The 72089-nt window shown below is 39.5% G+C and overlaps 2 protein-coding genes across 3 annotated transcripts in view; both read right to left on the bottom strand.

Moving 5' to 3' along the window:
* Window positions 1-3892: 3892 nt before the first annotated feature.
* On the bottom strand, window positions 3893-34323 carry osgn1 (oxidative stress induced growth inhibitor 1). 2 transcript variants are annotated; one of them, XM_034084195.1, is made up of 8 exons: window positions 34147-34323; window positions 18341-18404; window positions 13942-14078; window positions 13239-13430; window positions 11894-11985; window positions 8182-8381; window positions 7388-7731; window positions 3893-6331 (listed from the first exon to the last, which is right to left on the bottom strand). In XM_034084195.1, the coding sequence occupies exons 2-8, from the start codon at window positions 18396-18398 to the stop codon at window positions 5750-5752; spliced, it is 1605 nt and encodes a 534-aa protein (XP_033940086.1). In that variant the 5' UTR covers window positions 18399-18404; window positions 34147-34323; the 3' UTR covers window positions 3893-5749. The 2 variants fall into 2 exon arrangements, with proteins under 2 accessions (XP_033940086.1, XP_071059367.1); XM_071203266.1 differs by lacking the exons at window positions 18341-18404; window positions 34147-34323 and adding an exon at window positions 17080-17221.
* A 34736-nt stretch (window positions 34324-69059) lies between these two features.
* The window catches only part of ccdc51 (coiled-coil domain containing 51), a 21110-nt gene continuing 18080 nt past the window's right edge, over window positions 69060-72089 (bottom strand). Inside the window, exon 7 of the mRNA XM_034083118.2 lies at window positions 69060-71616. Within this exon, the coding sequence (XP_033939009.1) occupies window positions 70984-71616 (633 nt within the window). The 3' untranslated portion in view covers window positions 69060-70983. The remainder of the gene's footprint in view (window positions 71617-72089) is intronic.

Here is a 72089-nt window from a genome sequence, read left to right on the forward strand (position 1 = left end):
GGGACCACATTACTCCTGTTCTGGCTGCCTTACACTGGCTCCCTATAGAACACAGGATAGCATTTAAAAGTCTTCTTCTCGCCTACAAAGCCCTTAATGGGCAGGCGCCATCTTACCTTAAAGAACTCATTATACCCTACTTTCCTACTAGGGCATTGCGTTCCAAGAATGCAGGGTTGTTGGTTGTTCCTAGAGTCTCTAAAAGTCCAATGGGAGCCAGAGCCTTTTCTCATCAAGCTCCACATTTGTGGAATCAGCTTCCAGTTTGTGTTCGGGCGGCAGACACCTTATCCGTTTTTAAGAGTGCGCTTAAGACCTCCCTTTTTGATAAAGCTTATAGTTAGGGTTGATTAGATTCAGCCCTTAGTTTGCTGATATAGGCTTAGTTTGTCGGGGGACATCTTACTTCTTCCTTCTCTCTGTCTATACCTGTGTACTCTCATGTTCCGATTAACCCAGCTTCCCCACATGTCTTTCTTTTTGGTGTCTATATACGCCGGGATCCGGAGTCATGGATGATCCTGTTGCTGCGGTCCTGAGTCCTGGATCGCGAGCGCTGGATCTTGAACCGTGGCTGTGGTCCTGGATGGATATCCTCGTGGATTCATCTTCCTGTTATACACACATGCATTTACAAACATTTGGACTACCTATGTTGCAAATGTATTATCTTTTCAATTTACACACTGCATCTATTGCACGTCTGTCCGTCCTGGGAGAGGGATCCCTCCTATGTTGCTCTCCCTGAGGTTTCTCCCATTTTTCCCTTTAAAACTGTGGGTTTTCTTCTGAAGTTTTTCCTTGTACGATATGAGTGTCTAAGGACAGAGGGTGTCGTATTGTCATACTGATATTTTATACAAACTGTGAAGACCACTGAGACAAATGTAACATTTGTGATATTGGGCTATATAAATAAACATTGATTGATTGATTGATTGATTGATTGATTGATTGATTGATTGATACTCAATATCAAGCCACACTTATTGTTTTTACTTCGGCTGTGAGTGTTTGTGTGTGCTCAGGATGAGTTCAGGCTGAGTGTCTCGCTGTCTCGCAGACCCCACACAGCAACCAGGAAATGACACCAGTAATCCAGCTCACACTGTCCGCTCCTCGAGCCTCAAAGGGCGGAGCAGCGAGCGCTTCAACATCCCGCCAATACGGCCCCCAGACCCCACGCAGCATTCTTATCACTCCATTGTCAACCCCTCACTCACACCCGTAACCTTGGCATCATCCTTGACCCCACCCTCACTTTCCTCCCTCACGTCAACCAGGTCACAAAAAACGCTTTCTTCCATTTAAAGAACATCACCCGCATCAGACCCTCCGTCTCATCGACCGCTGCTGAAACTCTGATCCATGTCTTTATAACATCCCGACTGGATTACTGCAACAGCATACTTTATGGATCACCTGCATTCATACTAAAAAAACTTCAATATGTCCAAAACTCAGCTGCCCGCTTGCTCACCTCCACCCGACACTCCGACCACATCACCCCTATCCTCCATGACCTCCATGGCTCCCCATCAAACACCGCATTGACTTTAAAATATAACTTTTCACTTTCAAAGCCCTCAAAAACCTTTAATCATCATTAAGGAATGGTTCATTAATAGTCTGTAAGCTTCATCTTTTCTGTCGCCTCGTAAATATTTTGAGTTAATTTCAGTTTTAAATCTAGAAGAGTTTTAGATTGATGCCTCATCTCTGTTCACCTTTAACCAATTATAACCTTAAAACCAGCTCTGATGTGTCTGAAATAAGTGAGACGATATATATCATAAAGTACGGTATGAGTGTGTGTGTGTGTGTGTGTGTGTGTGTGTGTGTGTGTGTGTGTGTGTGTGTGTGTGTGTGTGTGTGTGTGTGTGTGTGTGTGTGTGTGTGTGTGTGTGTGTGTGTGTGTGTGCGCGTGTGTGTTTTGTGAGTGCCAGGTGTGATTCACATAAGGGGGGGACATATCTAGAGTATTTGTGTGTGTGTGTGTGTGTGTGTGTGTGTGTTTTATCTGATCCGGATGGTTACTAATTCCTTTTCTTTATGGTGGGACCGGGAACACATAGCCGGCCCGACCCATTAAGCGACATAAGCGGCCGCTTAGGGCCCCCCTAGCAATTGTTTTCTTTAAATGAATGTTTTGTTTTTTTTAAATGAAAAAAATTAAATAATCTCAGTACACTGTCGCCGTGATAAGTAATTTTAATTAATTGTGTTAATATGCCTAGATTGCCTACTCTCGAAGTCATGTATTATATTATTGAGTCAATAATATAATACATTAACCGTGCTTTACCTGAACGTCATCATGACACTAGAGAGGACAGCAGGATTGTAATTTCCCGTGTTCAGTGAATGCAACAGAGGCAAGACACCAGACCAACCAGAGAGTTGCGTGGAAATAAACATCAGTCTGTGTGCAACCTCTTTTTGTGACAGATCTTTGCATGAAATTATAATTCTTGTGAACATTATGAGATGGACAGCTAGAGAGAATAAATGAAAAACAGTTATGAAATACTATATGACAAAACAAGAATACAGTTTGAAAGGGGAGTGATTTGTAAAATATCCATAAAGAAAAATCTGTTTACAGTTCTGTTTCATCTGGGTGTTGAGAGATGTATCCATAGATCTCTTAATGTTGCTGTCAAAGTGCACCAGATTGATGCTTTTAACTTCAATATTTAAAAAAAAATCTTCCCGGAGGACCCCCTTAGAGGAGGTGAGGACCCCCTAGAGGAGGTTAGGTTCACTGTGTTTACATGCTTATTTATACAATGTGTGCTTATGCTAACATCATAAGACAAAAGTTGGTTCCGTGTTGTGTGAACGCGCTAGAGCGAGGGGGGCCCCCAAGCCAAAGCTCGCTTAGGGCCCCCAAAAGTCTAGGGCCGGCCCTGCGGGAACACCATGGGTTGACTAAATTATCCAAAATGCAATGAAAATGGTGATCAGCAATTTGATATGTTCAAATATCTACTGTAAAATATATCATAAATCCTTAATGCAATCAAATGTAAAACAAAAATGTTATGATTGATGAAAGTAGTAAATCGGTCAGATTTTACCCGAAGATAAAAACAAACGTGTATCTTTAAAAAAAATTATAAAAAAACCTGATTCTGATTTGACCAGTGGCGTAACTATCGACGGTGCAGCCTTATATATTATTTTTTAATATTATTTTTTTGGGGCCCCAATGGCATTGACCGGTTCACGCAGTCTTCAAAGCAACCTAAATTAATTTGTAATTTGTCTGTCCAATGACCTTTCTCCCTTTCATGACAGATTTGAAAACATCGCTGTCAACATATAATATCTAATTATAATCTATCTATATGGCGCTGGTCAAACCTTGGAAAGTATCTAGATATCCCTGCCCTAATGCCAAAGTAACTGGCAACTATGCCGTTTGATGTCTGGACCGTTGCGTAAAAAGGACCGCAGTGGCAGCTCCGTGTTGAGGGTTTCTTCCCCTTTGCTTCTCCGCTGTTTTCTTGTCCCTCTTGTCGGGTTGATCTCTATACAGTTAAATCGACCGGACTTTTTTCTGCAGATGTGAGCATCCTTATCAACGGTCAATAAATCCTTGACAGCGGTATGTACTACTGGATTAACAACGTGTCACGTGTTCTGAATTGACCAATAAGAATCGAGTATTCAACTAAACCATGAAATAAGAGAAAGTATGAACCTTATTTTGTATTATATTTAGCAGGAATAAGTTATGAATTACTGTCAAATGTTTGAACAAACCAGAACCTTTTCTTGGTGATACAACTTAAATGAAAAGATGCATAAAGTATTCAAAGAATCAAAGTCAAAAACAGAGAAAATGTTTTTATAGCTGAAATCAACATGATCTCAATTTGGTCTGAATTATTATCCTCTTGAATTTTTAAAACCCAAAACAAATAATGTAAGTTATTACTAGAGAAGTGGTAAATCTGATTTATATTATTATTTTTTACAACATTTTTAATGAAAAAAAATACATTTCTCTTTTGTTTTGTGAAGTATAAAACCTTTTCAAGATAAAAACATGACAGGTTATTAAAGCAGGTACAGGTGACATGAGTGGGAAATAGAAAAATAAAGCACCTTAGATGGTGTCAAATGAAACACTTTTCCAACAGAAACATGTTAATTATCCCAATTATACATAATTTAAAACAAATAAAAAAGGCTGTTTTGGTCGAGTGTGATGCTGAGTGGAAAACAGGAAGTGGCTGTAGTGATTCAGGCTCCATGTGAGTGAGAAGAAAGTCACTTTACATAAATTACTTTGTCTTTAAATCTTCACTTCTTGCCTTTATTCTTTCCTTGCTTCCACACTCTTTTAACATCTCCTCTTCCTGTGTTTGTGTCCGTCCTCAGTAGCTAATAAAGTGTGAGACATTGTCATATTTACATGTTAAAAAGTCACGTGTTGCCTGACAGTGAAATGGATTTACAATATTTACTATATGTTGTATTTACAGATGAGTGTTTGAGGTGTCTGCATTACATTGTTTGACCACCAGATGGAACTGACAGAGTATAAAGAACATGTTTTACTGTTTTTAAAAAAGGCACGATGAGTAGGATTTCCCTTTAAAAAAAACAAACATGTATAGACCCACAATAAATCTGGAACGATTAGTTCATCAAACTAAAAGTATTAGTTAACTATTTTGATAATTAATAAATCACTCAAGTCATTATTTAATGAAAACACTAAATATAGAAACATATTTTTAGCCTCTCACATTTTGAGATGTCCTGCTTTTCTACATTTTGGATTCAATTGAGTATCTTTTGGTTTTGGACTGATCAAACAAGATGTTTGAAGACGTCAGATTGGACGTTTTATTTTCCATTTAACACACTATTAATTAATTGATGAGATAAATGGACAAATTCCACTCATTGAGCCTTTAAGTAACAACAGTATTGCCCAATATATGGACACCGGAGCGTTGTAATACAGATATACGTATCATCGTCTAAAATGCAGACCTGTCCGACTCTATAACCCTTTCTATAGAAATGTGTGTTTATTCACACAATAGAAATAGGATTAGGGTCACAGTTTTTAAAAGTGGGTTTATATGCAGTATCATCTTCTGTCAGTGTACTCTGAGGGCTTTAGGGAGATTACATTAACAAATAAAAGCCTTTTAAAAAGGTCATAAATTATAAAACATGTGTCTATTTATTATATGTTGAAGTCTCAGTTCTGGGTGATTTATCCAGTGGGGAAGAGGCTAAAGTCAATCATCAAAACACATAAAGTGAGGGTGGGGTTCACGACCTCCAGGATCTACTTCCAGGTAGTAAACATGTGAATTTGTGCGTAAATGCAGGTTTTTTTAAACAGTGATAAACGGGTGTCTTTTCCCATTGCAGGTAGACCAGTGTGGCTTTAGGTGTTTTTGTTTCTTGTGTTTCACAGACTACACAAATATAACAAATGTCCAAATGTCATTTAGTCGTCTGTCAGAGCCCAACGTCAGTGGATGATAGAGGGTTTTATCCAGTTGGTAAAGTAAAGCCTTTCCAGAATAAAAATGTAAATGTAAAGAATTTCACGTCTTTCGCTCCAGAGTCCAACCCACACCCACACCCACGTTTCTCAAGAGCAGGCGTTATTTTATTCTTTCCCAAAACCAGTGCAAGTCCCGTCTTAAAATCTTTTAGCAGCGAGTTCGATTTCCTTTCTTCTGTGTTTTCGTTTTAAAATGTGTTTGGTGCCGCGCTACGACTCCCGAACCTCATTTTCCGTCCTCTTCTGTCTGTCCATAAATCTGTCAATTGCCAGGTATTTCTCTCCGTCCTCCTCTTCTTCCCCCCGATGTCTCTTTGCTAAATCGCTCGCGATCGCCAGCGCTCCACCTTTCAGGAACCGGACGAAGTTTTCCCCGACCAGCGGCCCCATGGCGTACAAACCGGGCCCCTCCGCCCCCAGAACCTTGTTGGTGAACGGATCCACGTCTATGGGGTTCCTTCGGCAAGTAATGGGTTCCTCCGGGTAGCTTCCCAGCCCTCGGCCATTTTCCCGCAAGAAGGAGAGGTTTGGATGAGCTCCAATCAGAACCAGCGCTTTGGAGATCTGCAGAACCGTGCGTTCGCCAGAATCCGACTCAAGGACGCACTTCTTGTCGGGTCTGAACGCCACTACTTTGTATCGCGGGAAACTGAGGTATCCCGAGTAAGAGGAGGAAGAGGAGGCAGGGGGAAGGGAGGAAGAGGAAGAAGAGGGGGAGGTTTGCAGGTTGTGGGCGTGGCTTTGAGGGGGAGGCAGGGCTTGGTACTGCTGCTGAGTCATCATCTGGTGAATCTGCAGGAAGAGACAGGAAGTGAGTGGAAGACATCAAACAGGTTTTAATACCACAAAGCAAAGAAGGAAAATGGATGGTTTTGAAGTGATGTTGAAAAAGGGGATCTATCTATCTATTATAACTACAGAAAAGGCAGGTGGGAGAAACTTATAAATCTGGTTTAATAACCACAAAGCAAAGAAGGAAAATGGATGGTTTGAAGTGAAAGAGGAATTTCTCTATAGTCTGTCTAACAAAAAAAGCAGGTTGGAGAAACATGCATTTTAAAAGCTGGACTTCTCCATCTGGACTCAAACCATTGACTCCATTAGAGGAACAAGTGGTGTTACAGGACAGGAAGTGAGCATGCTGTGAGCAACACACCAACATGGTAAGTTCTTCAAATTCTGTTGATGATGTTTTAGTACATTTTTGGTGTTTTTCTTTAAGTTGTATTTAAACGAGTTGCATAACTGGCTTTAATTCTCTCCTTTCAGAGTATACTCTTATACTCGATGCATCACATGACTTTATGATAAGTTCCTGCATATTGTGAAACCTCCTTACTTTTTGCTACTCGGGTAGAGCAATATATCTGCAGTTGGCGGCCCTAATCTATACATCTCCGCATCGGCTATTTATACAAAAAAAAACGTTTTTCTTAAAAGTCTTAAAATAAACATTCTAAGAGTGATGTTGAGTTGCAATTTAACTCGGCAAGTGGATAATATTATGTATATATAATATCCTCTTTTTTTCTTTAAATCTGACATTGAACACAAAATAAAAATGCTTCAAATCAGAGATGTTGTCAGGAAATGTAGATGTCTTAGTGGGGTACCTTGTGGTACTCCGTGTAGAGCAATTTGTTTATTTTGTATTGTTAAATTGTCGTATTTTATCAAACATTCATAAAAATCAATATATCTGCAATTTGTGTCCCTGCTCTCTAAATATCGCATCGGCTATTTGAACCCATTTAAAATGTAATGTAATGTAAAATGTAATGTAGTGCACAATATTGTGAATATAAAATATTTGTAAATAAAGGAAATGTGGATGTCTTAGTGGGGTACCTTGTGGTACTCCGGGTAGAGCAGTTTGGGCAGCTGGTTGAAGATGAGCCCCGGGTCGTTGACGGAGCGTCTGAAGACATGGTACACTGGCGTGTTCAGGTGATGGGCTGCCAGAACAGCGTCCGCCGCAGTAAGCCCCGCCCCCACCACCAGCACGGGGTCCGATGATTGGTCGAGCTCTCCGCGGGAGATGGCGGCCTCCAGCTCCCAGAAGGAGTGGCAGACGTGGGGTAGCGACTCGCCCTCGACTCCCAGTCGGGCCGGGATGTCGTGGGTTCCCGTCGCCAGAACCACGTTATGAGCCAGCAGCGAGAACGGAACCTCGTCGGAAACAGTGGAACCATCTGACAGGAAGTGGAGGGAGGACACAGGAAGTAGAGGGTTAATATGAGACTCTTTATAACCCTTATGTCAATGGAAAATAATTGTATCATATCATATTTTTAAAGCAGTTTGATTAAGGGGACTTTTCATCCAACAGGGAGAACTTACAAAATATAAAAACAATATATATTATTACACAATTATTTAATCAACGTCATGCGAAAATATGAATATAGCCTAATTTAAAGAAGTTTAGGAAGGGGGCATGATACAGAAAACAGCTTTAAAAAAAAAAGCTAATAGATATGAAAATATGTAAATATTTAGTGTCTAAACGCTTAAAATATTCTAAATATATTACATATTTTTAAAGACATCCCAGCGTGTTTTATTAAAGTTATAAAACTGTACTTTAAGCGCTTTGAGCACCAGGAAAAGTGCAATATAAATCACATTATTATTATTATTACCTCCCAGCTCCTCCCCTTCGCGCCGCTGCAGTCCCGTCACCCTCCAGCAGGGTGGCGATCCCTCCTGGTTGCTAGGCTGCCTGGTTACCCCGGTTACGGTTGTCCCACAGGCGAAGTTCTGCTCCAATGACATCTGGGAAACGTAGTGCTGGTAGTAAGAGGCGATTTCTGCGGGAGTGGCTCGGTCATTACGGACATTTCTGCGGGAAAAATAAACAAGGAAATATATTTAAAAACAAGATACATTCACAGATTTTAATTCATCATTAACACACAAAGTCTTAATACATATTTACTTGAATTTAAGATGTGGTTTTACTATTTGAAACACTGAAACAACAATTTAGAAAAGGTAATGTTAGTGGGAATACTCTAAGTCAGGGGTGCCCAACCTTTTTTGAACCGAGAGCTACTTTTAAAGTTGCCAGTCTTCCGAGATCTACCAGTCCAAATAGAGAGGCGTAGCCATTACTGACAGCCTACTACCAGGTAAATACACACTTCTACTTGTATAAAACTGACCTTTTTTACGATGAATACTTCATAAAATACCGCAGATCCTTTATCTTACCTCTCAAGTATTTAACTGAAGTTAAACAACAGTGTTGTTGATACAGAGTTGGAGTTTATTCACACGTCACATACTACAGTGGGTAAGGTTTTCAAGAAACATTGAACAGTGCTGCCACATGTGACACAGGGAAAAAAGTAAAGACACTGAACCCTTTCTTTGCCATTATATACAAATAGTGTTGCTACAAAAGTATAAATTAGGCTTACTAATAAGACAACTCAGATCCGAAGCTACACAGGAGTCTGCTGCCAAAGTGCAATAAAAAAGACAAAATTAATAGAATCAAACCCTTTTTTGTTGCATTTTAGTGGAGTATAAAAATAAATGCCTTTTTAAAATAGGATGCAAGCAACACTAGCTTCTTAACCTGAATTGATAATAGACTATAATCAATTTAAACAGAACAGAATGCAAACATCTGAATGTTTGCATTCTTATACCATTTTGTACAATAATGAATAAGTTCAAACAAACTAAAACTTACACCTGATTAATAACGGTATCTAACTTGAGTTTTTATTATATCAAAAACCTGTTGAAATGCTACTGTTATTTTTACTGTCCCCCAAAAGCACGTCGGCAGCCTCCAGGAAAGCTTCTTACACAACTTCGCCGTCTTTGAAAGACTTCATGTGTTTCGCAAGAACGTGACTGACACGATAAGATGCTCTGGAGCAGCCTTGCTCTTGTTGTTGGGCCAGGTGAAAATGGACTGCTGTGCATTTAGCTGTCCTTTCAGGCCCCTCCCCTTTTGGGAGCGTAGGGCAGAATTAGGAGGGAATTCCATCTCTTAGCGTTTGTGCACTGTTTTGAAATGCCGCTCCTAAATTACCCTTCTTCGATAAAGCCACGCTCGCATTGCAGATGAGACAGATGGACTTTGAATTGGAATAGATACAAAAATAATCATCCTCCCACTCGGAGTGAAAATTATATATTTTGGGCTTTTTTGCTTCTGCCATAATTGTGGTCTTGTGTGTGTGCAGACTGTCACTCCTGTTGACACGGACAACGTCAGCGAAATACTGCCCAATGCCCACCAGTCACGCCCCGACACATGGGGTGTCGCCGGCCAATCACAAAGCTTTGATGCGTTAAAGTGCATTATTCTGGACAGGAAGATTATGTTACAGGACATTAACGATACAACAGAATGTTGTTGTTCTATTAGACACATCTCGCGATCGACTGGGAATCTCCCCGATCGACTGGTTGGGCACCCCTGCTCTAAGTTAAAGTCTAAAAGAGTTGAACAGGAAGTATAGAGGTTCCTGGAAGATAAAAATCAACTTATCAAATCAATATTTTTGAAAGACAAACAAAAAGGTGCGGTGACATTTAACACAAATTGTATTCATCAACACAAACTCAATGCTTTGCCTCTCATGCAGACATCACTATTAAACTCATTCCAAAAGGCACAATTAAGATTGCAATGTCGCACTCTGGTGGTCAAAGTGGAGGATAGCTCTTGATAAAAACCAGTAAGAACCATTCAAACTCCTGCCGAGGTTAACACTGATTGCATGAAGTCCCTCCTAAATATGTTTAGGATCTTAAAGTCATCTATCCATCCATCTATCTATATATCTACCTATCTACCTACCTACCTACCTACCTACCTGTAGGGCTGTGCAATTTAATCGATCCTGCGATATATATCGATATTTAGTTTTCCGAGAAAGTATCGATATTTCATCCGCGGGTATCGATACATTAAGTCTGATAACTGTGTTCGTTATACTCGCGTCCAGGAGAGAAGCTTTAAAAAGGATACTAATTGAGTCTCTGAGAAGGTTCAAATGTATACTTTAATTAATAAAAAGCGCGGTAATGTTACAAGCCGAAGCTGGTTCAGTCAGAAAAACAGCTGTGTTCTGGCTCTCGTGAGCGAAGAGAGCGAGCTCCACCTTTCCAGCTGTTAAATATCCTCTTTTGACTCCTCCCTGTGGGCCGGTTGGCGCTGCTGGGGATCGGCCCTCCACGTCTCCAATGTTCGTTGTTGCGCATTACAGAGGATTCAGACATTGTACATTAAATATATAACTAAACACGCCTTTTCTCCTCCTTATCTCTTTCATGACTTTTCATTTAATACATTTTAAACGCTGTAATCAATACTCCAAAATACCTCACGGCTGGTATCATTTCCGGATGTTGTCTCATGCTACCCACGTCTGTAAACAAACGTATTCAAATAAACTGTACCTTCATTTAATATTCAGCAATAATAATATCTCGACGTCTATAGTTGTAGTGTTGAAATCAGTAGGTTTCGGTGTGCAACACTCCGTGTCATATCGCTACTAAATTCACCTCTATAGTAAATGGTATATTAGCCACTAGCTAAATGCTAACCGGAAATGAAGGATTTTCAGAATAAAAGCTTAACAACTGGTTGTGCACGAGAACTTCTGGTTTTTCAGTATAAAACAGCATTTAAACTGACGGTATGTTTAAGGTACTTTATGCCATCAAAACATTGATTTTAATTTCTAACAAGTCCCATTCAAATCCCCCGTGTTCCGCCACCTGCTGCCCCTTTTAATTCTCCATTGTCCATTGTGATACGGCACTTTATGTACTTACGTTTCAAAGGCTTGTAAGCTACAGTTTGCACTGTTTCAATAAATGAAACTAATTTTCTCACCACATCTTTTGATTCATTTTGTCCAGCATTTGCAAGCTGTAGACTCTCTGTCAGAGCCATATATTGTATAATTGATGCTTTCAGTTTTCAGTTGAATTAATTCAATCCAAGTCAATGGAACACTCACAAGATGTCACCAAAATCACACTGTCCCTTTAAAATCTTTCAGAAAATGATATAAGTGTATCGAATTATATCGAATCGTATCGAATTGTATCGTTGGCTGAATATCGTGATATATATCGTATTGTGAGCTGAATATCGTGTATCGTATCGTATGATTAGTGTATCGCTACAGCCCTACCTACCTACCTACCTACCTACCTAAATACCTACCTACCTATCTTTAAATCCAGCATATACTAATACTTTCTGAGGCAAATGAAGGGTTAAATCAATATTATATGTGTTCTATAATAACCACTCAATACTCAAATATCAGTGTTATAGGCCTACGTCTATTTAAATACTGTTTCCTGTGCACATACCTGCGTTTCTCCCTCATCCAGTCTTTGAGTTTGAGTCCAGGAAGCTCCATCCAGTTTGCCAGACTGAGCGTTAGCATGGAGCACTCCATAGCCTGGAACCACACACACACACACACACACACACACACACACACACACACACACACACACACACACACACACACACACACACACACACACACACACACACACACACACACACACACACACACACACACACACACACACACACACACACACACACACACACACACACACACACACACACACACACACACACACACACACACACACACACACACACACACACACACACACACACACACACACACACACACACACACACACACACACACACACACACACACACACACACACACACACACACACTATTAACATGATGTTAATGTCTATTATACAAACAAGTCCAGTCTCAATAAATTGTGTATTTACAAGCTGCATCCCTTGCATCATGTGCTCTCTGCAGTTTGTGCAAATAAGCGGCTGCATGTCGACACAAAGAATATTTGCACACATTTCCATATCCTGTGCCGAGTCTCAGGGACAAAGACCCTGCTGTGAAATTAGGTTTTAGCTCGTCAGGAAATGTTTGAAAGATATGTCTGCCGTTTCAAAACAAAAGGTATAGGATTTGATTTATTTCGTATCATGCTATCAAGTTTTTTTTTCTATACTTCCTGTATTGCATATGCAAAGCAATACTTTTTACCTTTATTTTATTATCACATACACATTTATTATTTCAAAACCAGACATTTTTAATCTCTTGTCATTATTTTATTATATTTTTTCAAGCATGATTTTTTTATTGAAGACAATTTTACCCCTTTTCTTTGAATTCATTGTATTATAATTGTATTTAATAAATATTTCAAAGCAACACTTCTCTTCCCTGTTGGAGTTGTTGTCATTTTATTATTATTATTTTTGCTATTATAAGCACGAAATAGCTAATGCAAGAATTTGTATTTCCTCATGTATATTTTTTTAAATGCTATTTTATTTCTAGTCTAGTTTTAATTTCTCTTTTGTACAATGCCTTGTCTTTTTATGCTGCCTATAGTAGTATTATTATTATCAATTTAGATTTAAATTCAAGACTTTTTTTTGTCGCTTTTATTCAATTTTGTATATTGTTTATTATTATTTGCTGCTTCAAAGAAAATTGAAATAGTACAAGTTATATTTTTAATAGATACTGAGAGTAACGTACGCTTTTATTCATTTTAATTAATATTTTTGTTATTATTTGCTGCTAAAAATAATATTGGAATAGTCAAAATAGTCAAACTAATATATATTTTTGATACTGAGAGTAACGTACGTGCCAGGCGCCCCCCGGCGGGCCCCTCCCCAGCACCAGGTGAGGGACTGATCTCTCAGGCTCGTATCTCCAGTCCAGAGGAGACGAGTGGTCCAGACCAAAGTCGCTGTCAGGGAGCAGCAGCGAATCAAAAAGCACCGCCACGGGGTTAGAGGAGCGGCCCTCCAGACCCTCACACAGGTACTCCAGGTCCTGCACACACACACACACACACACACACACACACACACACACACACACACACACACACACACACACACACACACACACACACACACACACACACACACACACACACACACACACACACACACACACACACACACACACACACACACACACACACACACACACACACACACACACACACACACGATATGTTGCTCTATAAGTCAGCAGATAGAGGAAATATTTACATGAAAGATTCTAAAGAGATTTGATATCTGGTGACTGTTTGTATAAAGTCCAATTCACAACTAGACAATGTAAACAATAACATATGTATTATAACAATAACAACAAAGCTGTAGAGTTGGAAACAAACATTACATTTTGCAGATGTTATGTTTACCAATTTTAAGAACAACAGTTTAGCCGATGTCCTGTGTGTGTGTGTGTGTGTGTGTGTGTGTGTGTGTGTGTGTGTGTGTGTGTGTGTGTGTGTGTGTGTGTGTGTGTGTGTGTGTGTGTGTGTGTGTGTTACCTGCTCCAGCAGTGACAGATGTGGCTGTTCCCCCAGTTTGCTGCTCAGCAGGGGGTTTGGGTGCGATACCTCCGGCGACAGGTAGGGGGTCCGACCAGACAGTAGGTAGGAGAGGCAGATCCCTGAGGGGCCGTTACCTGAGAGAGAGAGAGAGAGAGAGAGAGAGAGAGAGAGAGAGAGAGAGAGAGAGAGAGAGAGAGAGAGAGAGAGAGAGAGAGAGAGAGAGTTATTTAACACTTTGAACCTCAGAGTTCAGAGACACAGCAGCAGGCTTCAAGGTTCAAGGCTGTTATTGTCATGTGGAGCTACAGCGTGGTTATGTCAATGAAGATCTGAGGTCACAGGCTCTTCCAACAGGGCAACACAATAACACAGATAACATAGTAATTGCAATATGATATAATAGATAAATAACTATTAAGTTGGAAACAGATGAATGTTATGGATGTTCTCTCAAGAGTTCAGGTGTTGAATCGTCTTGTGGCCTGTGGGATGAAATGCGTCCTGTGGTCTTAGACCTGATGCTGCGGTCACAATTAACACTTTAAACCGCTTTTCTAGATGTAATCATGATTAATTTTGTTTTCTAATAAGCATTACATTTGTGGATTTAAGACACTTTCAGTATACATTTTATTGTATTAAATGCCATTATAATAATGTCATTATAATAAACCTGTCTCTGTAAGACATCTTAACGCTGCTTTTTTATCTATATTATTATTAGCAAATATAAAATGTTTTAACACAAGACGTTTTATTATTTTAAGGAATAACATTTGTATTGGAATTTTGTTCTCCCTTTTTGTTATTATGAGCAATACATATTTCCATTTATAATTTTTCCACAAATCAGTTTTATGAACTCTCTATATATACACACACACACACACACACACACACACACACACACACACACACACACACACACACACACACACACACACACACACACACACACACACACACACACACACACACACACACACACACACACACACACACACACACACACACCATGTTTACATCACTTCAGGGGACATTCCATTGACTTACATGCATTTCCTGGAGACTTATCCTAACCGTAACCATAACCAACACATGCCTAACCCTAACCTTCACCCTAAAATTAATGACTCCCCTTATGGGGACCTCCAATTTGTCCCCATAAGGGAGGCGAGTCCCCACATGTGCCTATGTAAACAGATTTAGGGCCCCACAAGTATAGTAATGCTAGGCCACACACACACACACACACACACACACACACACACACACACACACACACACACACACACACACACACACACACACACACACACACACACACACACACACACACACACACACACACAGCTCTTCAGGGTTCTTACACCTTTTCCAAAGTCAAATTCAAGCACTTTTCAAGGTGCATTTTCAAGCATCTTACAGCTGTTGTAAATTACATATTTATATACACATACTCAAATGATTATTTCCCTACCTCACATTAAATCAGATGTTCTTTATGCTATAAACAACCAAATGTGTGTTTCGTGATAGCCTTCTACACGAGGATGAAAAATTCAAGTAAAGAAAACTAAGTTTAATATTTAAAAATGAGTGATCTGTACATAGACTGGGCCTCCCATATAACCTGGCTGAGCCAATATACAACAATCAGCCAAATAACTTTTCAATACATTATTGATTACTATTTTTGAGCTACTTTTAGGTTGGCAGTGAACATAAGTCAGAGGTAAATGGTGTACTTCTCCTCCACTTCATGTATGTAATATCTTTAGTTACTTCACAGATCTGGATGAATGATGTGAAATCTGATCAAGTGTTGAATCAGACTTTAGTTCCACCTGGAGTAAATCCACCAGCTACCCTGCAGTCTACAAAGTACTTCAGACTAGCTGCACCTTCACCAGCTACCCTGCAGTCTACAAAGTACTTCAGACTAGCTGCACCTTCACCAGCTACCCTGCAGTCTACAAAGTACTTCAGACTAGCTGCACCTTCACCAGCTACCCTGCAGTCTACAAAGTCATTCAAACTAGCTGCACCTTCACCAGCTTTGAGAACACTTTCATGATCAATCATTATAAAACATATCATATATATTATTCTGAAATGGACCAATCTGCACAATAACTACTTTTACTGTCTTTCACTATATTTAGATGAGAATACTTTCTACTTTCACTTGAGGAACATTTTGAATGCAGGACTTTTACTGTAACAGAGTATTCCTACACTCTGGTACTTCTACTTTTACTCAAGTACAAGATCTGAGTACTTCTACTTTTACTCAAGTACAAGATCTGAGTACTTATTCCACCTCTGGTGTATTAGTCTGAATTGTAGCCACAAAATCACGCAGAGCTGCATAACAATAGACTCACAATGATAACAAGTGTATAATAATATGTAATAAGTAATGCTGACTACTCAAGACTCCTGACTTATACATCTTCAAAGGAAGACTGTGTTCATTCTACAATTACATGGGATTAAAGCAAAATGTAGTTTTACTTGTATAATACTTCAATTTTATATAAAAGACAGTTTATTTTCATCTGTTTTCAAATAAACAAAGTCTTGGCTTTCAGAATATTAAACTTGTTTCGGCAAATTCAGATGATAAATACAACTTTGAAGCTTCGGCATAATTACAAGCAGAGAACGGACTAATTTAACGTCACAGCAGGCATAGCAACAGCCGGTGTTTCTTGTGAGTGTTTCCCCGGTACACAAACGCAAAAATACACAAACACACTCGCGAGCTTCCCCCAGACCAGTAATACAAACGAAAATGTGTCTACGGGTCAATGTGACTTCGATAGAGCAAGTCACATTTGGTTTAGGCACGAAACATACCACCAGTAGAAATACTTTCAAAATCGCTCGGTGTCGAATCAATAGATTATATTTCGTGACTATAACACGAAATGCCGTGAGAGCTTCATCCTCTGAACACCACAGGATGGCGACTGTAACGCACATATTAACATAGGTACGCTCCTCTGAAATGATTGTCCCCTGCAATTATTATTATCCCTCATCGAGTTCGCTATTCAGCTCGCTAACGTTAGCTTAAACAAACGTAACATGCAACGTTAGCCTAATCTAAAATGCTGTACTACGGCGTACCTTTCATGTGGCTCGTCAGCGCAGACTCTCGCATCGTTATTTTTGCAAACTTTGCAGGAGGCTACTCGTGGGCTTGACCCTCGTATTAGCCATGGCTTGTATTTGTCTTCTGCTAGCCAACGCTCGTTGAAACGGCAACCTGCTGGCACACATCTATCACTCATCAGAATGCCCAGGTCACACGTAACACAAACACTTGCAGGTCGCGCGCATAGCGCGGGAAGGCCGCAGCGGAGCTGTTTCATGTAGAAGCGAAGCAATGCTTTTCTTTTAATCTAAAAAGCGAACTATTCAGTCAGACAGCAATTTTTTGTAAAAGTAAAGCATTTACATTTTCAAGCACTTTATCTCAATTTCAAGCACCATTCCCGAAATTCAAGCACTTTCCAACCTTGAAAACACCACGTCAAATTTCAAGCATTTTCAAGGATTTCAAGCACCCGTACGAACCCCGTGTTCGGGTTGTGTAAGCGCTGTCACTGAATAACCTCGTTATGAAAGTCATCGGAGCGACAGCATGACTCACATTCACCTGTGCAACGACTCAGCAGAAGCTCAGACGCAACAAAGCAGTGAAAATAAAAAACACATGACAGAAAAGGAGACAATTATTAAAAATAAAGTATTTATAGAAATCAATTACAAAGGGAAATAGTCAGTTTATGAGCAGGTCCATTAAACAACATCGACATCTGCCTCATATGTTATTTTAAACGGATTAATTCAATGACTTTTCTGAAACTATCCCATGCTACTAAACGGCTTTTATCATTTTGGACGGATCAATATGATATTTAGCACAGTCTTCTCTTATTTTTAAACACTGTGTTCTTCAACGTTACCTGGGAATGCAGCTGAGACTTTGCGCTGCGTTCAGGCGCTTTGGAGAAGGTAGGAAAAAGGGGAATTGTGCCGTTTCATATTGAGCTACAAATTACACATACGCAGCGAAGCAAAGTCAGTCAGCGAGGAGCTGCGTCCGCTCTAAGGCTCTCCATTCGTATGATGGAAAGTGTGTGTGTGTGTGTGTGTGTGTGTGTGTGTGTGTGTGTGTGTGTGTGTGTGTGTGTGTGTGTGTGTGTGTGTGTGTGTGTGTGTGTGTGTGTGTGTGTGTGTGTGTGTGTGTGTGTGTGTGTGTGTGTGTGTGTGTGTGTGTGTGTGTGTGTGTGTGTGTGTGTGTGTGTGTGTGTGTGTGTGTGTGTGTGTGTGTGTGTGTGTGTGTGTGTGTGTGTGTGTGTGTGTGTGTGTGGGTTTTTCTTACCGATGATCACCACAGGCAGAATCTCTCCAGGGATAATTTCTTTATCTTGAAAATCCATTTCGAGCTAGGAGAGAAAAGACATTATTATTATTATGAAATGTATTTGTTTATTATAATACAATATGTATTGATTATTATTGAATTATTTGTTATTATTATTGTTATTTAATATATTTGTATTATTATTATTTAATTGATTCTGTTTTATTATTTAATTTACTTGTATTATTATTTAGTTTATTTTGTATTATTTAACTTATTGTATTATTATTAAATGTATTCTTATTATTATTATATAACAATTATTATTTTATTTATTTTGTATTATTCTGATTATTATTATTTTTGGATTATTATTATTTTCATTACAATTGAGTTTTTGTTCACTACCTTAATACACGCACAACAGACTAAATATATTCACTGCAAGAAGCCGCACAAATCAAATGTGAGTTATCTGATTAATAAGTACATGAACCAAAGCACAGTTTCAAGGTACTTTACTTCATTAGTACTTTAACAGGTTTTGGTCCATTAATAGTCAGGGTGAGAAGGTTAATCATTGCTCAGTCAGGTCTCTATGGTCAGTACATTTCCACTGACCTCACACACACACACACACACACACACACACACACACACACACACACACACACACACACACACACACACACACACACACACACACACACACACACACACACACACACAACACACACACACACACACACACACACACACACACACACACACACACACACACACACACACACACACACACACACACACACACACACACACACACACACACACACACACACACACACACACACACACACACACACACGCACACACACACACACACACACACACACACACACACACACACACCGTTTTAACAGAGCAACATGACCTCGGGTAAACACACACTTCAACCACAGAGTGTGTGTGAGACCTTAAGTAGAAATGAAAGTTATTGATGCAACAAACACAATGTCTGTTCCTATAGGTCTACAGATACAGGAAGTATTAAACGAGATACGATGGCTGATAGCTGTTCGTATAAAGTCAAATTCATAAGTGGACAATGTAAACAATAAAATGTGTTGTTTAAATATAACAACACAGCTGTAGGGCTGAAAACAAACATTTAATTCAGCGTATCTTCGGGATACATGATTGGTAATCTGCAAAATACTGCAGTAACTGCTCAAATAATTCTACAATTAAGGATTTATTTTACATAATTGTTGTCAAATTTTGAAATCTTTGAGTCTCTTGCTCGACATAAAGAGCTCCTGATGAGGATGTTGGAAGGTTTCTTTTGTAAAACAATAACATTAGTAACTTCTTCGAGGCGTCACATGATTATTCTTTGCCACAGAGCACCGTTTATTCAGCTGATACCGGATAGCGAGCGCTGCAGGGAGATCTCATTGCACACAGGCGCCTCTAAAAGGTGCTTTTGACCACATTTAAAAAAAGGTACATGCATTAAAAAAGCAGCTGGAGCTGAATAAAACCGCTGCAGCAGAGAAACTTATATCTGACGTTAAGATGTAGAGCTTTTACTTTTTGATTAAAATTCAGCGTTTATCACTGAAAAGAGATTTTTGTATTTGTTTTTTGCTACATTTGAGGACTTGGGGCGGACGATTATTCGATTTATTTATTTATAAGATGGTCGATAAGTACCTGAGTTTCAGTATTCCACATCTGTATTGTATTTAACACATACGACCATATTTTATTATTTTCTAAAATACATTTGTATTATTGTTGTATATAAAGGAACCGTAGTTCTGAAGGTGGAGCAAACGTAAAAATAGGGTCTATTTTTTTTATTATTTAAAATGAAACTCCTTTGTTTACTTCCAAAATATAGTGACGTCACTATTTAACACTTGCGCTCCTATTGGCTAGCGCTCCAACACATTATACGTGATAGGCTAAGGGGCGGGACATCTCTAAGCTAGTTGACCAATCACAACAGAGCCGGCCAGCTAACCAATCAGAGCAGACTGGGCTCTGGTTTCAGACAGAGGGGGAAAAGAGGAGCTGCAGCACAGGCAGTATGAGAACAATAAAGAGCTTTTTGAACTTTAAAGCAGGCATCCTCAAAGTCCGGACTCCGGTCCGGATCCGGACCGAACCACAACTGTCTCTGGACTCTGAGCAAATTATACTTTTCATATGTATTATCTGTGTTATCTGCGAGACATCGCCACAAAGCAAAGAGTCAAAATGATCCGCTATGTCCATAGACTGCAAAACAGCGCTCTGCATGTCCTGCTCCACTGTCTGTGTGTGTCCGTCAACGCTTTGGTCCAATCACATTCAGCATCCCGTCAGCGTTTTTTCCCCCCAAACAATCTGCGAATCAGAGGCACAGTAGGGCGGGTCTTCGCAGAATGCGGGTGGAAAAAATGTGTGTCTCGTCTCTTTCAACCTGTCTAAGTCAGAGCGAGAGTTTAAAAAAAAAAAAGATTCAGAGCGAGAGTTAACAGCTCATCTAGTTCCATCTGTACTGTAGCTTAGGGCTGTGCGATTATGGCAATAATCATAATTACGATTATTTGGGTCAATAATTGATATCATGATTATTTTAACGATTATTCATTGACCATTTTTTGAACTTTAAAACAAACAATATGTTAGCAATAAACAAGATCAACAAATATGTTGGAGCGCACTTCCAAAACCATACTATACATATATTAATATGATAAATAAAAATAAATTAGCCCAAATTAAATCAAACATGTTGAAGTGCACTGTCACAACCTACTGAAAACTCCTTAACATATAGCCAACATTTTGGTAAAACATATTCAACATATTCCACTCAGTTAAACGTTGAAGGCTGGCCAACCCTCATGGTCCAGAAGTAACAGGAAATAAATGTTGAACTACAATTTAAGACCAAATAAAAATGTTTTGGCCACCATGGCAAATGCTGGTAGGGCTGCTCATGTCCTCTCTTAAAGATTTTTTGCAAGAAATTGGTTTCAGAGATGAGCGCAGGCAGATGACAATATTGCCACCTGTACTGAAGACCCTCTCTGAAGAGGAACTTGTGGCAGTGCTGCCACATATGACACAGGAAAAAAAGAAAAGACTCTGAACCCTTTCTTTGCCATTATATAAGAATAGTGTTGCTACAAAAGTATAAATTAGGCTTACTAATAAGACAACTCAGATCCGAAGCTACGCAGGAATCTGCTGCCAAAGTGCAATAAAAAAGACAACATTAATAGAATCAAACCCTTTTTTTGTTGCATTTTATTAGAGTATAAAAATAAATGCCTTTTTAAAATAGGATGCAAGCAACACTAGTTTCTTAACCTGAATTGATAATAGACTATAATCAATTCAAACAGATCTTAATGTTTGCATTCTTATACCATTTTGTACAATAATTATAATGAATAAGTTCAAACAAACTAAAACTTACAGCTGATTACTAACGGTATCTAACTTGAGTTTTTATCATATCAAAAACCTGTTAAAATGCTACTATTTTTACTGTCCCCCAAAAGCACGTCGGCAGCCTCCAGGAAAGCTTCTTTCACAACTTCGCCATCTTTGAAAGACTTCATGTGTTTCTCAAGAACGTGACTGACACGATAAGATGCTCTGGTAGCAGCCTTGCTCTTGTTGTTGGGCCAGGTGAAAATGGACTGCTGTGCATTCAGCTGTCCTTTCAGGCCCCTCCCCTTTTGGAGCGTAGGGCAGAATTAGGAGGGAGTTCCGTCTCGTAGCGTTTGTGCACTGTTTTGAAATGCCGCTCCTAAATTACCCTTCTTCGATAAAGCCACGCTCGCATTGCAGATGAGACAGATGGAAAAATTATATATTTTGGGCTTTTTTGCTTCTGACATTATTGCGGTCCTGTCCATGCTGTTGACGGACAACGTCAGCGAAATAGTGCACTGCCCACCAGCCACGCCCCGACACATGGGGTGACACTGGCCAACCACAAAGCTTTGATGTGTTCAAGTGCATTATCCTGGCACAGGAAGATTATGTTACAGGACATTAACGATAACACAGAATATTGTTGTTCTATTTTTAGACACATCTCGCGATCGACTGGGAATATCCCCGCGATCGACTGGTTGGGCACCGCTGGGTTAGACCATAGGTCAATTGTGGTGGCAAAGTAGTCAGCTGAAGCCACATCTCTCTCAACTTCCCCACGGCATTTGTCATATAGTGCAGGCAGCGCAGACCTGCTGAAATGTTAGGCTTGTTTGAGACAAGCAAGACCTGCGCAGACCTGCGCAATTGCGATCAACGTCTTGCTAGTGCGTTGCATGATGGTCAGTCATTTTGTCCGACTTGCTCTGGAGGCTCGCCCACATGAGACTTTGAAATATCGCGGGACAAAGACGCCCGCAGCCTTGAGAGCGAGGCGCGGCGAGGCGGCGCAGTTGCTCTCCACGAGCTGCGGAAGCTAAATGCTTGATGGGAAACGGCTCGCTGGTATCTCGAGCTGAGCGCTCATTGGTGGTTTTTACCACGTGCTGCTGATGAAGCTCTCCAATTGGCTGGCAACAGTTTGTTGTTGTTTTGTGTCAGTTTTACGTCGCCACATCCATTCCCATTTGTCATCATTGTTCCACAATGTTTATCATCATGAAATTAATATCTATATATTTTATACTATACTGCTTACCGTTTTCATACTTTATATATCTTAGCATATTCATACACACTGTTCATACTGCTCACAGGCTGATATCTAGTGTATTCATACACACTGTTCATACTGCTCTCAGGCTGCTAGTGTATATCTAGTGTATTCATACCCCACTGTTTATTCATCATTCAATTCATTCTATATGTTATTCTGTAGATTGTGTACATTACTTTCCACTTCGCTGCTTGTTGCACCTGGTTAGAAGCTAAACTGCATTTCGGTGTCTCAGTACCTGTAATATGTGCAATAACAATAAAGTTTATCTATAAGTTAAACCAAATCATTAAAATAAAATCTGTTGTAATGTAATGATTTGGTTTAACCTTATTTATTGAATACATCATTTAAAATGGCAAGATTAAATCAAATTACATCCATGTTGTACACATCATAAAGCTTAAAGTGGCAGATCAAGAATTAACACAGCAGCAGGTCTGTTCAGTGCATGCTCATGAAGCTTCATGTGTGCGGATCTGAAGGGACTGATCATTTGTAGCCTGTCCACCTATCAGTTTTGCAAACATTAAGAGGGAGGAGCATTTCTAATTATGGAACCCAGTCACTGGTGTGGTTCCTCATCATGACTGAATTAACAAACCTATATAAAGCAATAGTGATCACCTTTGTCTACAGTGGGTAAAATGGAATTTGTGGTGCGTGATGGACAGGGAGACATCACTGTAAGAGTCTCACAAGACATTTCCCAAAGACTACAAAATGGTGAGTAAACAACTAAATTGCATTCCAACAATCTGGATATGATTTTAAATGATGTAAATTATTTTTCAGATAACAGTTTAGCAGCTGCACTTATGCAGCAAGCACGGGCTGCAACAAATGCACAAGGTAATCTATCATTTAAATCAAAAATGGTATTGTCTTTTAATGCAAATCAAACAAATGACATATTCATGTTTATTGTAAACAAATATTGAATTTTCTCTCAATCACAGTCCCTTTAGATCATGTCATTCTCCATACAATACATGTGGGATTTCTATTGCATCCACTTCATCTGCAACGAAAAACGCCAACGCAATTTCCGCCATTGCAAACCCAGCCAGTCAAGCCGACTCTGAGTCCGAGCTGTCCGACTTAAGACGAGCATTTTGACACCTCCCCCGGCTGCGATCGGCTACTCTCGTCTACTTTCGAGGCGAGCCGCAATGTGTCTCAAACAAGCCTAATACCGAGACGGCATCGCGTAACGCTTGTCCAACGTGTTGACAAGTTGCTTAAAGCCCTGGTTGCAAACAGTGCTCACTGGGCACATATCTTTAGCGATGTGAAATGTAATGGCACCTGTAATATGTCTGTGTCTCTGCGAGCTCGTCGCGTAGGCCGTTGCTCTGTACAATGCGTCCTGAATCGATGACTGTGATGATGTGGTGGATGAAGTCAAGCGGGCATCTGCTTTTTGGTCTGCTTTTTGTTGTATTATTGCACTTTGGTCGTATTGCACTTTGTGGTTGTATTTCAGATGATTAAAGAGATGGGTTGTGTTAGCATGTGGTGCCAACTCAACCTGGTAACAAATCCTGCACTGTACTTTGTTTTGCTCCACGTCGGACTCCTGAAAGCCAAAGTACTTCCAAATAGTGGAAATAGTTTTACCCTTCTTTTTAACGAGTTGCTGCTCTTGTTCTGACATCTTCGCTCGCGCTGAACACTCACAACACATGTCACTCCCACGTGGCCGAGGGGGCTTTTAGGGAGGGGCGAAAGCGCACCTAGCAAAATAATCGTATTTTGTCAATTATGCTGTTTTCATAATCGTCGCAAGCCATAATCGTAATCGCGATTTAAAATACGATTAATTGCACACCCCTACTGTAGCTAGTAGCCTAGTTTCACCTACCGGGGTGGCAACTGACACCCTAAAAATAGGCCTTGCCACCCCAGCTGCCACCCCAGTTGGCAGCATTGTTTTGAAAGAAAAGTTGTGGCTCATCGGACATTTATGAGAGAAAATCTCTAATGTCCGAGTGCAAGTGAATGCAGCACAAGATGCACGTCATGTAACCCCTCCCCCGGTCCTGGCGCGAGCGTGGACATTTGATTGGCGGCGATTTCATTTGAACGGGACGGCGCAAAACGAGAAGCATTCGGACCCAAGCACTGAAGGAATGAGCTGCGGTCTACACTGACAGAGAAGAGACTGTCAGTTTGGCTGCACTCAGCATTGAATCAAAACGCACTAAAGCTGTTGATCTTAATCAGTCTGTGAGGCGTTTTGCTGAACAAAATGGCAATCGCCGCATTCAGTCGTAATAGACACGTCAACTTGATGCTCTGCTCACGGATGAGCATACAAAACTATTAAGATGATGACCTTACGTGTGTAAATATTTTTTTTTCTTTGTGGGGGTCTGCCCCCAAAAAACTGTTTTAAGTCCTGCGAAAGTCAAATAAGACGGTGTGTAGAACTTCACTGCCCAGCCAAGAAAAAGTAACCACTTTGATTTAACTAGGCCAGTAGGTAAGGGAATTCCACTGGATAATAACTGAAGTATAAAGAATGCATGACTGAAGTGATGGAGACCAGGTTGAAGGCAAACACAAAGAGGAAATAACAGGTAAAATCAAGCAAATCCCCTCTCAGATTCCACAGCAACCAGAAGAACATAAATACTGGCTGGTGATTTGATTAATCAGCTTTGTGATGGAATAGAAAATGCACAGTGCATTTCCTTAGCTGTGGGTGAGTCCACTCAGGGGTAGACATTAAGGGTAAATGTGTATTATCACTGGCCCCACCATTGTAACCACTGGCCCGGAGCATTCGCCCAAAAAAATCGACTAATAATGAAGAAAATTAACACATTTGTTGCAATAGTAGCTAATTTATGCACTAACTACATTACTACTTATACTACAACATTTGAACAATCAGTTCTTCCTAATTTTCCTCAATTGTTCATATTTGGTTTATTAAAATAATGATATGGTGGACATTGTTAAAAAATGTCTGCTATTATTAATTATGAGTATTATTATTTGTATAATGCACGTTCTGCCTTCCTGTCATCAGGAGTTAGACATGTAATGGCTATAGATTAGATTAGAACCTTCATTATCCTAAACTGCTGGGACATTTCGCCAATACCTTTATATGTTCTACTCTTCACTTACTGTCAGCATAGGTCGGCATTGATGTACAGAGCCGACAGAAGACCTTGTTTATACTGAGAGGTGCAGCCAGTGACGCGTCCTGAAACCAGGAAGTAAGCTGGTAGCATGGTAAACTGCTTTAAAGGTGGGGTAGGTAAGTTTGAGAAACCGGCTCGAGATACACTTGTTGTTATATTCCATGGAATGCTCTTAACATCCCGATAGCAATGAATATCTGAAGTGCTTTGACAACAAATCCAATTTACATACCCCACCTTAAAATCAAACGTTTTCTTTCATGTCTGCATGGTAAACTGCTTAAAGGGTTAATAATGGATTATAAAAGTAAGTTGTTGTGGCACGAGGGGTTAGAATATGGAACGGTTCAACGAGTTTACAAACAGATGATATCAACCTTAATCTCACTCGTGTCCACTCTTGCAGAGACTGAGACAATCTGCAGAGTCATGCTTACACAGCCAGGCAGAAAGTGAAGCATGAAGTCAGAGGGAGACGTGTGAAATAAAAAGAGGAAGAGGAGGAGGAAGAGGAGGAAAGATAAAAAGAGGGAAGAATAAACCACACAGAGAGAGAGGAATATGGAGAGAAGTTTGGAGATAAAGACGTTACATGAGCAGTGCAAGCCCTGTGTTTCAGAGTTTACTGTACACACACACACACACACACACACACACACACACACCGACTTCCTTGTGGAACTGATGTGTCAGTGTGATTTGTTTTTCTTTGCCAGAATGTAACATTTGTTTGCCAAGAAGAGTTGACGCCTTGAGCTACAGTCACACACACTGGAGCCCATTGTTCCCAAGTGTATCCATTAACTATCAACAGTTTATTATTTAATTTAAACCAAGAATCTGTAATTCCACGTTGCAGTTACCACGTGATGTCTGTGTTTTATTTACGATACACATAAGTTAACTTTTAACATGAGTCTACTTTAAAGAGTCCTCTCCTGCTGGTGTTCAGGTGTATATCAGTATGCCTCTACTTTAAAGAGTCCTCTCATGCTGATGTCCAGGTGTATATCAGTATGTAGTGTCTCTACTTTAAAGAGTCCTCTCCTGCTGGTGTTCAGGTGGATATCAGTATGTAGTGTCTCCACTTTAAAGAGTCCTCTCCTGCTGATGTTCAGGTGTATATCAGTATGCCTCTACTTTAAAGAGTCCTCTCATGCTGATGTCCAGGTGTATATCAGTATGTAGTGTCTCTACTTTAAAGAGTCCTCTCCTGCTGGTGTTCAGGTGGATATCAGTATGTAGTGTCTCTACTTTAAAGAGTCCTCTCCTGCTGATGTTCAGGTGTATATCAGTATGTAGTGTCTCTACTTTAAAGAGTCCTCTCCTGCTGATGTTCAGGTGTATATCAGTATGTAGTGTCTCTACTTTAAAGAGTCCTCTCCTGCTGGTGTTCAGGTGGATATCAGTATGTAGTGTCTCTACTTTAAAGAGTCCTCTCCTGCTGATGTTCAGGTGTATATCAGTATGTAGTGTCTCCACTTTAAAGAGTCCTCTCCTGCTGATGTTCAGGTGTATATCAGTATGTAGTGTCTCCACTTTAAAGAGTCCTCTCCTGCTGATGTTCAGGTGTATATCAGTATGTAGTGTCTCTACTTTAAAGAGTCCTCTCCTGCTGATGTTCAGGTGTATATCAGTATGTCTCTACTTTAAAGAGTCCTCTCCTGCTGATGTTCAGGTGGATATCAGTATGTAGTGTCTCTACTTTAAAGAGTCCTCTCCTGCTGATGTTCAGGTGTATATCAGTTTGTAGTGTCTCTACTTTAAAGAGTCCTCTCCTGCTGATGTTCAGGTGTATATCAGTATGTAGTGTCTCTACTTTAAAGAGTCCTCTCCTGCTGATGTTCAGGTGTATATCAGTATGTCTCTACTTTAAAGAGTCCTCTCCTGCTGATGTTCAGGTGGATATCAGTATGTAGTGTCTCTACTTTAAAGAGTCCTCTCCTGCTGATGTTCAGGTGTATATCAGTTTGTAGTGTCTCTACTTTAAAGAGTCCTCTCCTGCTGATGTTCAGGTGTATATCAGTATGTAGTGTCTCTACTTTAAAGAGTCCTCTCCTGCTGATGTTCAGGTGTACATCAGTATGTAGTGTCTCTACTTTAAAGAGTCCTCTCCTGCTGATGTTCAGGTGTATATCAGTATGTAGTGTCTCTACTTTAAAGAGTCCTCTCCTGCTGATGTTCAGGTGTACATCAGTATGTAGTGTCTCTACTTTAAAGAGTCCTCTCCTGCTGATGTTCAGGTGTATATCAGTTTGTAGTGTCTCTACTTTAAAGAGTCCTCTCCTGTAGGGCTGCACGATTTTGGGTACAAAAAATCTAATTGAGATTTTTCTGACAGAGATTGCGATTCGATTTGCGATATTTGTTTTTAAGCGACCCAACGAAAGTTTATTGTAAAATGCGGCCATGTCTCCGGCTAGGAAGGTCGCATCAACGTGCTCCCGTCTCTAGCAGCCCGAGCTAAGACTGAAAGAACTAAACTTACATGAAACTTCCGTTGGGTTGCTTTAAAGTCAAGCTTCTGCTCCTGCTTGACAGGTTTTTAATCTGTCTCTCACATAATCAAAGAATCAGCAGACAACAACAACATGTAAAATGTTCTACCATAAAAAAAACATTCAATTCAATTGGATCTTTTTCAGTTTACCAAAGACTTGCACATTAAAAATCTATCTATCTTTGTTTTTGCTAAAATATATTAAAGTAAGGTACTGTTTTACATGATAGGCTAAGGGGCGGGACATCTGTAAGCGGTTGACCAATCACAACAGAGCCGGCCAGCTAACCAATCAGAGCAGAGGTAAAATTATACTGTTTTCTAGGGCTGCAATTTAAGATTCACATTTTAAATAATCTTGCTATTTGTTTTCTCATTTTATTACTTGGGCTATAATACGTCAGTAAAAAGTGAAACATTTCCATTCCAGTTTGTTAAAATCCAGACTAATGTCTTAAAATGTATTGTTTTGGTTCCCCAAATCTCACGAATATTAACTTTATTTTGAATATCAAATATCATATCATTATCTCCATTTCTGAGAGGCGGGAAATAGCGTTTTCTGACCTATAACCTATATATAATGATCAGTAAACATGTATTTTTGTATATTTTTTGTGGGATGGCACAAACAAGGCGTTTAGAAAAATGACAAATAAAGAAAGCGAGCCTCCCTTACTTTGGTGCACTTTTAAAAGGTCCTAACAAAACCACTAAATTAACTTTAAATAACAGGAAGATCCTTTGGTTTAAATGTGTCACTAACAGGACTCATGTTCCTCTGCTGCAGATATGGCCAGCTCTGATCCAGCTGCTTTATCCGAGTCATGTTTTATTTTTAAGGCGACACTCTCTGAGCTTCAGCCTCTATCACTTCAGAAAGGCTGCATGTCTCTGAAGTGATCCTGAGCCGAGTCTCCCGTCTGCCATCGGCACCTCGAGTGACACTTTAAAGATTTCCACACTGATGAGAAAACACCCTCCAAAAGTGCAGCTATGAAGATAATAACTGCTGCGCGGTAATACAGACCGACTGACAGAGTAGCGGCGGCCAACCTTCTGTTTATTATGATCTATGAGTTAGTACTGACTCGGCTCATGGTGCGCTTTGTTGTAATGAAGAAGCACTGGTTTGAAAGTCACTTTGTTTCACCGTTACTAGTTCTGTGACTCAGTTTAACCACACATAGGACAGGTCACACACACATATATAAGACAGGTAACACACACACACACACACACACACACACACACACACACACACACACACACACATAAGACAGGTAACACACACACACACACACTCACACACTAACACACATATGACAGGTAGCATTCATTAGCACAGGACATGTTACATACACGGGAAAATAACAGGTAACACACACACACACACACACACACACACACACACACACACACACACACACACACACACACACACATACATAAGACAGGTAACACACACACACACACACATACATACATAAGACAGGTAACACACACACACACACACACACACACACACACACACACACACACACACACACACACACACACACATACATACATACATACATAAGACAGGTAACACACACACACACACACACACACACACACATACATAAGACAGGTAACACACACACACACACACATACATACATAAGACAGGTAACACACACACACACACACACACACACACACACACACACACACACACACCACACACACACACACACACATGCATAAGACAGGTAACACACACACACACACACACACATACATACATACATACATAAGACAGGTAACACACACACACACACACACACACACACACACACACACACACACACACACACATACATAAGACAGGTAACACACACACACACACACACACACACACACACACACACACACATACATAAGACAGGTAACACACACACACACACACACACACACACATACATAAGACAGGTAACACACACACACACACACACACACACACACACACACACACACACACATAAGACAGGTAACACACACATACATAAGACAGGTAACACACACACACATACATAAGACAGGTAACACACACACACACACACACATACACTGAACAAAAATATAAACGCAACACTTTTGTTTTTGCTCCCATTTTTTAGGGGTAGGGTTAGGGTAATGTTGTGAATCGAGTGGCCCATGGTGGTGGTGGGGTTATGGTATGGGCAGGCGTACGTTATGGACGACGAAAACAGGCCACTCGATTCACAACATTACCCTACCCCTCACACCAGATACTGACTGGTTTTCGGACCCCCCCCAGACCCCCCCAATAAAGCAAAACTGCACGTTTCAGAGTGGCCTTTTATTGTGGCCAGCCTAAGGCACACCTGTGCAATAATCATGCTGTCTAATCAGCATCTTGATATGCCACACCTGTGAGGTGGGATGGATTATCTCGGCAAAGGAGAAGTGCTCACGATCACAGATTCTTTCAGATTTGAGAGAAATGGTTATTTTGTGTTTATAGAAAATGTTTTAGATCTTTGAGTTCATCTCATGAAAAATGGGAGCAAAAACAAAAGTGTTGCGTTTATATTTTTGTTCAGTGTAAGACAGGTAACACACACACACGACAGGTAAAACATACACACACACACACACACACACACACACACACACACACACACAAGACAGGTAACACACATATAAGACAGGTAACACACACACATATATAAGACAGGTAACACACACACACGACAGGTAACACACACACACGGATTATTTCCAAGAACTGTATGATCACATTTTTAGAAAACAGAGGATCTAAAGTAACTATGCATCACCTATGTAGCTGAACTCCTCCAGCGCTACACCCCAGGCAGAGCTTTAAGGTCTGCTGACCAGCTGCTGCTGGTAGTGCCCAAGACCAGGCTCAAACCCCGAGGGCACCGAGCCTTCGCAGCAGCGGGCCCCGGGCTCTGGATCACTCTGCCTCTCCACGTGAGGTCGGCCCAGACCCTAGGGGTTAAATCAACACTTCTTCTCCCTGGCCTTCTAGTCAGAGCGGAGCGCGACCCATGACATTTCCTTGTGTTTGATTTTATATTTGCTGTTGTAATTTATTGTCTTCTGTTTGTGATTGTCGTAATGTGTTATTTATTATTTGAATGTACAGCACTTTGGCTCGACCAAAAATCGTTTTTAAAATGTGCTATATAAATAAAACCTGATTTGATTTGTGGAGGAACCCATACATTAGCTCAAGTAGAGCCCTTTAACAAAGACAGCCTTTTAAGGTACTAGCACTTAAATAAGGAAGTTCGATTACTTAATTAAAGGACATTCAATTATACATAAATTGCATTAAAAAGCAATCATGAGGATTTGTAACTTCCCTTCTATATGATTGTATGACGTTTTCTTAATAAACCAAAGGACTAGTAATCAATAACGCAAGTAATCGTTATAAACTACGTATCATGATCTCTTTGTGTTGACACTAGCACTTACATATGTGGTTGTATTATACTGAGTGCATTACTTCCTCATTACCTCTAACCCTTCAAGCATCTTCACATATCAGGTTGTGTGGGATTTGGAATAAAAGTAGACTGAAGAAATGTAAAGGTTGCTTTGTGTCTGAACAGGATTGACTTGAAATGCTTTTATAAACACACCCAGTGTCCAAAAGACAAGTATTTGCACCATCAAAAATATACAATCTGGAAGTACCAAAACTCCCCTTTTCATAATAATAAGCGTTATATTACAGAGTTATAATTATTGATGCGTTATTGTGTTCATCACTTTGATCACCCACTGTCCAACAATGGTATTCAGACGCTCATCAAAAGCCAACCTCCTATCCATCCCCACCCGCACCAATCACCGGAGCTGGGGGGACAGAGCCTCTCCGTCGCTGCCCCCTCCCTCTGGAACTCACTCCCCCAACCCATCAGGGACGGCACTGACCTCACCTCCTTCAACACACTCACCTCTTCAATCTGGCTTTTAATGTGTGATTGTTTTTGTATTATTTGAATTGAACTTTAACTATATATTTATTTGTTGTTCCTTTATTTTATTTTATCTTCACTATATCTGTAAAGCGTCTTTGAGCACCTGTAAAAGCGCTAACAAATTAAATCTATTATTATTATTATTATTATTAATGCACTCTATAAAAATGGTGTGTTGGAGGAGGGGCTCTGTGAGGAAGTGGCAGATTTTTTCTGGCTGTGTATTTTCAAATTCTAGCGCACTCGAGCTGGTTTCTCCAAAATTACATACCCCACCTTTAAGATTTGAAATACAAGACTTTGGCTTCAGAGTATTTATCGCACCACTGGTGATTGTACTGGAGCATGTACTGGAGTCATAGTTCACTAATACAGTAGTAATACCACATGATACAAATGTACAGGATAAAGTACATTCAAAATCCTACTTAACTACTGAGAAGTACATTATGCAAAAAAGGGCTTCTTTGATGGTGTTTTTTTTATATTTAGTGGAGCAATTTTTCAAAGTATTTCTACACAGTGATATTAATGTCACCCCACTGTATAAGGTAGGACTGTCATTGGTCAATGGTCACACACACGTAGTATCGTAGTATCTTGAAGTCAATGAATTATTGACATTGTACATACATTGTAATACAAAGCATTCATGAGGATTTGTAACTTCTCTTTTTATATGATATTTTACTTTGTAGAAACTATTAACTCAAATAATTACATAATTACAATTTTTTTTTTTAAACGGACTAATAACCAGATAAATCCAAGTCAAATAACACTCATTTGAGTTGGAATAAAATATTAAATAAATAAATATAAAACATATATAAGACATACAAAATAATAATTGTATGACTCTATTCTGAATTATGCAAAAAGGCACCACTTTAAATCATAATTTTGTTTTAAATCAGTCATTTTGCATGAAAAAAAGCGTCAAAAAACAGACTTGTGATCCAAGTCAAATAACACTAATTTGATTTTGAATTAATACAAGACATGACAAATAATAATTATATGTAAGTGTAATGGATAATAAACTAGTCTGAATCTGAATAATGCAAAAACACCACTTTATATCGTTTTTTTTTTTTTAAATCAGTTATTTTGCATGAAAAAAAAAGGAAAAAAACGGATTTATAACCAAATAAATCCAAGTGGGCCGAGAGCAATGGACCATTTAGTCGACTAACCGACAGAGGGGCATTATGAGTGAAGTTGATAGATATACAGCCTGAGTGTGCGGGAGCCCACCCGCCCACCCTGCTCTGAACTGAATGACTCACATCGTGTCAGAGTGAGCTGAGGACACAGGAACCCCTCACCATTAACACACATTTTCCATATAAACAAAGCTAATAACACACCAGCGACCCTTTAGTAACACACTTCCTGCAGCTTAATATCAGCTCAAGATGAAGGTTACTCACAGATAACGATGTGTCCTCCTCCAGCTCTCAGAAGGTCTTTCAAGAAGGAGGTCTAGTTTTGTGTCTATTCTTCTGCTCACTCTCTCATTTCACGTAGCTTTTGTTCCCCTCGCTTTACTGGGTGTTTTCCATTTAACATGTGCGACCCAAACCGTGCTGCTGCCGCTCAGAGCTGCACACACACAGATTATATACCGCTACATTAACGTTACGTGAGTCCGGCCCGCCGACCAATCAGCGACGAGCTCTTGGCTTCGCCCCGCCCACCGACGCGAAGTCGTCAGACAAACATAGATCGCCTAATGTTCACAGGATGGACGTTTTTCCTTTTTTTGCAGTGGTGTTAGATTCTCTTTTTTTTACCAAGCTTTATTTCAGTCTATTGGTCACAATGACTCGGCAATTTGATGCAACACAAACACTTAACCTATCAATATAAACCCATAAATACCAATATGTTTATTATATAATCTATTAAAACTGCAATTTGATGCAACTCAAACCCTTAAAGTATATCCTCCTAAAACCCATACATTCCAATATGTATATTATAGGCTATAATTTATTACAACTGTAATTTATATAATATCCTTTATATACATTGTGTATATAGACTCTGCTTGCACTATTTCTATTTTATTTGTATCTACGTGCACATCTCAAAACATTCTCTTGCACTATTTGATCTGTTTTATGTCCTATATTCATGTTGCTCTGTTGGAGGAGCCTGAGACTTCAGTCTTTCATTGCCATATCTACACTGTACTGTAGCTGCTGTGCACGTGATGATAAAGCCTTGAAACTTGAAACATATGTTGCTGTAGTTCAAGATTCAATTAAAAGGTTTTAATGTCATGTTTTAAAGCTACAGTGTAGAAACCTGGTTAAATAAAGGATATATATAGAAATGGCAATGACATTCGTATGCAATGTTATTTAATAAAATACAAAAATACAAATAAAAAATAGTGCAATAAGTCTATATACATGTTAATATAATATGTTTTACAATGATATAATTTAGCAGTTTAACAGTTAGATTAAATGATATGTATGTTCTACTGTAGATATGGATATATTTGCTGTTTATGTTTTAATTACCTCCAGAATTGTTATATTGTTTATATTTGATCTAATATTTATAATATATATAATATATTTTTACTTTACATTTTTAGTTGTTAATTCTCTTTTCCACTTTTAAAATATTTTTTATTTTATGTCTGAACACACTGATGCTTCTTCTGTAACAAAATATGTTTTATTTTGGATCAATATAGTATCTATCTATCTATCTATCTATCTATCCATCTATCCATCTATCTATCTATCCATCTATCCATCTATCTATCTCTATCTATCTATCTATAATAATAATAATAATAATAATAATAATAATAATAATAATAATAATAATAATAATAATAATAATAATAATAATAATAATAATAATAATAATAATAATAATAATAATAATAATAATAATAATAATAATAATAATAATAATATAATAATAATAATAGCTTGGATTTCTATAGCGCCTTTCAAGGGACCCAAGGGCGCTTTACAAGTAATAGGGCAAACACAAACATAACAAAACAAAAGTCAGACGGACAAAACAACAGATCGATTAGGGGCCGAAAGCCTTGATGAACAGATGGGACTTGAGGGTCCTTTGAAGGCGTCCAGTGTGGGGATGTTGCGAATCTCCGCAGGGAGAGCGTTCCAGAGGGTGGGGGCTGCCACGCTGAAGGCTCTGTCCCCGAAGGTTCTCAGTTTGGTGCGGGGGGTGGTGAGCAGGCCAGAGTCTGAGGACCGCAGGTTCCGGGGTGGGGCATGTGGGTGAAGGATGTCCGATAGGTACTGGGGGCAAGTTATGGAGGGACTTGTAGATATGGAGGAGGACTTTGTAGGATATGCGGGACTATCCATCTATCTATCCATCTATCTATATATATATATATATATATATCCGTCCATCCATCTATATATATATATATATCTACCTATCTATCTATCTAACTAACTAACTAACTATCTATCTATCTATCTATCTATCTATCTATCTATCTATCTATCTATCTATCTAACTATCTATCTATCTATCTATTATGTTTCCACCTTTTTCCACCTTGTAAATAGTTTAATACCTGAACACATGACTGCTATAACAAACGATTTGCCCAATTTGGGAACAATAACGTGTCCAGTTTTTTAATGTTAAATAACATCCTGGTCTTCCTTATGATTTATTACATAAAGAACAACAGAAATACTTTTTTTCAAATAGCAGGTATTTCAGCAAACACCAAACATTAGAAAAAACCCACAGAGGACAGAATTAAAATATAATACAACCAATACATTCACAGGTTATTCAGATATAAAGGTAGGCAATGCGAATTATTGCATTATAAGCATTTCAGAATATTAAGTTTGTTTAATATTTTATCATATATTGTATTTTTCCAGTTTTTTTATCTACACTTTGGCTTTTTTGTTTCTCACCTTCCTTAATAAACAAAATAATTAAATGTTCAAGACAACAAAGAAGTAACAGGAAGAAGTTAAACAAATGTCCAGAGTTGTGTTGTTGTTTTTTTGTTCAGTTATGCAACTCTTTAACATTAATTCAGAACAAACACCATTTCCGTTTTTTTAGTTGTGGTTCCTGTAATTTAAAACAGAGTGGGAGGTCTTTCTTCTCCCCCTACTCAGTCAAAACAGCAGAGTCTTGTATAATAATGGTTGGGTAAACTTGCCAACGGTATATTTGGTCACTTTTGTCTTGATTGGATAACCTTGACAACCATGTAGGGATTGACATAACATCTGGTGACCTCTTGAGTCTCAATGGCTCTGATTTCTTGCTTTTGCCACCATGATGCAACAGCGCTGAAGCTTTCCTCATCCCTCACGTCTTTTATTGGATTGAATCACTTAGGCAAAACATAGGCTCAGGCCGATTACAACATCGTGCATTTTGAAGGTTTTTGTTCATAACATGTGTCTTCAAAGTGTGACATGGTGATGACACACCTGTTAATTGTAACGCTTTGTTATTGATGTATGATAAAACGTTAATTAGTCGCTTTCACACCGGAGTAACTTTCCCAGGAATAGTTCCGATAGTTCTTGGGATTTTGCGTTCACACCAAAAATATCTGGAACTAGAATTTACCCCCTTTTTAGTCCCTGCTAGAGAGGTGGTACTTTCCTGAGAGAAAAAAGGCTCCCAGGAAAGGCTTCAGTAGAAGCTATATATATATATGTTAGTAATTTAGTTTTTGGGAGAAGGGGTGTGATTAAATAAGTGTAAACTTCTTCCCCCCCGTTTTTTGGATCTGTAATTAAGTAGATCATTTGTTTATATAGTCAGTAATATTGTTGTTTATCAATTTAACACTGCTTCAGTTTGTACAGTAGTTCTCACGTTTCATTTCATTATTAATATTATTTTTTGTATTATTGTTTTACACATTCGAAATAAATCAAATCAAATGGACCAACCATCGATAGATCGGCCAGTGTGGATATAAATATGAATGTATCCTCAGCATGAAACAATGGGACCTCTATGGAAAGCATCAGCAGTCTGTTTCAGGGAGGCGTATGGGCCTCTGGGAAAATTAAAAAGAGAAAATATGTAGAGCTGAACATTTGATATGCAAATAGATTTAGGCATGCGGAAAAACCTGAACACGGCAAAAATGTAAAATCTTGCCAAGTATATTTGTCTAATTTCTAGTCAGAGTATGTTGTTACACTTGATATAAGACTTGATAACTTAAAGGTCACCATCATGCTATTTTAAGGCATATATTATAAGTGATATATACAAATATATATGTGTTTTGCTCAAAATACCAAACAGATCATGCATTTTAGAAATCCCTCATATGCCTCTATTTCAGCCCTGTGATTTTGGGTCCTTAGCTTGAAAAAAATAAAAGAGGAGGCAGAGCTAATGCCTGATCAGAATTTTACCGGAGATAAAGTTAAATTCTGCTTTGATAAAATGCCATCATGTTCTAAACCACATCAAGGATTATTTCTGAAACAGTATGGAGCTCAAAAGCTTTTTCTCTTGCGGGTTTATCACAAGATGAGTTCCTTTTTTTATTTCCTGCTTTTTAAACACATGCTCTCTCCAGTACAGGTTAGCTCTGAGTGTTAGCGAGGCTTGCTAATGTAAACAAAAACCATATTACGTCCAAAACACGTCAGGCATTGTTTCTGATAGCAACTCTCTGTGGGTCCACCATCCGAAATTACATCATATCGGCAGCAAATCTGTATCCGCTCGTTGTACCCCCATTTTTAGAGATTTGGGTACGGAGGAAAAGAGAAAGGGTTTTATTTTCTGACGCTGCGTGAGTTCCCCGACGCACCGGGGACATATTTATGTATATGAAAGACATCACAAAGTGCATTTTGCATGATAGGTCCCCTTTAAGTCTTGTTTTTAGACAAGGCATATTTTTAAGTCAAAGTTTCTTAAAAACATATTTATTTCTAGGAAAATCTCCAACTAACATCAGAAAACAGAAAATGTCTAAGCATTTCTGGCTTTTTTTGCTACAAATTCCCTAATTCTGGTCAAGTATTACGACGTTGTCAGGTGGTGTGAGGAATCCTATCTACAACTGAACATAAGACATGATCATTGATTTTAGAAGACATCCTCACATACATGAAGTCTTAACAATCCAGAATCAGAAAGTAGAATTTTTCAATGATTTCATTGCAGCTGGCTTCATAATAATTACATTTATTTATCACGGGGGAGGTCTCAAGTCAAGCTGGAGGTTTTCCCTTGAGCGAGGGCAGATCACGTACCAATCACGGCCCTCGCGTTTCAAACTGACTGAAATGAAGCGCTACATCTGTATAATAAATGCTGGCTTCTTATTGACAACTGTATAGTGTTATTTTTATTAAATAATGGAACAAAAGATGGATACTTTTATTTGTACAGTGCTGTGTTCATCAGAGCAACCGCATTAGCAGCTGGTCCTGGTATGTCGCCAATATGGTGGTCTTTCAGTGTCCAGTGTTCCACACTCAACCTTTTTTTGCCATACTTTGCATTGGGGTGCACTTATGTACTCAAAACAGCAAATGTAAGAGTACACAATTTGAGACCAAGCAAATGTCTTGTCAGTAAAGGAGAGAATCAGTCAGTGGGCATTCAGAAACTTAAGATGCTGAAGAGGGTGCTCCTGCAAAGGATTGCCCAGAACTCAAAACCATGCAGCTGCAGAAGTTGCAGGTAATGCTGGCGTCATGACATCACCTCTCATTGCTGTTCTTCTGTAGCTTCTGTAGCAACATGCTAACAAAGAGCAGACTGGATATTCTGTTCCAGAAATGAAGAAACGTCATTTAAAATACAAAATGACCTAACCTAACAGTTTGTTGTGTGGTTCACTCCACATGTCTTGGTAATGGTGATCGGTTTTTTCCCCATGAGCCCTAGACCAGAAATGTCGTATGAGTAGCCATTCTACCTCTGCCCTTTATAACAACTTTATTTGCCGAATTGTCAGATGTTGTGATTCCCGCTTTCTGTTCCCAAGTGTCCCAACAATTGTTTCATTCAGCTTTAACCATAATTGAATACAAACCAAAGAGAGGGGAGGGGTCTCTTACGGCATGAAAACTGGCAGCAAACTTGATCTAGAGAAACACTGTCTTTTAAAAACAGTTACATTCGGGTCAAACCCTTTTCCCTTCATTTATTAACAGAACTATGCGTCTTTTCCAGCAACTCCCTGCTGCACCCTGATCCTGGGAGCTTTGCCACAGAGCAGTTTTGAATCTCTTATTCTTGATGAGAAAGGTTCAAGGGGCATTGATTAATCACTGCAAATGCACGGGAAACCATAATTATTTTGATTTTCCGTTAAGAGGCTCTTAAAAACTCATTGCGAATGAAGTGATCGAACGCCATCCCCCACAAGTCTTAAAATAACATGGCAGGATATCCATCAAACATCAGGCCTGTGACTGCTGCTGCCATAGTTTGATGTCAGGAATGTGGAGATTCAATTAGAAGATCATATCAGGCTTTCCACATCAAAGGAAACTCTAATAATCCATTCTGTATGAGGCTGCTTTATTATTTAAAACCAAAGTAAATGCTTTCACTCTTAAATGTGAGAATAATCAAATAGCACAAGGAGATATTTAGCTTATTAAATGTAATGCACATCAAAAAGGACATTTTATTTATCCCCAATCCCCAAAGCGGGAATTTCACAATAATAACAGGAGTTCTCATTCATAACATTCGTTTCGATGTCTCACTATGGGATGCGCCTCCCCGCGTATGCATCAGAAGCATCATTCTCATTACGCCAATCCTGATTGGCTGGTGATCTTGACGACTACGTCAGGGAATCCCATGGGAGACTGCCTGCAGGCGCCAGTCTCAGGACACCTCCACTCTGAGGACACCTCCACTCTCAGGACAGAAAGCTGTGCACGCTAAGAATTACAAAATAAAATCTCCACTATCAGTACAGCACCACTCTCCAAACAGGAAATGCATGCAAATACAAAATAAAATCGTACTGACACTTATTATATACATTACAGCGGCGGCTCCAGGGTATGGCTGGGGTAGGCTTCAGCCATACCAAGAAATGGCTTAGCCCCACCATAAAAAATGATGTTAAAGTAAGCAAAAAGAAGTCCACCAACTCGCGCGGAGTAAATTGCAAAGAAAGCAGTTAGTAAGATTGATTTCAGTAGCCACTTGTCTGGAAATACCGAAGACTAGAAACTGTTTTGAAAACTTTTGTCACGTAGTGATCGTCTTCTCAATAAAACATCTTTGCTAATGTCTTCTGGCCAATCAGAATCAAGATAACGGCGTATATCATACAAATATCTCGGAACAATTATTGACTCAAAATTGAGCTCTGATCCAAACTGTGAAGCTGTGTGCAAAAGGGAGCACCAGCGTTTGTACTGTCTTAGGAAACTGTCCTATTTTAACATTGATAAAACCATGATGATCATGTTTTATCGTGCTTTTATCGAGTCAATTCTGTCTTTTTCACTAATGTCATGGTTTGGTAACCTGACTTTAAAGAGCAGAAACTCTCTGAGTCAGATCGCAAAGCGGTCCAGCAGACTGATTGGTGAGCCACAGCTAAACCTGGAGACCCTCCTCAGGCAGTTACAGCGGTTATCCAGCTCCATATGACTCCCACTAGGCTTTCAACGATTACGAAAACAACGTAATCAAAATAAAACGATTATTTTTTTATTATTATTATTACTTTGTTTTCCTTTTTTTTCAAAATATTTTATTTTTTTTGGTTTTTCAGTTGAATTTAAAGTTCAGGATAATCAACTGTTAAAAACATACTGTTCACATTTTTTTTCTCCAGTAAATTGATGTTTTCAAAGTAAATGGATAATCGTTTTTAATAATCGTGATATCAATTATTGACCCAAATAATCGAGATTATGATTTTTGCCATAATCGAGCAGCCCTAACTCCCACCCTCTGCACTCGGAAGCTTCTTCCTTCGGGCCGGAGGTTACTTGTCCCAAGGAGTAGAACGAAGCGGTATAAAAACAGTTTTATCCCAGCAGCTATTGCACAAATTAACACATAGATAGATAGATATATTCAACTTATTGTCATTACGTAGTACAGGTACTATGTAACGAAACGGTTTCTCTGCATTTGACCCATCCTAGTGTTAGGAGCAGTGGGCTGCCATTATGTATAGCGCCCGGGGAGCCGTGTAGGGAACGGTGTCCTAGCACTTGGTCTTTCCGGGACTTGAACTGGTGACCTTGAACTGGTGACCTTCCAGTTGCCAAGCCAAGTCCCTATGGACTTCGCCACCACCGCCCATCATAATAGGAGCGTCACACAGATGCTTATTTATTTATTTAATTATGAATTTTGAATGTCCGTGTTTGTACTAGTGTTTTTCTTCTTTTAAATGTTTTTGAAATATTTTGAGATTTGACGGAGCAGGGTGTACTTGTACTTTTTATTAGTCCTTTTATTAGAGATGTGTCTTTTGTCTGTGTTTGTTTTTACTGTCAGGATGGATCCCTTGTCTTTTTCTCTGCAAACAGAATCTACCTACGGGTACAAATAAAGAACCTGAACCTGAAATATAGTTCAAAATAAGTTATCCCTGCTAAATACAAGATCTCATTTATCTAATCATCCCATCTTTACTTCAAGAAATCTTACCAAGCCATTTTGTACTTGTTCTATTGGCAGTTTTGTTCACTTATTAAAAGCGAAAACGCCTTGTTTTTATTATATATTTACTTGTTTTTGGAGCAGCATTTTTTCCAGTGTATGACAGAAGACATTTAATCGAGTGCTAATGGCGTGTTGCTGTCACACAACCACCATCAACTTGTTTGAGGATAATTATCTCTGATCCTTGGTGTAAAACAGCTGTCTCTCACATATAGTTTACTCTTATTTCTGTACCTCTTGGAGAAGTCCCAAGCAACAGCCGACCAAAGGTCATCGACAACTGATTGATTCATTATGATTAATATATGTTCACTGGAAAGAATGCTGCTCCAAAAACAAATTAAACAATAATGAAAACAAGCTCTTTTCACTTGAAATAAGTACGACAATCTGCCAATAGAACAAATGAACATTAGCTTGGTAAGATTTCTTGAAATAAGAAGGGATATTTAGATAAATCACATCTTGTACTTAGCTGGAAGAACTTATTTTGAACTATATTTTACCAGAATCAGAAAATGTTGTGTTAGAATATAAGCTGCAAATGCTCAAAAGTTTTCTGTTTTCTGATGTTAGTTGGTGATTTTCTAATAAATATGTAAAGAAATATGTGTTTCATTTGAGATACAACTCAAAATAAGATGTTTTGACTTAACAAGATGATGCATTGTCTAAAAACAAGACCTGATATCTCACTGCAGTGTTACTTCTGAAGTTATTACGTCTTATATCAGGTGGAGAGACATATTCTGACTAGATATTAGACGAATATACTTGGCCAGATTTTGAGTTTTTGTATTGTTCATCTACAACCATCTTTTTGAGGAAGTGTAAGAAGCGACCATCATGTTAAAGGTGTAATTCATCTGAGCTGGTATCTTTTTACTGACTTTTGTAGAAGCAGCTAATCATTGATTCACAATTTCTTAATATCCTAATCAGTCATCCTGCAGACCAAAAGAAAATGTATTTGAACCGAAGAAATCTTTGCATTCGCCAACCAATGTTATTTTTTTGTTCAGTACGTCTTTCATCAGGATTACAAGGTCTGATTTTCATGTAACTTGGTGGACGGGTGTGGCATGAGCCGAGGAAGTACACTTAACATGTTGGAGAGGATCTGAATAATGGGGGCTACACAAATAAACAAAGTGTTTTTCATGATAAAAAAAAAACTTGCTCATCTTACTGTATATGCTGAATTGGCCGAACAGGAAACCACTGGCCTAACAGCAATATCCTATATCCACTATATCCTGTGTTGGCCTAACTTGCTCATCTGTGTGCAATTTTGGGCTGAATGCCATGCATGAAAGGTGCTATATAAATTATTATCACTCTTTCACTCTGAGACTCATAAGGCAGTACTAGATTTAGGAATATTACCATGAATCTAGCTATTTATTTACCATATTTTATTGGAAAACATCTCTGAAACTCTGAAAAAGTCATATTTACCATAAAAGGCCAAATCGACCGATTGGTTGAGCATATTTTCAAAATAATAAGTACACCCTTGTTAAAACCTTTTTTGTGCATCAAGTTATCTAAATATGTTCAGTCAGTGCCCTGCCACTAAAATATGTCAAAAAGGATATGGTTACCTTACAAAAGTTGACCAAAAAGAATGATTTCTTCAGCAGTGATTTTTAGCATTGCCAACTTTCTAAGTTGAAGCTAGCTGAAGGGCTTTCTGTTCGAACCACAGTAACATCTATAGGTTGTTTTGTGCATAACATGTCAACCAAAGGGTAAAGCTGGCTGAATCAGATGGAGTTCAACTTTTTTTTTTTTTTTTTTTTTTCAACAAGATATACAGCCACAAAATGTGCTCTACCAAATGGTGGTCCTGGCAGTTAAAGGGTTAAACCTTTGTGGTGGATTCATTGGAGATGGTGACTTTCTGAAGAACCTTGAAACAATTATCTCATTGGTGTCAGTCCTAAAAGAAAGGTGTCAGGTTTCAGAAGTGAAGCGCTTCAACAGCTTGTGATGAACGCAGAGTCTAAAGAAGCCGTTTGGAAACCCAACGCTGTGACTCAGCCGGGAAGTAGTGGAGTACAAATACTTTGTTACTGTACTTAAGTACATTTTTCTGGTATCAGTACTTTACTCCACTACTTATTTTTCTGACGACTTTTTACTTCTACTTCTTACATGTTGAACACAAATACCTGAACTTTCTACTTCTTACATTTTGAACACAAATACCTGTACTTTCTACTTCTTACACTTTGAACACAAATACCTGTACTTTCTACTTCTTACACTTTGAACACAAATACCTGTACTTTCTACTTCTTACATGTTGAACCCAAATACCTGTACTTTCTACTTCTTACATGTTGAACTCAAATACCTGTACTTTCTACTTCTTACATGTTGAACCCAAATACCTGTACTTTCTACTTCTTACATGTTGAACCCAAATACCTGTACTTTCTACTTCTTACATGTTGAACTCAAATACCTGTACTTTCTACTTCTTACATGTTGAACCCAAATACCTGTACTTTCTACTTCTTACATGTTGAACACAAATACCTGTACTTTCTACTTCTTACATGTTGAACACAAATACCTGTACTTTCTACTTCTTACACTTTGAACACAAATACCTGTACTTTCTACTTCTTACATGTTGAACACAAATACCTGTACTTTCTACTTCTTACATGTTGAACTCAAATACCTGTACTTTCTACTTCTCTCATGTTGAACTCAAATACCTGTACTTTGTACTTCTCTCATTTCCCAAACAGCTGGTTCCTTTAGTCTGAATGTGTGTTGGTGCGTGATCATTATTCTTTAGAGTCACTGCGTGCCTATTGATTTGAACACGATCCGTGTATCCATCACTTCCTGGTCTTCTCTAAAGAAGAGGGACCAATGGAAACGTTGTCATGTTGCCGTTGTTCAGCATGGAAACATTCATTAGCTAACAATTACATTATTGTTCTATTGATATAAAGGGAGGTCAGGTACTCTTTAAAGCAGCTGCTAGCTATGGGTACTTTCTACTGAAGTACACTTCAAAACCTCTTTACTTTGACTTGAGTAAAGAAGTTTAGTCAGCACTTCTACTTTACCAGAGTATTTTAAACACGAGTATCTGTACTTCTACTCTAGTAAAGGAAGTGTGTACTCTACTAAAGCTTCCCTTTGTCTGTGGGATCTGCTTTCCTCAGCAGAGATCACAGACAGAAGATGAAAGATCAGCACCGGACAAAAGGCCTGTGAAGAGTTAAAGGTACACAAAACATTCCTTTTTACTTTTTCTAGGAACAGGACGGGACATTTGAAGAAAACTGAGAGTGGACGTCACACACTGAAAGGGGGAATTAAACTTGATTTCTGAAGAGTTGACGTGTCTGAAAAACGATGGTTGTTACCAAGTGGCTGAATAGGACTACAGAAGTCGTGGAGGCCGTTGTACGTCATTACGCCGAACACGTGAACACTCCTCTAAGTTTGTTTCTGTTCTGCTTGAAAGCAAATACCTGCCTCCTGCAAAGTGTTCAAACAAACGCTTCAACTCATTCAATTTAGAATCTGTATGTTTGAATATGGATCTGAAGTTGGCGTGACGTTGAAGTCGTGCTGCTGAACTCTAGTGTTCATTTCGTTGACTAAAACTATGACAAAATATGTTCGTCAACAACCTTTTTTTCCATGACGAAAACGAGACGATGACGAGACGGTACCGACGGCAGTAAACAATAACTGTAACGAAATCATCATGCAATAATTTGTAATTTGTAATTTGTAGCCTTTATTTAACCAGGTGAAGATCTCTTTTTCAAGGGTGACCTGCAGGACATTAGTTACACATGTAACATAAAAACAACAGAACAACAATAAGGATGACATACAACATAATGTACAGGGTACAGTTTACAAAACTCTATTTACAGTGACAGGTACCATGAGTATCAATATCGTTGACGAAAAGTGACGAGACGAAAATGTAGTTTACTAAATAAAAACTATGCCAAAATCTCTCTTTAGTTTCGTTGACGAAAAATGAGGAGACGAAATATTATCAAAGGTAACGTTACATCTCTGATAGTCAGTTTTTCTCCCAGCAGTTCCATTTCAGGTGCTGCGGCAGAGCAGCAGCTGTGCTGTGTGTCTGTGCTGCGCTCGGCGGTACATTTGAATTACACCGGGCAGCGGCACAATGTGAACTGTCAGGAAGACTCGGGTCTAACTCATGGTCTAACTAACCGTATTTAACAGAAAATGAAATGGCAACAACAGGGCTTGGGAGCAGTGGTCGCACTCGCGTTACCCGAATACCCCCCGTCAGCGCGAGTGAGTGATACATTGTGCACTCGACTTATAATAATGGATTATGACGGAAATGTTACGATCCTGTCCGTCAAAATTACTGACAACGAAAAAGTCTAAAGCTACCACTGATTGGGAGAAAGAAAGGATGTGATATTTGGGCCCATTTTCGCTACAATGAGGCGGAGAAAAAAAGCGAATGCATTGTTTCATCAGAAGGGAAGCAATGTGGCCAAAACACAGCTGGTAAAAACACCACCAACCTGACCAGATACTCTCTGCAAAGCTTCTTATTCATCCAACCTGTGTTTTTCATCAAATAAGGACAAGATATAATCTTATTGTGAAATACGTTTGACTAAAATGACAAATTATTGGTTTTGGCTAGACCAGTTAAAATGATCAGACTTTTAGTCGACTAAATCTTGACTAAAATAGTTACTGTTTTAGTCGACTAAAATAAGACTAAAATGCTCAGACTTTTAGTCGACTAAAACTTGACTAAATAAAAACAGGATGAAGGTGACTAAATATGACTAAAACTAAAAAGGAAATTTAACACAGGACTAAGACTAAAACTAAATAAAAAAATAGCTGACGAAATTAACACTACTGAACTCGGCTGTAGTTAGTTTATAGCATAACGTTAGCATTTAGCTTCTGGCCATTAGATTTATGATTATGAAATGATAAAAGTAGGGTAGACATGTGGAGATTATCCGGCTGAACAAAACGTGCATTTATCAATTATCAATCATTTTTCAATCTCTTAATGCCTTACTCAGCAGAACTCCACAAAGAATTTGCAAGGCAGACACATATACGTTAATTATTACTAGAAAGGAACCTGGAGAGCAGCAGGTTGTTTTTATCGAGCTTTTGATACACAGGGTTTTTGGGATTTGAGGCATTCATCAGGGCATGGTGTTGGTGTTTGTTGTTTTTTATACAAAGTACATGCAATAAATAAAACGTAGTTCAAAATATATACTTTCAACCGGCAACAGCTCGATGATCAGATTGGATGAAAACTTGAACAAATGCATTTTGATTGAGAGACAAGTGTTTCATCTGCGTAAAAAAGTGAAACTGATAAACAACTCGACAGCATTTATTCTCAGTGGTCGACAAGATGTCACTATAAAAATGTAGTTTAGGGTTATAAAGTAGGTCAGTGTCAACCAACGTACATCTAAATGACCATAAACATAGTCTACTTAGTTATATAAATTATATTTAATATTGTTTGCTGAATCATGTTGCGAGCGTTTCTAGATTGCAGGTTTGTGAAAAGGTACATTGACCTTTGTGGTGCCTAACACAAGTTGTGTGTGTGTGTGTGTGTGTGTGTGTGTGTGTGTGTGTGTGTGTGTGTGTGTGTGTGTGTGTGTGTGTGTGTGTGTGTGTGTGTGTGTGTGTGTGTGTGTGTGTGTGTGTGTGTGTGTGTGTGTGTGTGTGTGTGTGTGTGTGTGTGTGTGTGTGTGTGTGTGTGTGTGTGTGTGTGTGTGTGTGTGTGTGTGTGTGTGTGTGTGTGTGTGTGTGTGTGTAACTCTGGAAAACATGGATTTTTACCCTTGCAGACCATTTACATGCACTAAAAACTGTGGAAACCGAATGTAAATAAATACAAGTTAATCTTCTTCATCTATTATTTCTCTTTCTCAATGTATTTACTTACTGTTTTTGTGCTTCATACTGTTGTCACTGCATCATTCTGTTATACCTTATTTGTATCTATTGGCCTGTAATTAAAACAAGTGAAGTACACATATCTTTAAATAAATTAGGGGGCTATTTGGCCTACATATCGGCTGTTCATACATGTATTTCTGGCACCGTTGAATGCCATGTGGCCTCATTCTTATCGCCTTAATGTTGCACAGTCTGACACGCTGAGTTTCTAATAATCCAGAGCTTAGTTTTTAATAACTTGAAAGACTGTTTGGGTGCGGACTCAAGATCAAAACACATGTAAAAAGCTGCATTTACTCTGTGTACGTGTGGCCTTTAAAAACCTCTTGGGCTGAGTCCTTTACAGGTTAGTGAGTTCGTTTCAGACTTTAAAAACAAGTTATAAAAACATGACACAACACATGTTAAGATTTCTAATGATATGAGGGTTTTACATGAAAGAAAAATGTGATTTACATGAAGCTACAACACGCTCTTTATGAAACCTTTAATCCACAAATTAGCTTTTTAAAAAGAGCTGTTGGCAGAAAGGCTTTATCCCCGTACTGAAGAGGAGATGAATGTTAATCTTGTGTCTAAAGTGTGTGACATTCAGATCTGGAGTCAGGGTGTGTGTGTGTGTGTGTGTGTGTGTGTGTGTGTGTGTGTGTGTGTGTGTGTGTGTGTGTGTGTGTGTGTGTGTGTGTGTGTGTGTGTGTGTGTGTGTGTGTGTGTGTGTGTGTGTGTGTGTGTGTGTGTGTGTGTGTGTGTGTGTGTGTGTGTGTGTGTGTGTGTGTGTGTGTGTGTGTGTGTGTGTGTGTGTGTGTGTGTGTGTGTGTGTGTGTAACTCTGGAAAACATGGATTTTTACCCTTGCAGACCATTTACATGCACTAAAACTCATATACCACACTACAGGAGACGGAAAAAACACGAAAGCGTAGCAGGGCCGCTTTAAATAAATCCTATAATAAATAAACTGTTTTTTAACATTTATATTTTATTAAACATTTTCAAAAGACAAAAACACACGGACAAGGACATGGCTCACACACATCACAAGTAGGACAGGACATAACATGAAGGGTGGGGGGCAGGGGGATTACTGTGTCAGTTACATTTGATGTATGCATATGGCGTTGTATTTATACATGATTTGCTTCATAATATAGGTGTACTTCATTGTTTAATAGGTAAATAAATAGATAAATAGTCAAATAAATATATATATATGCACACATATGTACATATACACACACACATCTTTTCCTCTTATGATTAATTCACCTATTCATCCATTTCCCATTTAATGTATCTTCTTTCATTATTATTACCGTTATTTCTTCATAGCTCATTTCTCTTTATTTATATTTATTTATTAATATATATTATTATATTTATTGTTGGCAGCCGAGATGGTTTGAGTCCAGGAAAGCCCTTATCTTATCCCAAAGCCTGTTGTCTGGCTTAGCCAAATATAACAGGGAGAAAGCAGCTTCTTCCATACTTAAGATGGAAGTCCTCCAGCCATCTATTGAAATTGAAGCAGTTGGGCTTTCTGACTTTCCAGTTCATAAGAACGAGGCGTTTAGTTGAAAGGCATGCTAGGGCTATAAGCTTACTTGCAAATGTTGATGTTATGCCATTGAGCGGGGATCCCAGCAAGCATCTGGAGTTAAGAGTATCTCTATGTTCAGGATCTCAGCGAGAGTATCTCCAACTACGTCCCATAGAGATTTTACAATGAATAAACTCCAGAATATCAAGCTGTTAATGCACTTTAAGCTTAGTTTGAAGTCTTCCTGTGGTGTCACATGTCATTATGTGTTTGTAAGCCAACACCCAAATATCTCCCCAACGATGTCAGATAAAGTTTACATCTCAGATGAGACATTTTTGTTGTTGTCTGCTGATTCTTTGATTATGTAAGGGACATAGAGGAAGTTATGAATGAGGGTTTCATCACAGTCACACAATGACTAAGCAATAATGCATGCTTCACTTACAAGCAGGGCCGCCTTAATGCACGGGCTGACCTGGGCTGAAGCCCAGGGGCCTACGGAGATCGGAGCCAATAATAATTAAAAAAAAATGAAAATATTTTTTGATTTTTTATTTCGGGTGTTTTTAAATATTTTTAAATAAACAAAGTCTTGGATTTCAGAATATGAAACTTTTATTTCCAAAATCACACGATAAATACATTTTTGAAGCTTGTAAAGGCAAGCAGAGAGCTCTCCCTCGCCACTCTGCTCTTCCGCAGCGCCGCTCCCTCCGCTGAAATTATGAATGTAAGGCGTATAGTAATCATAGATAACACGGCAGGGTCCGTTACAGTTTGTTTTCATCTGATTTAAAATAAACAAAGTCTTGGATTTCAGAATATTAAACTTGTTTCGGCAAATTCAGATGATAAATACAACTTTGTAGCTTGTAACGCAACACACTCTCACTCCCTAAGCGTCCAATAGCGACGTTTGGTCAGTGTCCGTGGCGTCCAATTGTGACGCTCCTAGGCTCCTTCAGCGTCATAAAGGGACGCAAATAGCTTTCAACTGATTGCAATGTATTCCCATCTGCGTCGGGATTTGACGCTCATGGAAGCACGGCATTCGTTTATGTCGGCTGCCCTTAAAGGTAATGTGAGCGTCCATTCCCAGGAGTAAAGGATGGCAGAAGACACTACACTACCCAGAATCCCCAGCTATCGTTTGGACTACACCATGTGCTCTTGACAAACCCCGTGATAGTCCTCAAGCTCTGTGATTGGAGAGTGTGCTCCGAGGGTTAAGCCGATTCTCGAACAGCACTTGAAATGGGATGGAACCACGGCAGACTGTCCAAAACTGGATTTGAACGGGTCCACCGCGTCCCCCCTCCCCCACCCCGTCCCCAGAACTACACATGCTGGCTATTCTGTTTCGCAACATGTTCTCTATGGCACGTCTCTACTGGGAGTTGTAGTTTTAAAAGACGTTTTCGTATTTCCCATAATAAGAAGTTGCCAGTATTAAACTGTGTACATCCCTGGAGGTTTAGGGGACAGGAAACACTCACATTTAAAACATATAATTAATAAATGGGTGAAAATTGCTTGTGCCCATTATGGGCAGTATTAATATATATACCCACATGCCAGCTAAGGTCAGAAGAGCTTTATTTAACAGCTGGTCTTATGTGTGTGACCCCTGTGATAACATTACATTACATTAATTGATAAGCCTGAAACATGCACTTGTCAAGGTTCAGAGGCACATTTTGCAAATATGGCAGTAGCCATCGATCAGCTTAAGATAAGATATACTTTATTGATCCCAAGTTGGAACATTTGCGTTACATCAGCATGTGTAACAGTTAAATATGCAGTTGTGTTTATTTGAAAATCATTTAGTATAATCACATAAATTCTGTGTTTTATATTCAACAATTCTGTGTTCTTTATTTATTGATTGTTCAATACCTGACAAGGCTGGAGATGAAATATCTACATACATCTTATAAGAGTATAATACATTATGTATAATATCAGTTAAAATAAGTGCTTCAACATAGTTAACATTGCTGGAGGTATGCACACATATTGATAGATGTCTCGTAATGCACTGTTGAGGAACCTGCAACCCAAGTTTTTCATTCAGTGCAGAACTACACCACAGTTGTGTAGGCCTATATGATATGTCAATAAACCTTAGAAAATCTTGAAATCTTGAAAGGGATGTGCAAAATAGTGATTATATACAGTCTTTAATTAACAATTAGTAGAGAATAACGAGTAATGAATATACTTTATAGGGATCGTATTAATATCTAATAATAAAAATATTGAAATTCAATAACATGCTTTAACCACCAGGTGTCCCTTGATATCAGCTGTGCACCTTTATGGTGTAAATACAGCCTATCTACCAATTGGATCAAATATAAAAGTGAGCCGAATTAGTGTTGATACTGCAAGGAGACGTATTGTGTGAAAAGAAATGTAAGATGTTGTTTAATGGCTGATATATTTATGATCCACGTCACGTTTTCAGTTCCTCATGTTTGTCTTCTCATCAGGGCTCTATAAATACAGAACTACGGCAGATATGTAATATGTAATGCAGCCGAACCGTGTATTACAATGCCGTTATGTGATGACTTTCAAAGAGAAAAGCAAGCACACTCCGAATAAGGTATTATTATTATTTCGGTCTGTTTCCGGTATTTGTTAATGACGATGTGCTCTGAGATGTGAGACTGGAATTGCACAGGGGGGAAATAACGTAGGCTATCTTTAGATGCGGATTTTGTTAAACTAATATGTTTAGGCTGTGGACCAACACTATACATTGACGGGGAAGGGGGTAGCAATAAAGATAACACCATTAAACAGTTACACAACATAACAGAAATAATATCGATAGCAGCGTCCCTAGCAACCACCTTGGTAACAATGAAAACGTCGCGATTTCCTGAAGTAATCTTCGTAATAACTAGCAAACTAAAGATCATGTACATCCACTGCACACATAATCTGAAGTAACAACTCGCATCAAATGACATCAAAACGCATTTTAATGGCCAAACTAACTTTAAAATAGCCATTTTCCACCTAGAATAAAACGAATTTCGGCCATGTTTTCTTTTTCTGCAGGGAGAAATTTGAAGATCATGTGACATAGACGCCAGCCATCGGAATGAATGGTGAAAAAAACGGGGTTTGTCAAACAGAGCACATGGTGTAGGCCAAACGATAGCTGGGGATTCTGGGTAGTGTAGTGTCTTCTGCCATCCTTTACTCAGAAAACATATTTGTTTCTCCGAATCGAAGGGGAAAAATACAAAAGCATTGCACACAATTTAAACCAATCAATGTTGTGTAATTAACAAGGATAATCTGGTGTTTTTTAGTCGATGAGTAGTGCAGATATCACTGTAAAATCAATCGACAGTAAGAGGAGTACTTACTTCCGGGTGTAAAATTCTCCGTTATCCAATGGGAATGGATGCTCACATTGCCTTTAAGGGCAGCCGGCATAAACGAATGCCGTGCTTCCATGAGCGTCAAATCCCGACGCAGATGGGAATACATTGCAATCAGTTGAAAGCTATTTGCGTCCCTTTATGACGCTGAAGGAGACTAGGAGCGTCAAAATTGGACGCCACGGACACTGACCAAACGTCGCTATTGGACGCTTAGGGAGTGAGAGTGTGTTGTGTAACGGCATAATTACAAGCGGAGAACGGAGTAACTTGACGCCACAGCAGGCACAACAACAGCCGGTGTTTCTCGTGAGGGTTTTCCCCGGGAAACAAACACAATACACACAAACGCAAAATTACACACACACACACACACACACACACACACACACACACACACACACACACACACACACTCGCGAGCTTCCCCCAGACCACTAATCCAAACGAAAATATCTTCCCTCCATACTATTTTGATCATTTGCTCCGCTAATCAATCAGATCGATGGATTCCAGAGATGACTCCGGAACAGTCAGTGGGCACCACTTAACAGCCAATCAGAATGAGAATATGCTTCACATGTGACTTATTCAAATTGCGAGTGATTGAGGGACAGATGAAGGTTGTTTAGGAGAAAAAGTTTGAGAAGAAAAAGTTTGAGAGTGGCGCTCGGGAAAGGAAATTGTTGAGGGAAAAGGCGTTTCGAGACAAGCAGCTATTACAAAGCATGCCGAAGCTTCCAGGTTATTTTAGGCCAGGATGATGAGGAAGGACAGGTGAGTTCTGTACCGAGCGGCAGCGGTGCCGGCCGCAGAGACTCGGAGCCAAGTAGGCCGTCTGGTTCTGATAGCGATGGAGTAGCGGGAGAGGAAAAACAGACAGGAGGGATGTTGGAGGAGATGGAGAGGACGACGAGGACTTGCTACGTGGAGGGGAGCCAACGGCAACCGGACAGATACATGAGGGAGGCCGATACGTCACTCATCTGGAGGAGAAGACCAGGCGCGCGTGGAGCAGAGCCTGCCGAGGCTAAAATGACTTTGATTTGTTGTTTAAATGGGGGCCCTAAAACTATCAGCCCCAGGGCCTGATGGCAGGTTAAGGCGGGCTTGCTTACAAGTATGAGATGTTAACCTTTGCAGACCATTTACATGCACTAAAACCTAAAGAACACACTACAGGAAACGGAAAAACACCCCGAAGCGTAACAGGGCCTCTTTAAATATCACTATAATAAATAAACTGCTGACTATTAAGCTGTTAATGTACTCTAAGCTTAGTTTGAAGTCTTCCTGTGGTGTCACATGTCATTATGTGTTTGTAAGCCAACACCCAAATATCTCCCCAACGATGTCAGATAAAGTTTACAGTTTTTGTTGTTTGCTGATTCTTGATTATGTGAGAGACAGATTAAGAGGAAGTTATGTAAGTGTGTTTATTAATGAGGGTTTCATCACAGTCCCACAATGACTAAGCAATAATGCTTCACTTACAAGTATGAGATGTTATCCTTTGCAGACCATTCACATGCACAAAGACCTAGAAAACAGCTCAACAAATGTTCCCCGGGTGTCTTTAATCTGCCATTTGCCCTTCATGTGTTAAATCCAACAACCTCTAAACCCACAGGTCATTTAACATGTGTTGTCTTTGTCTGAGGGCAACTTCTCCCACTGAGACTTTTCACAGTGATGCCCCTGAACGCACCACTTTAAGCATTTTTGAGTTTGTCGTTTTCCCTGATCCTTGCCATGACATTATCTTTCCTGTCATCTTGCCTTCGACCCACATTTCCCTCCAAATTATCTCTCTGCTCCGTCATTAACATTTCTGAGTCTAAAGTCTCAGTTTTCTTCCTTATTTATTTTTCAACCTGCTCAACAAACTACATTTTCTTTGAGCCAAAATCTGGATTCCTTCCTGTGGTCTCTAAGTCGTGACATGTGCAGATATTTATTTAATGTTCATTTTTCAATCATGTTGTCCATCTGACTGTCTCTGAATGTGTTTGCCATTTTTGCACTTTGCACTTCTCCTCCTCTACAGTTCAGAGGTACATGGTGTACTTTTCCTCCACTACATGTATTTAATACCTTTAGTTAATTTACAGATGTGGATGAATGATGTGAAATCTAATCAAGTCTTAAATCAGACTTCAGTTCCACCTGAAGTAAATCCACCAGCTACCCTGCAGTCTACAAAGTACTTCAGACTAGCTGCACCTTCACCAGCTGCCCTGCAGTCTACAAAGTACTTCAGACTAGCTGCACCTTCACCAGCTACCCTGCAGTCTACAAAGTACTTCAGACTAGCTGCACCTTCACCAGCTACCCTGCAGTCTACAAAGTACTTCAGACTAGCTGCACCTTCACCAGCTTTGAGAACACTTTCATGATCAATCATTATAAACATATCATATATATTATTCTGAAATGGACCAATCTGCACAACGACTACTTTCACTGTCTTTCACTATATTTTGATGAGAATACTTTTCTACTTTCACTTGAGGAACATTTTGAATGCAGGACTTTTACTGTAACAGAGTAGTCCTACACTCTGGTACTTCTACTTTTACTCAAGTACAATATCTGAGTACTTCTACTTTTACTCAAGTACCAGATCTGAGTACTTCTACTTTTACTCAAGTACAAGACCTGAGTACTTCTACTTTTACTCAAGTACCAGATCTGAGTACTTCTACTTTTACTCAAGTACAATATCTGAGTACTTCTACTGTTACGCAAGTACAATATCTGAGTACTTCTACTTTTACTCAAGAACAAGATCCGAGTACTTCTCCCACCTCTCCAAACAGCAGTATATTTGTTCATTCCAGTAAAACAGGAAGTGTACTTTGTGTGAAGAGCCTTCTCATGACGTCAGATCTCGTTACATAACAGCAGGAGAAATATTTGGGGGACTGAAAACTCTGAGTGACTTTGCAGTTTTCTCCTTTGACGTAACTGATTGGTGTTGAAACGTTCTTTGTGTTAATCTGTCGCTCGGCATATTTCCGCCCCACCTGGCAACCTTTTGTGAGTCCTGTAAGGATCTTTGTTTGCTCTAAAAACAGCAAAGGAGCAAACAGTGTTGCTTAGAGACAGATTAGCTAGAATTGAGAGTGGATTTGATAAAGCGAATAAAATCAGATTAAAACTTTGATAAAGTCTTATTCAAAGCTTAAAGAAAAAGTTCAACATTTGCTTTCTTATAGGGATTTAATTTGAAATCTCTTTATTTAGTGTTAAACTGTTAGTTTAGCACAACTAATGGAAACAGGGGGAATAAACTAGCATAGCTCCAGATCCAATGCTAACAAACTCAGCCTACAATTAGTTATAAGTCTCACTGAATAGAACATATTTAAAAAGGAAGATTTGTTCTAATTATTTTTAGAGTTTTATAATGAAGTAAAAATGTGGAAAATAAAGTTGAAATTATGAGATTATATTTTGAAAAATAAATGTTGTGGAAATGTTCCTCACTGCAGGGATTCTAGGAATGTGTGTGTGTGTGTGTTGTGGGTGTGTGTGTGTGTGTGTGTGTTGTGTGTGAGTGTGGGGTGTGTGTGTGTGTGTGTGTGTGATGTGGTGTGTGGTGTGTGGTGGGTGTGGGTGTGTGTGTGTGTGTGTGGTGTGTGTGTAGTGTGTGTGTGTGTGTTTGTGTGTGGACTCATCTTCCTGGATGACGTCAGTAAAAAGTTGAATCAGCTTTTTACGAGGGATTAAATCGGACTGAACGCAGTTTAAACCCTAAAAAAGTTCCTCGTATATTCACCACCATGATCCTCACAAAGAGGGAAGAACACAACACACACACCACATCCACCCACACACACACAACAAACACACACACACACACACACCACACACACACACACACACATGTCTAGACACCCCCTATGTTTGACCCTGTGATCCTGTATCAATGGACAGAACTCAAACACAGGTCAAAATCACACACACACACACACACACACACACACACACACACACACACACACACACACACACACACACACATTCCTCAGTATGCTGAACCTGTTAACCCCAGATCTCTAGCCGAGCTCAAATTCAAATTGAATAGATTTTGCTTGCCTTTATGTTTTAATTCCCCGGTCTTTATAATTAGCATTCTCTCAATCTGCTTCTTCTTCAAGAGGACTTTTTAAATCGTAACTTTTATTACAAATTGTAAAGTTAAAGGGGCACTATTTTGTTCATGTTCAGGTGTATATCAGTAGTGTCTCTACTTTAAAGAGTCCTCTCCTGCTGATGTTCAGGTGTATATCAGTATGTTGTGTCTCTACTTTAAAGAGTCCTCTCCTGCTGATGTTCAGGTGTATATCAGTATGTAGAGTCTCTACTTTAAAGAGTCCTCTCCTGCTGATGTTCAGGTGTATATCAGTATGTAGATGTCTCTACTTTAAAGAGTCCTCTCCTGCTGATGTTCAGGTGTATATCAGTATGTAGTGTCTCTACTTTAAAGAGTCCTCTCCTGCTGATGTTCAGGTGTATATCAGTATGTAGTGTCTCTACTTTAAAGAGTCCTCTCCTGCTGATGTTCAGGTGTATATCAGTATGTAGAGTCTCTACTTTAAAGAGTCCTCTCCTGCTGATGTTCAGGTGTATATCAGTATGTATGTCTCTACTTTAAAGAGTCCTCTCCTGCTGATGTTCAGGTGTATATCAGTATGTAGTGTCTCTACTTTAAAGAGTCCTCTCCTGCTGATGTTCAGGTGTATATCAGTATGTAGTGTCTCTACTTTAAAGAGTCCTCTCCTGCTGATGTTCAGGTGTATATCAGTATGTAGTGTCTCTACTTTAAAGAGTCCTCTCCTGCTGATGTTCAGGTGTATATCAGTATGTAGTGTCTCTACTTTAAAGAGTCCTCTCCTGCTGATGTTCAGGTGTATATCAGTATGTAGAGTCTCTACTTAAAGAGTCCTCTCCTGCTGATGTTCAGGTGTATATCAGTATGTAGTGTCTCTACTTTAAAGAGTCCTCTCCTGCTGATGTTCAGGTGTATATCAGTATGTAGTGTCTCTACTTTAAAGAGTCCTCTCCTGCTGATGTTCAGGTGTATATCAGTCAACCTGGTCTCACCAGAATGCGTGGCTCCACCACGACTCCTTAACACCGCAGTGCGTGGTGGAGTCACGAACTCTACATTTACGTGTCTGCACCACGGAAACAATCCCAATGTAAAGTGAAACGTCCTGCAGCTTTTATTCTATAAAACGTTTATAAAATCTACTTTATAGCTTGTAGTAACTCACGGGAGGCTTCTTTTATTTTATTTGTATTCATAATCATTTTTATTTTTCGTCAGAATGTATTATGGTGCATTAGTTACGAATGTTTGTTCTCAAAAAACAGTGCATTGTGTGTAATACAACTGTGTTTTTTATTAAATTAGTTTTTAAGGAAGGCCAGAGCTTCAGCTGTGTCCAATAGATTGTTCCCTTTGGTTAACATTTTTTAAAAGATAATTATTTTATGATTTGATCATGTCCCCTTTATTGTATTACGGAGAGCAATGTGAGCGTCCATTCCCATTGGATAACGCAGGATTTTACACCCGGAAGTAAGTATTCTCTTGACTGTCGATTGATTTGACAGTGATATCTGCACTACTCATCAACTCAAAAACACCAGATTATCCTTGTTGATTACACAAAATTGATTGGTTTAAATTGTGTACAATGCTTTTGTAATTTTACCCTTCGATTCGGAGAAACAAATATTTGTTCAGAGTTTCGGATGGTCAAAGACACTACACTACCCAGAATCCTCAGCTATCGTTTGGGACTACACCATTTGCTTTGCTTGACAAACCCCGTGATTTGTCCTCAAGCTCTGTGATTGGATGTTGGAGTGGCAGTGCGCGAAGTTTACGCAGAGCGTCAAACAGCATTTTGAAATGTAATGAATCCCATTGACACACTATTCAAAACAGGAATCTAACGTGTCCTGGGTCATTCCAGAATTGGAGGACAATTCATGTCCCCCCATATATAAAATCTAATAATCCATGCCCAAAATGCGAAAACATGCACTTGTTGTGTTAAACATACTTGTCTTGAGACAAAATGTATATAAAGTTGTAGAAAAAGTGGTTTCAAAATATTATTTTAATGATCAAATAGCTCTCGAACATCCCCTTAAATGGCTTTCTTTTCTTGTCCCCCGCTTCTTGGTGACCAACTTGCATGCCAAATATAACATTTAAAATAGGGATTTTATTTACTTTGTTTGGTATTATTCTATTGATATATGTCTCTTGTAATGGTAAAATCTATTTGTTAAATCATAAACATATTTTAAATAACAGTATGTTGCACAGAATGGTGTCCCTCAACATGCGTTCAACCCTGTTACCCAAACCTTTTTAGATTGGCAGAGGAAGTGAAAAAACTGTATGTCAGATGACACAGTGGAAGTGACATCAGCAAGCCATGTGCTAGTGCCATGGGTAGACCAAGGCTGCAGTCGAATAGTCCATTTAGCTTAGGAACCTTCCTAACCGAGTGAAATGACCCAGAAGTCCTCAGTGGCAGCCATGATAAGTGCCGTTCGAATTCTCTAGATCAGTGGTTCCCAAACTTGTTGTGCCCAAGGCACACCAAAGGACAAGTAAAAATCTCAAGGCACACCTATTGTGCAAAATAGCCCTTATAACACGTGTTATCACTGATATCATGTAAAGATATCTGTAAATGTGCATAATTATTTACTAATGCCAAATAAAATGTGACAAAGACAACTATATTACTCATGAAATATTTATTAACGAAATATTTCAGAAATTAATTTGACAAACGTTATCAAATTAGGCTTCATCAAAGCAGCAACACACTCATTTAAACCAGACAGGTCACAACATTAAAAATGAGACAAAGGAAATTCAGCACAGAGAACTGTCAATGCAAGGAAGCTGCATTGTCCATGGTCCTGAACTACAAATTATAAATGTAACATTTCAGCAGAGATGGGGTCGTTACTAAAAAAAAGTAATATATTACATATTACTTTAAAAAAGTAAAAAAGTAATATATTACACTACTTCGTTACTCTCTACATAAAGTAACTCGTTACTTTACTCGTTACTTTACTCGTTACTTTACTCGCAGGGCCAGCCCGCCCCTCCCTGCAAGCAGATCACGCAGACTGCTAAAGTTTCAAATGTTCTCTTTAGTTCAGTTTCCATTGTCGCATAAGACTGATCCAGATCCTGAATGTTTTCCTATCTGACCATGGCTGTTCTCTGTCTCCTGCTATCTGTATATGTTGTGCAGTCTATCTCTGCTCACTCTGTTGCGTCGGCGTGTTCTCCTGCGTGTTGGCCATGTGTTGCACTGGAACCAGACACCGCAAAGACTTCAGCCGAGCACGTACGAACTGCGCATGCGTGAGTGGCAATAACTCTCCTTACCAGCAGGTGGCGGTAGTGTGTATTCGTCATTCAAAACACGCAACAACCGAAGACAGAGAAGAAAAAACAGACTACGTGTGTGATATAAACAAACAACAAATAGCGTGTGCGGTAGCTCCACCTTAGCATGTGTTCTTTGCAGGTGCTTGTTGAGGTGTGACGTGGTGTTCACAGCAGTGAATAAACAGCTTCTGGCCTGGACACAGTTGCACCTCACCGTCACATTCCTGACTATTCTTCGGATGAACTCAAAGTAATGGGCATACCTCCACCCCTCGAGAGTTATCGCTGACTCAGCCATGTGTATGCAGCACTGCACATGGAGATGTGGACGCGCAAGTCGCGCAGATTACGTACATATAAACCTACAAAGTACTGATATAGTAAATTAATTTTTTTTAATTTTTGTGTAGTTGTATATTGCAATAATAACGTATGGTTGTCACAAAATCCCACGGCACACCCGGACTTGCCTCACGGCACACCAGTGTGCCGCGGCACACCGTTTGGGAACCACTGCTCTAGATGATAGGAAAGGAGGTTTCAAACTTCCTTTATAACCTCCTTTAGCTTAGGAACCACTGGACCTCCCTAACCGAAAGGAGAGGAGAACATGCTGCCCCACAATGCCTTGCAGCCGCAGCATTTGACGTCACACAACAGTCGGTCGTTCACGGACACAAACGATTATGACGGAGAAATTATATCATGAAAGTTACGGTGCTTATTAAGCATTTTAAAACGTATGTGGTAAGTTGCCAAAGTGCTTTGTTTTGAACGTTGATCAGTATTATAATCAAAAAGAGAAATATGAACGTTAGTTTTTACTGAAATGATCAAATAAAGTCAACATCTCACAGTCTTCACTGAGCTGTGTGGGGTTTGTTCAACTTCTAAAAGATGTTTGAATGGTGATATACACAGTGATAGATGGTAAGGACTAACGTTTATAATAAATACATCTGTATTGATTTATCTTTCCATCAATCATACGTATTAATTGGTATTAATGTGGACCGGAGGGAGAGGGGGACGAGCATAAGTTTCACTTTCCTTTTTTATTTCAATTCCAACTTTGGTCCTGAAGAATATGTTTCTCTGTTGTCCACGTTCATAAAGCAAAGCAGCAGCATCAGAGCACGGAGCAGAGTCTCTATGAGTTTACAGTAGTCCCTCGTTCTTATTAAACATCCATGTTGTAGTCCGCTGTATAGAAAACTGTAGTTTCCATGGTTTCCCCACGCACATTCAGGACGTCCGCTGGCGCATCATAAACACGTCGGATAGGGAAAAGTGCATTCGGATTCTCTAAAGTACCGCAGTCCTCTTCTCCTAAGTCCTTTTGAATTCTCCTATCCACTATCCCTTAACCCCGTGACGTTTCACTCAGAGGTCAAGGAATAGACGATAGGGTTAGAACTTAGGAGCTGATTTTTAAACTATCCGAACGCAACCCTCAACTAAGTCCTCTATTTTTCATATTTTTACAATCTTTTCAGTCTTAAAAGAGTGTGGCACTCTGACCCACTCAACCCTGTTACTGATATTATCAGAATAAAGCATATTCATTTCAAAGTTATCTTTCTTGCAATAGATATCCAAGTGTGTCCTTGCCTTGAAAGTAGCATTACATGCTACATCTAGCAATAATTCCTGAGGTTAAAGCTCAAATTAGCATTGATTTTCAACCCTGTTACTATAATTAGAGTAACGGGGGTAATTCTTCATTGGAAAATATACATTTGATGCCTAGCTGGGCAAATCACTTTTTTTGATGGTTTATTATCTGTTTTTCCTAAATACATAAAAAAAATGTTTTAAATAAAAGGTTAATTTTTCAAAAATGTTGCTGTCTAAATTATCCTCCAATTCGAGAGGGGTCTGCCTACAGACCTCCACTCTCAGGACATGTTCCGGTGCAGACCTCCACTCTCAGGACACCTCCACTGTCAGTACAGGAAGTGCACGCTAAGAATTCCAAAATAAATCACCACTATCAGTACCAATTCTGGAATGACCCTCCTACAGGTTTTTTTGTAGAGAAGAATTAGTAGAGTGAATTTGTGCGAGTGCCCCTTTAAATGACAGACACACACCTGCACTGATGAATTATGTATTTTGAGTATAGTGTGTCCTGTTCGCTCAGTGTTGTGTGTCACTGTGTGTGAGTTTCACCTGTCGCAACAATAACAATAGATAACCTTTACAACACGTGCAAATACATTATTTAAATGTGCACAGATGGCATGAATGGATATCTCACAAATACAAATGTTTAAAATGTGCACGTTCACAGAGCTTTATTGTCCTGACATTAGCAGAATGTGAGCAGACGTGAAATCAGCAGTTCCACTTCATGTCACATGTTCTGCTGCGGGAAACACACCACTCTTTCTGAAAGTGGTCATTGATCAAATCTGTAAAACTACAATGTAATGCTTTAAATTAGTGGTGATGAATGTGGTAATGTATTGGTCATGCAGGTCATTTGCATGGTCTAAAGCAGGTGTTACTGCCGGGCCGCGAAATAGTTGTGAGTTTATCGTAATATTTGCAGAATTATATATAAAAATATTTTATCATAATATTTTTTTCAAAAAGTGTTTAATGTGCGCACCTATACCAGTCATATTATTAAACTTATATAAATAAACTTGCCTTGCCTTTGTTTAAGCACCGGGTAGGCAAAACAGGAGAGTAAACAGTCTGCATTGATCTATGAATTCATGTCCGGGACCCTCAAGGTATCTTCTGCCCGCAGCTGTTCTATAGAAGGAAAACCTCCTTCACTTCATGAAAGGCTGCAGGCAGCATCAGGAGGCAGCGGGACGTGTAACTCCGCTTCTGAGAAGTGCAGCACCAGCGCGCCGAGAGCTGTGCCTTTTTACGCACCGCCTTCGCTGTGTTGTACCTTCATCAGAACAGCGAGGGGACTGCAGGCTGCTACGTGTTAACCACACACACCTCTACACACACATCGAACTGCCCGATTACTCCCCCTTTTAATTGGTTTATGAAGGAGATGTCCAGTCACCAAGGCGCATGATGTGTGTGTGTGTGTGTGTGTGTGTGTGTGTGTGTGTGTGTGTGTGTGTGTGTGTGTGTGTGTGTGTGTGTGTGGTGTGTGTGTGTGTGTGTGTGTGTGTGTGTGTGTGTGTGTGTGTGTGTGTGTGGTGTGTGTGTGTGTGTGTGTGTGTGTGTGTGTGTGTGTGTGTGTGTGTGTGTGTGTGTGTGTGTGTGTGTTCTGCTCAGCTCAGCTTTGTGTTTGTGTCTGTGTCTGTCCGACACCGACATTTGTTTTCAAATGACCATGAACAGTAATTTACACACATCTGGCTAACTCCATAGGTAGCATACTGTATATGCGGGTGTTCCCAAAATAAATTAGTTTAATCTTAATCTCGATGTAGTGCTAAATGCTGTCGGACGTGCACCGGAACGAACGACACTATCATAATATCTATACATACCATGTATACATCACTTCAGGGGACATTACATTGACTTACATGCATTTCATGGAGACTTATCCTAACCTTAACCATAACCAACACATGCCTAACCTAACCAAGTCTTCACCCTAACATTAATGATTCCCCTTATGGGGACCTCCAATTTGTCCCCATAAGGGAGACGAGTCCCCACACGTGACTGTGGAAAACAGATTAGCCTAAATCTGTTTACACAGTATTTTTTGCCTCTCAAGATCAATTACATGATGCGTTCTCATTGGATGTTTTAAAATGGAGTGCTAGTGCGGGGAAATCTTTCTATACAGCTTTTACTGTTTTAAAGCTGCTGGCACCCGTGTGATGGTGAAAGTTTGACCTATTTTCAGTATTTCCATGTTGAGCTTCTTTCAGCAATCTGGAATTCCTGGTTGACTGATTGTAGAGTGAGTATAAATGTGGAAATAAATATCTCAAACTGATTAGTGCCACCCACTTCTTTAAGAGCATCTTGACTGACAGTTCTAGTCTGTGCGCCAGGCAGTGTACAGACTGCACGTTCGGAAACTTGTTTTTGAGCCTGACGACAAGCCCACTGGCTTTTCCGTGAGCACTGCAGCCCCATCGGTGGCTATGCTTATTAGGTTGCGTCTTCAAAAAGTCATCATCCATTCCAGCTTTATATAGACTCGCCATCATTGATTATAAATTGATTCAGCATCGACCCCATCTGTAAGTTCCACTATATCCAGGAACACATTATCTACATCCCCCTTACCACTGACATCACATCTTACGTAAATGATTAGATAGGGACGACCGTGAACGGTACTTTCATCAATTGTGATTGATACCTTTGAAATCCATTTCTTTCACATTAGAGACGAACTTGCGGCGCATTTCCTTTGCAATGTGACTTATTATTTCTGCGCATGCATGGTCAGATTTGTGGATATTCCCAACTTCGGCTCCATTCAGCTCCTGCATTGTCATGAGGGGGTTGAGCTTTTTATAAGATAGCCTTTCCTTTGCTACGGTGTAAGCTGTTCTAAATGAGACTGTTGTTTTCTTGAGTAAATCGGACTGTACATCAATGAAACAGTTTGGGAGGGTTTCTTTGTCTTTTCATCTGTACTATTTCCACTGACCTCGCGTGGGCCTGGCTGTCCCTGTGTTTGTAGATCTTCTTTCGTAGCTGTTTTGCATCAGGGCTAGTAACATCACCATTGATCCATTCTTCCGCGAGGTGTAAACTAGGGTTGCCAGAAACTGACCATGATCAACATCGATTATTCGGCAGCCCTTCCTTTTGTCTGAGTTTTTTTTTTGGGGGGGCGAATAATCGATTATTATTCGCCCCCCAAAAAAAAAACTCAGACAAAAGGAATTCCGTTGTTTTCTTACTAGAACATGTTTAACAGTACAAACCAACAAACAAGCATGTCATCACAACGACGTGGCCTTGAAGTGAAGTTGGTAATGGCCGGCTGTGCTGCGTCTTTCTCTGTAACCTCTTTGGCGTGCTTCGCACTCAAATGCGAACGCATTGTTGAGGTTGAGCTGTGATAGACCACGTCTTTTCGCAGAGCTTGCATTTAACTTCCTTTGGACTTGTATGTTCGAAGTAGTTCCACGAAGAGGAACTCTTTTTACCTGCCGGCTGCCGCTTTGTTCATCTTTAGTCGCACGTGTGAGGGAGAGGGGGGGCGGGGTCGGTGTGTAGCGTGCTGCAGCAGCAGTCTGCTCTGCGCGCAGGCTTCCTCCAAGTTTACAGTAAAACAAACTGGTGGTGTGACCAATGGCCATTTACAATTATTAATACTATTACTATTATTAGCATATATATATTTATATATATTTTGGTTGAAACTAAGCCAGAAAAAAAAAATATATATATATATAAATAATAAAAAATATATATATAAATAAAATCGATTTTTAAAAATAATATTCGATTATGGAGACTGTAACGAATATTCGAATAATCGAATAATCGCTGGCATCCCTAGTGTAAACCGGTCCCTTTAGCAGCAACGTTTTTGCTTTCCTACACACTAAGCATCCTAACTTTCCAGCCTTAATGTCAAGCCAGGGGGTCGCGGTCTTTCCATTCGCCCACCTGCTTCGTTGTCCAACCAGCCGGTGGAAAGTCACTAGCAGTAGCAGCTACCTCCGCAACTGCTGCGTCTTCTGAGTGCTCTGCCTCAACTTCACCTCCTTCTGGGGAGTGACAGGAGCCCCCGACTCGCTAACGGTTCTGGTAGCGAGTGCTGTGCTAGCTGCTGCATCATCAGCATCATCTCTGGGTGTCTCTTGGTCATCACGCCAAAATAGAAGATATTTGTGAATAAATGTTTTGAATTATGAATACTGGACATAGTAAGCTTAAAAACATTTTAGTGACCATTGCAAGTGACAAATACATATTATAATTTCAGACCCCCCCTACATTTTGCTGTTGAGGCTTTCAGGGGGGCTCAGGTGTTAATCGGGGGGGTCGAGCTCCCCCGGATCCCCCCGTATTTCGCACACTGGATTTAGGTCCCCACAAGTATAGTAATGCTAGGCCACACACACACACACACACACACACACACACACACACACACACACACACACACACACACACACACACACACACACACACAACACACACACACACACACACACACACCACACCACACACACACACACAACACACACACACACACACACACACACACACACACACACACACACACACACACACACACACCTCCTTCATAATGCGCCTTCTCCTCGTTTTCCCATCACTGGATTATCCATAAATCATACAAACAAAAGCAAAACGTTGATTTATCTGTTTTCCCGTTTTGGTTTAAAAACTGAATAACGTCGGTTTTTTGGTTTTCCGTTTTTCCGAAAAACCAAAAAAACGACACCGGTTCTTTTTTAAACGTTGTTAATATGTTTTGGATGCATATTGTTCTAGTATTTGTTCAGGCTGTTACATACAATTAGCCTCTGTTGCTATCTGCTGGTGAGTAAATATTAAAATCAGTTAAAATTGACAACCGGGTCCGCGATTTTTTTTTAATGTATCTGCCGGTCCTTGGCACAATAAAGGTTGGGAACCCTTGGTCCTAAAGTAACTAAGTACATTTGATCAAATACTGTACCATTTTGTGCTACTGTGTACTTTTACTCCACTACATGTATTTAATACCTTTAGTTAATTTACAGATGTGGATGAATTATGTGAAATCTAACCAAGTGTTAAATCAGACTTTAGTTCCACCTGGAGTGAATCCACCAGCTACCCTGCAGTCTACAAAGTACTTCAGACTAGCTGCACCTCCACCAGCTACCCTGCAGTCTACAAAGTACTTCAGACTAGCTGCACCTCCACCAGCTACCCTGCAGTCTACAAAGTACTTCAGACTAGCTGCACCTTCACCAGCTACCCTGCAGTCTACAAAGTACTTCAGACTAGCTGCACCTTCACCAGCTACCCTGCAGTCTACAAAGTACTTCAGACTAGCTGCACCTTCACCAGCTTTGAGAACACTTTCATGATCAATCATTATAAAACATATCATATATATTATTCTGAAATGGACCAATCTGCACAACGACTACTTTTACTGTCTTTCACTATATTTAGATGAGAATACTTTTATACTTTCACTTGAGTAACATTATGAATGCAGGACTTTTACTGTAACAGAGTATTCCTACACTCTGGTACTTCTACTTTTACTTAAGTACAAGACCTGAGTACTTCTACTTTTACTCAAGTACAAGATCTGAGTACTTCTACTTTAACTCAAGTACAAGATCTGAGTACTTCTACTTTTACTCAAGTACAAGATCTGAGTACTTCTACTTTAACTCAAGTACAAGATCTGAGTTCTTCTACTTTTACTCAAGTACAAGATCTGAGTACTTCTACTTTTACTCAAGTACAATATCTGAGTACTTCTACTTTTACTCAAGTACAGTATCTGAGTACTTGCACTTTTACTCAAGAACAAGATCTGAGTACTTCTACTTTTACTCAAGTACAAGATCTGAGTACTTCTACTTTTACTCAAGTACAAGATCTGAGTACTTCTACTAAAGTACAAGATCTGGGTACTTCTACTTTTACTCAAGTACAAGATCTGAGTACTTCTACTTTTACTCAAGAACAAGATCTGAGTACTTCTACTTTTACTCAAGTACAATATCTGAGTACTTCTACTTTTACTCAAGTACAAGATCCGAGTACTTCTACTTTTACTCAAGAACAAGATCTGAGTACTTCTACTTTTACTCAAGTACAAGATCTGGGTACTTCTACTTTTACTCAAGTACAAGATCTGAGTACTTCTACTTTTACTCAAGTACAAGACCTGAGTACTTCTACTTTTACTCAAGAACAAGATCTGAGTACTTCTACTTTTACTAAAGTACCAGATCTGAGTACTTCTCCCTCCTCTGGTCATTTGTTATATAAATACGTCCCTATTCTATCGGTGAAGATTTGCTGTTTTTCTTTGTCTCATATGGCAGAAAACCGATTACCTTCTTTGCTGAAAAACTGCAATTACTTTCATATGATTTGGTCTGAAAATGTCCCCTTCACAGTTTCTCAAAGTCTTAATGTATGTATTTAAATAAAGTATTCCCTTTATGTTGATATAAAACAGAGAAAAACCAAGGACATTAGTGATTAGTTGATAATCAAATTAGATGTCCATTCGTTTTCTTCTGATCGACGTATTGATTCCTCAATCCGTTATAAAGCTAACATTAACATTTTAAATGGAAAAAATATTTAGATTCATCAATAACACAAAACGTCTGTCTATACTGAATGTGTGCATCTCTCTTCATCAGTCACTCATTTGGTCCTTTATTAAAGAAACAATAAGTGCAGTGATCATCATCATCATCGTCATCATCATCATGAAAACACATTCAAGTACAGGAGGTTAAAATCGGCAAAACCTAAATCCCATTTTTCTACGTTTTCACTCTGGAATAATACTTTTTTAATTGTTTACGCTGACCGACAAGTCATAGCGGTTTGTTCGTCCAAGTGTCTGATAACGTCTCGTTGGAGAAATAACGTTATCGTGGCCCCAAAGCAGAGGAAATACACCGTGATTCACTTTAGAGCGAGTTAATGATGTACCTTCATGTTTTATTTGTATATTATGCTCACTTTCATCTAGTTAACGTGACATATCTAAAAAGGTAGTTCTGGTGTTGAAAGCTGCAACGTGAAGGTTTGTATTTCTTTAACGTTAGGACACAGTGTCATTGAATGCAGCACAGCTTGAATTAGCACTAAACTCCCGTTAGCTTACAATTCATCTTGAGATCCGATACATATGTGGAGGCAATGCGAAGTGCAGGAAACAGCAGCAGCAGAAAAACACCTGTAATCAGATTATTACAGAAATCTAATTACTCAATCTGCCTTCTTCTGTTTTGAGTGCATTCAAATCCAAAGTTTGGCAAAAGGCAGTGCACTTGAGTACCTGAAGAAGCTCTCCTAACGGTCAAACATGTTTAACGCTGGACACTTCTAACACTCAACAGCCGCCATATTGGATACGCAACAGAAGTGCAAATAAAACGTATTAGTGTGTTTTCACTATATAGCAAATGTACACTGTACTAGACTCGTAAAAAAGCCACCGATGATTTTCTGGGGTTGATTAAGCGGTCTGTAATGATTTGGATCCCTAACGATGCTAACTAGCTAGCTAATAGCAGCCATCGTCACTTCCTGTGAGGACAAGTGTTCACAGTTTACGACATACAGAGTCGCAAGAGAAGTGTCTGAATTGAGACAACACTAGCACCAATTTATTCTGTGCACCAGTCGACCCTAAAATTAAATTCAGAGTTTAATCCCGGATCAAACGTACGTTAAAGGGTCTTCAACATGTTGTTTTTAGTGGTTGTAATGATCTGTTAAATGTCTGTTTCCTTGTGTTCATGTGTCCTTGTTGATATTGCAAATGGAGCTGCTGAGACATTTCATACTTGATCTGACACTAAAGTATCACGGTATCGTATAATGAGTCCCAGTGCATGTCTCACCTCTCTCAAAGGGTCTGACTGTGGTTGTAATGTAATAATAAATGTCTGTTTCCTTGTTCCTTGAGTTGATATGTGTTGATATATTGAGCCAGGATCCTTCTCAGTGTCCCTGTTGGAGCTGTTTTGACTTTAACAGGATTATTATCGTCTGATTTATTTGTCGGATGTGTTGGAATACTTTCACTTCACGTCTTATCCAGCGTTCTACACATGTGTTGCTTTTAAAGGGTCTATTACTTGTTGCTGTGCAGCGTTGTTTGGAAACTAAAATGTTGTGATACGAGACATTTCATACTCAATCTGACATCAAATAGCCTTACAAGACGTATTCAAAGACACAATACCTCTAGAGATGAAAGATTTTATACTTTGGGAATTTGCCACAGACCTGGTGGACAAATACTTATTGAACTTTCTGACCATAAATATCACACATCGGAGCGATTTACTACAAACTGGGAGAAGTGGACTCGGTTGTGAAGACATGTCCGCTCCCCAATTGTTCACTGTTCTTTTATTTGATCTTCATTTCTTTCTCATCTGTGTTTTTTGTGTCATGATGTGTCATTGCTGAAAACAACCACGAACAGATGCATGTCCTTCGTGTGAAGATGCGATGTACAATATGCGGTGACAATGTTTGACACTCAATGCCAATAAAAAGTCAATTCAATCCTACGATATAACAGGTCCCGGTGCATGTGAGCGTCTCTAAGCGCTCCCTCTGAGCAGCAGGTAGACGGCCGCCACGGTGATGGCGGTGGCGCTGAACGTAAACACGGCGTTATAAACATTATTTGTCCTGATCCGTTCTCCCAGAGTTCTCTGAGTCTCCTCCAGACGCCTCACCAGCACCTCAGACTCCCATCGGTCCTTTCTCTCCGTTTCCTTTGTTGTTTCTAACAGCGCCTGTGGTTCAGTGTGTGTCTCAGTGTGTGGTTCAGCCTGTGGTTCAGTGTGTGGTTTGGTGTGTGTCTCAGTGTGTGTGTCCTCCAGGAGCTTCTTCACCACCATCATCCGCCCCTCCATCCTCCCCATCCCTTCCTCCATGTTCCCCAGCTGAGGCAGCAGCTTCTCCAGCAGTGTCTCCGTCCTCTTGCTGCTGATGTGGAGCTCCTTCAGGGCCGAGAGAGGCACGGAGGGAGGGTCTGATGTCGTGTGTTTGCTGTCCTGCAGGAGGACGACGTCCCGCGGAGAGAAAGCGTCGCTCAGAGCGAGTCTCAGGCTGTCGATGAGCGAGCGAAACTCGTCCTGCTGCAGGCGGTGATTTCCTGCCTGGACTTTGAGAGCTTCCTGAAGACTCTCCGGACCTTTCTGAGCCTCCAGCAGCAGGTTCTTCAGCTCCTGCAGACAGAGGAGAGGAGGAAGAAGTGTCAGTGGAAACAACAAATACAAAGTCCTTGAGATCTGCTTTACTAGAGATGCACCACTCAAGCAGTCTCAAGCCGTTTTCTCGGGATGCCCCCAGATAGTCGACTAAACGTTAAAAAAAAAAGAAGGGAATCAGCAGATAAGCATAATAATCCTTATCACAGCGTATTTCTGGCATATTCATTAAGGTCACATGGTATTCCATATGATGCGTGTTACTGAGTTACACACAGTTAGAGACACAATGCTCGTTCTGAATTATCAATAGATGTATTCATTTTAAGTGAGCTGACATCGAGGGTAGAGGAAGTTCAGAGAAGGTCTCAGGTTATAAAAACAGTTAACCTTTGTTAGTTAACTACTCCTAAGGATGTCGTGAGATGATGACGTTCAAACATATACAAGTACAGCTTTCAGAGAGACAAACATGTGACCTTTGTGTGGTA

This window comes from Pseudochaenichthys georgianus, chromosome 5, assembly GCF_902827115.2.
Source record: "Pseudochaenichthys georgianus chromosome 5, fPseGeo1.2, whole genome shotgun sequence".
NCBI classification, from domain to species: domain Eukaryota; kingdom Metazoa; phylum Chordata; class Actinopteri; order Perciformes; family Channichthyidae; genus Pseudochaenichthys; species Pseudochaenichthys georgianus.

Excerpts from the sequence above, each read along its gene's own strand:
- osgn1 (XM_034084195.1), bottom strand. The coding sequence starts at position 18,398 with ATGGATTTTCAAGATAAAGAAATTATCCCTGGAGAGATTCTGCCTGTG. Across the intron at positions 14,079-18,340 it reads TCTGCCTGTGGTGATCATCG|GTAACGGCCCCTCAGGGATC; the intron begins GTAAGAAAAACC and ends TCTCTCTCTCAG. Across the intron at positions 13,431-13,941 it reads ATCTGTCACTGCTGGAGCAG|GACCTGGAGTACCTGTGTGA; the intron begins GTAACACACACA and ends GTGTGTGTGCAG.